Source organism: Saccopteryx bilineata, chromosome 4 (genome assembly GCF_036850765.1).
Source record: "Saccopteryx bilineata isolate mSacBil1 chromosome 4, mSacBil1_pri_phased_curated, whole genome shotgun sequence".
Classification (NCBI taxonomy): Eukaryota; Metazoa; Chordata; class Mammalia; order Chiroptera; family Emballonuridae; genus Saccopteryx; species Saccopteryx bilineata.
This window is the reverse complement of record NC_089493.1, coordinates 5,079,121-5,150,559: the sequence shown is the minus strand read 5'-3', so window position 1 is coordinate 5,150,559 and position 71,439 is coordinate 5,079,121. Positions and strand designations below refer to the sequence as shown.

The window sequence follows — 71,439 nt, the reverse complement described above, 5'->3', positions numbered from 1 at the left end:
TTATTTCATTACTAATTAAATAAATGAAAGAATTTAGAAAGTCATAAAGCAAAGGAGAGCTAGTTTTACTGGTGAGAATGTGCCGCCAGCATACTGGATTTTTGAATCTTTCTAATTTTGCACAAATAAATTTCATGAAAATGATTATTAGGATATTAACTAAGAGTAGAGAGTTACAAACCATATTCATTGATTTGAAGATTGAATTCAATGATGCTTCCTTACTGTGTTACTTAAAACTAAAAATTAGATAAGCTGAAAGTGAAGTAAGCCAGTCAGAGCAAGACAAATACCATATGATCTCACTTATATGTGGAATCTAATGAACTCAATAAAGTGACCAACAGAACGGAAACAGAGACGTGGCTACATGGACCAGACTGACAGCTGTCAGAGGGGAGGGCGGTTGGGGGACTGGATGCAGAACAATACATGCACGTGTATATATATGTAAAACGTGGACACAGACAACAGCGAGGGGTAGCCAGCAGGCGGGGGCTGAGGTGCAGTGGAGGTAGGCGAGGGGCGAGGGATGGTGGGCGCACAGTGCTGTGTGCAGTGATGTTTTATTGAGTTGCGCACCTGAACCTGTATCCCAATAAATTCAATGAAAGAAATAAGAAGTAAATACAACAAGCTGATAACTAAAAAGGAGTGTGGGTCCTTTCTGCACCACTAATGAGAATGTGGTGTGATCCAGGCTGATGATTGACCTGGCAGGACAAAAGTCAACATCCCTTCAGAAACGTCTAAGGCAAGCTGTTTACAACTGGCTTCGTCCTTTACAGCATGAGCACACTGCCGCCAAGTCAATCATTCTCTAATAGTCCCGGCCTTAGTTGTTGCTTCTGTGGGCAAATAGATTAGAGGCCAGTATAAGTATAACTGCTTACATTCGTGTTCTCAGTTTGGGAGTTTGTTCATGGATTTTAAAGGAATTATTTTAAATAACTGGAGATATATCTCAGACCTTGGTTCATAACATATTCTCATCCTTGGTCAATAATATTTTTATTAAAAAAATCTGAAGTCAAAAACACCAAGCATTGACCAAGGATGGGGAGATGTTATGAACCAAGGTTCACTGTTCATCTCTTCTAGGGCCACGAAGTAGTCATTCTAGTTTGGCCCCAGAGAGTATTTAGACATTCCTTCCTTGGTGAAGATGAAGGTAGTTTACTTGTTGGGGATGGAGAACCTGGGAAGATGTAAGAAAGTTACATTGTTTCGGTTGTGAGGGAAGGCCAGGGCTGGTACTTGTTCATGGACATATGAAAGAGACCAGCGAAGTCCCATGAACATGGTGTTGAGATGAAGCACAGCTGTTGACCAGTCAATATGTGCAACCCAGAAGGGCACCAAGGAAAAATGAGGAGTATCCGGAGGTATTTGAATTAGGGATTTTAACCAAACTCTCTAGCTTTGAGGTCCTTACAAGATGATCCGTGATTATTTCTTCTGTGTAAACGTGCTTGTGTTATAAGAAAGGGGAATTCAGGATCCTTTACTTGGGCTTTATGTTCTTTGAGTATGGGTTTTATTTTTATACTAAATGAAATAGTGAGTAAGGAAAGAAACGAAAGAGTGAGTGAATACCAGGAACGTCATGCATTGTTCAATTGTAAAACTATGTTTTGAAACATTTCGAAAGTACTGAATTCTGGGAAAAGGAGCAGGTCAAGGTTTCTCCCATTCAGAAGGGAGCGAACAGACGGGTATGCCTGAGATTGAATGTTTTTGTTATTATGGATTGATGGTGGGTTGCTGGTTGTTTATTTTATTAAGAAAGGGGCAAAATGTGTGCATAAATAAATAGTTAATTATCTAATTGAAAAACAGAACAATCATGGACCAGTGATGAGAATATGTCCTATGACAAGGATGGTTAGTTTAAGGTGGCTTACCGTGAGCGTAGGGTCACACACTAAGACTATCAAAGTTTTTGTCCAATTATGTATAATTATAATAATGACATAATTATATATTATAAGTGAATGAATCGATTCATATTTTATTTAAAAGATGAAAAGCACATAGCCACGAGGAGCCTTATTTTGAAATAAGGATAATGGTTAGCTTGTTTTACACAGCTGACATCCATATTTTTTAAAAACCCAGGGTTTTTCCATTATGCAAAATGTGTATGTAGACAGCTGCACATAATGGTACACATTGTAGTTCTGGGTTGTTGCCCTTTCACCATTTTGCCTCTTCTTTATGTAATGAACAATTGATAAAATTATTCGCTGGGTGGTTAAATGTGTGAGTGAATGAATGAATGACTACATTAAATAGCGTTAGGTATAGGCCATTGTTAAGCATATGCCATGAAAAAAGGATTTCCCTTTATCCAGTCAATACAAGATCCATTAAAAGAGACAATTGAGACATTACCTATGTTAATACATTTGCACATACTTACAATAGTCAGAGTCTGACTTGTGGATTAGGTGGTAGATTCAATGATGTTCAGTATATTGTTTAAAATTAAATAATTTAGTAAGTAAAAGTGGTGATATTCTTGCACTAATGAAATCAAGTAAGTTTTATGTCTAATTTATTACATTTCCTATCCTTTAAAAATTCTTAAAATTAGGTTTTTTAAAAAATTATTTTTAAAGCCTGCATTTTTCCTTAGAGTTAAATACACAGCAAAGTTGACTTAATCAAATCTAATGATGAAGATTTTGGCTGACAGCTTTGTGTTTAAGTAGCATAAATACCGAGAAGAGTAACATTTGAAGTTTACTTACTTGGTTAGGGGAACCGGGAACTTGTTGATGGGTGTTCACTGAAACATTTCAGTGGATAAATAGCTACATAAAAGTATAAAATTAAAGAATGCTGTACATCCTTAATAAATTAAAGAAAGCTATACAATAATGGGAATAGCTTATGAACCACAATGATGGTTAGACCAGTTAATGATGATTAAGTCAATTCTGCATAACTGATGACTCCTTATAAAAGGATGAAAGATACTTCATCTGTTTCCAGAGATGTTTGCTGTTCTCTTTCGTATTTATATACAGTTGATTTCAACATTTTTCTCTTTGGAAGGTCTCAGTGACAGGGAGCACTTACATTGCAAACAGGGATCTGAGGTATAAACTCCATGGGAAATGAGCATATGGATAGATCTTAGTAATATTCAAGAATCTTATTTTTGAGATGTTGTGATTCATATGCACTGAATATATTTTTACTGAATCAGTGGATGAATCAATAAAGAGATAAAGGACTGAAAAAAAAGAATGCAAAACTTGGGTCAGTGATGACTCTTGGAGTGGGGATTGGGTCTGAATCCCAAACTGTGATTAATCCCCCTATCTGGTAATGTGAGGCAGACTATTGCAGAGAGATAAGGTCAAGTCTTTGGGAAGTGAGCACATGAACGATTAAAGACATATGTATATGAATGAAAATAGGGAGGAACACCCATGGACTAATATGAAATTAGGTATTTTAATTAGTGCATGTTTGAAACACTGGGCTTCATAGACGAATATATCAAAGCTCTGAACCTTGTCCACAAGATGGACAGATATACTTAAGAGTCTGTGTTGTTGCTTTGATTATTTGGTGGATTGTTTTTATTACAAAAGGATAAAAATAAGTTCACATGAATAAACAATTGCTTAAATAATTGTCTTATTGAGAGAAGGCCAAATATGAACCAGTATTGAGAATGTGTTATATGACAAGTGTTACAATTAGTCTAATCCTATTCACTGAGTTTTCCTTAAAAATATTAACAGATCAGTTATGTATATGGCCATGAGCATGTAGACAGGGTATCCAATGCTCTTGTTCAATATCTTGGTTTTCATTGATATGTTATAGGGCCCTGGTCGGCAAACTGTGGCTCACGAGCCACATGCGGCTCTTTGGCCCCTTGAGTGTGGCTCTTCCACAAAATACCACATGCGGGCGCTACCTCAGTAAGGAATGTACCTACCTACATAGTTTAAGTTTAAAAAAATTAAGCTCTCGAAAGAAATTTCAGTCATTGTACTATTGATATTTGGCTCTGTTGACTAATGAGTTTGCCGACCACTGTTATAATGGAATGAAGGAGTGCATTTTTATATAGATTAGTTATTAAAAGAACCAATGAGGAACACATGTTATGAACCAAAGGTGGTGATTACTCAAATGTTTTTCAGGAAAATGGACCTTCTAGGTGTGCCCCTGCTTTGGTGAGAGTACACATTGGAACTTGCACAGAGAAATTCTTTAGAAAAATTAACTTACTTCATGCCTAATTATATACACGAGTAAATAATCACTAGACATATAACTCAGAAAAATTTGTGCATTGTTGGGGAGAATATGCCATCAAAGACTTACATTTATTCAATTTTGCACAAGTGAGGTTCACAAAAGCAATCACTGAGCTGTGACTTTTATGAATAGGGAGTATGTAGGCCAGGGACAGGCAGCCTTTTTATACCTACTGCCCACTTTGTATCTCTGTTGGTAGTAAAATTTTCTAACCGCCACCAGTTCCACAGTCATGGTGATTTATAAAGTAGGGAAGTAACTTTACTTTATAAAATTTATAAAGCAGAGTTACAGCAAGTTAAAGCATATAATAATAATTACTTACCAAGTACTTTATGTCAGATTTTCGCTGTGTGGCAGAATAAATCTTTATCAAACAACTTACTATAGTTAAATCTATCTTTTTATTTATACTTTGGTTGCTCCACTACCACCCACCATGAAAGCTGGAACGCCCACTAGTGGGCGGTAGGGACCAGGTTGACTACCACTGATGTAGACAGATACTTATGACCGATAATGATTCTTCTTCTCAAGTTGGTGCCCATTGTATTATTTAAAAATAAAAATTAAATAAGCCAATTAAATACGGCCTGTATGACAAGATTATGGAATGAACCAAGTTTATAACTGACCTGATACTGCAAGACTAGCTTTCATCAAAAAATATCTAATTACTGACTCTTTCTTTCTCTTGCACTTTTGCATTTTTTCCATGCGAACACACCACGAATGACCTCATCACTCTCTGGTGATAAAGTTCTTGGGTAAGGAGAGAAGAGATTTATGTAAGTAACCAGAATTTATGTTCTTGGGTTGTGAGGTTGGTTTCTGGGTGTTACTTCAATTTTTCAAAGCAATAAATGAACATATTAGTAAATAAAACCAAATAACACCAGCATAGGCCCGAATTGGGATTTGTGGTTAATCTGAATCAATACTACTAAAATCCTGTAAGAAAGATGAAAGATATCCCATTCATCTTTAGGCCTACCTCACGCTGTGCTTTATTTAAGTGCTTTTAAGTGCTTCTCTTCTGATTAAAAATTTAGGCTAATTCCCTGAGGGAATTAGAGGAAGATAGACAAAATTGTTGGGGTTCTAGTTTGAAGTAAGGTTATGATACAAAATTATTATTCATTGAGCCACCTATAAATGAAAGCATGGGCCAATGGAGTTGATACGAAGCAAAGATGTTGATTTATATGTGCAAAAAGGTATGCCACGCATGCGTACACACGTGCATGTGCACACCTACACATTGCAAAACGTGCCCTCATCTATTCAGAGATGGGATATGGGCATTTGGACAGCTATTCGTGGTATTTAAGCATATGGTTCTTGGGCTTTTTGGTTCATGAGATTTGATTGTATTATTAGTGAATTGATGAGTAAAGGAATAAATAATGCATAAATACAGGGGAAGAAAAGATGTCCAGTCTAGACCAATGATAAATATTCTGAGATGTATGAGCCAAAGGTTTTGATTAAACTCTAACACAGCTCCAGTCTAAGAAAAGGTTTAGTTATTTCCTGTGAGGGAGAGGGGCTGACCGCAAACGTTAGGAGTAGTAAAAATCTAGTAAATCTAGTTCTCAGCTGCAGTGCTCCGTGTTTGTGAGATGTCTCCCAAGCGAAGCAATGCAAGAGTGAAGACGTGTCGGTGCGTGATGGACAGTCACGCAGGTCTGCAGGGAAGCAAGGCTGATTATTAATTCTCTCGTTTCCTGAAGTACCGAGTTTCAGAACCTAAACCGACTGAGTCTCTTACTGTTTCCTCATAAAGGATATATCCTATTCCATGAGAGGCTGTGTTTTGGATTGGTGGTGGTTTGCTGGTTTTTGGTTTTATTTAAAAAAGAAACAAGTCATTTACATGAAAAATTATTGTTTAAATAATGCCTAATGGAAGAAAGACCAAGCATAGACTAATGTTAAGAATGTGATGGTAGGTATGAACCCAACAGTTCTGTTTACTGGCTATAACTGAAAAACAAAAATGGCTCTAGCAGGTTGTATCTGTGGACAGTGAGCGTATGGACAGATACTAGACTTAGTCAATGTGTGTCTTGGCTTGCATTTCTTTTCAATTTATTATTAAAAGTGAATGAATGGCCTGACCAGGCAGTGGCACAGTGGATAGAGCGTCGGACTGGGATGTGGAGGACCCAGGTTCGAGACCCTGAGGTCCCCAGCTTGAGCACGGGCTCATCTGGTTTGAGCAAAAGCTCACCAGCTTGGACCCAAGGTTGCTGGCTCGAGCAAGGGGTTACTCGGTCTGCTGAAGGCCCATGGTCAAGGCACATATGAGAAAGCAATCAATGAACAACTAAGGTGTCTCAACGAAAAACTAATGATTGATGCTTCCCATCTGTCCGTTTGTCTGTTCCTATCTCTCTCTCTCTCTCTGATTCTCTCTCTGTCTCTGTAAAAAAAAAAAGTGAATGAATGAATGAAGGAGTTTCTATTCTGGTCAGTTCTTTAAAAGAAGTATCTTTTAATAAATGTTTGGATGAATATGTGGTAGATATATACAATTGAAGACTCCTCAACTATAAGAAAAGATGAAGTATTGCCAATCGTGACACCATGTAGATCTTGAGAATAATGTGCTAAGCGATAGAAGTCAGACAGAAAAAGTAAAAACCCATGTTGATTTCACTCGTGTGGGATATAAAATTGTGAAAACAAAGAACAAACAAGAAAAAGAAACCTCATTATCAAAGGGAGAGGTTGGGGGTGGAGGGTCAAATATAAGGAGGTGAGCACAGGATGCCATGTACAGATGTGTCATCGAATTATACACTATATCATCTTATTAACTAGTGTCACCCCAATACATTTGATTTAAGAAATAAATGAAGGCAGAACACGGGTCAGTGAAGGATAGGTGTCCTGGAGCAAAGATAATGATTAAATCATTTTAGATGAAGGAAAAGAAATCTATAGACTTATCTCTGTTTGGACAAAGGGCTTGTCAGCAGTTGCATGAAATAGTATTTCGATTCTGGATTGCTGGCAGGGTTTACTCTTTTTCGTTAAAAAGAAATGAATAAATGATCAAATTATCCCTTGGATAATTAAATGAGAGAAACATGAGTGAGTCAGTAAATGTATTAATTAAGGTAAATCTTGGGCTAATCCTTCATGGCACACTCTAAGCAATTCGTGAACATGGTCCTTAAAAAAGATTAATGAGGCTGTGCGCAGTGTGGTTAGGGAGTAAGTACACAGATGGATAGTACTAGTTATGTTTATTTAACAGTGTTTATGACACTAATTAACAATTAAGCAGTAAATATGTCAGTGCATAAAAAGTAGTCATTCTCAAGCTAATAATGAGAACATGATAGGGAACAAAACTTAAGATTAATATATTACCTGATGGCTCCAGTCCATTAGAAAAAAGTCATGTGTCCTGCTTCATTATTTGTAAAGTGTGCATTTTACTTTACAGAATGGAAATTATAGCTGATGCAATACTAATAAAATTTTTAGGTTTTACTTCTGTGGCAAGGAGCCTAGAGAGTATAGTAGATAATACTGAAAACTCAAATTAAATCCTTGGTTTAGATGGTTTGTTCCTTGTGATATTATGTCAAAGGAATAAGTACTAAATACGTAAATAAAGTCAAGGATGCCACACAGGGACCAATAATGGCAATTAGTGAAATGTTTATGATCAATCCAATTCAGTGCAACCAAGGTCTCTTAGAAAGAATGAAGGAAGGGCTTTTTAACAATTGTCTGTTTCTAATAGAGTATTTTATTTCGTACCGTGGTTAATTTAAACATTTATATTTACTCCTCCAAAGGAGAGCAGAGAGGAAAGGGAAGATAATAATACATTGTGAGACATGATGGTAGTTGACTGATCATCATATTGTATTAGTTATCTATAGCTGTGTAACAAATTACCCTATGAGGTAGTGGTTTTAAACAACAGGAAACACTTGTTCTCTGTCACAGTTTCTTTGGGGTAAAAATCCAGGAGAAGTTACTGGGCATTTTGGGCTGAGGGTCTGTTGTGTGGTTGCAGACAAAATGGCAGGTTGAACGGCAGTCACCGGAAAGTTTGGGGCTGGAGGCTCTGCTTCCACTGCCTACTCATGTGGCTGGAAACATGGTGCAGATTTTGGTGGGAGGCCACAATGCCCTCATGGCCCTCCTCAGAACTGCTTGAGTATCCTCACAACATGTCAGCTGACTTCCCCTCAAGCGGTTACTCCAAGTGAGCGGAAGGTGGAAGCCTGGGCATCTTTATTCACATTCTGAACGCAGCAGTCACACACCATCACTGCCGTTGGGATTCTGTTGGTAACAGAGGCAGGCACAATTTAATGTAGGAAATGACACAAGGCTATGGATACCAGCAGTTGGGGATTGCTGGGAGCCATTTTGGAGGCTGGCTGCTCCATGTACCATCTTTAAAACACAGAAAATTAGATAAAAGAAGGGTAAATGTAGACAGAGAATAAATATGGGATTGATGTGAAGCAAAGTTGATAAACTATGTGTATGACACTAAGCTTCATTGTGAAGAAGAGGTAGTTTCTTAGGTTTATGAGAAAGAAGCCTATAGATATAGTTTAATAAAGTAATACTCTGGGATTTTGTTTTCAGGTTTTTTGATTCGTGTATATTAACATTGTTATTATTAGTGACTTAATGAGGTAATTAATAAACAAAGGTATACATGAATGAAAAAAAGGGTGCCGGGTTTGGACCAGTGATGAACATTCTGTGGTCCCTGAATCAAGGATTTTGATAAAACCCTGTAACTCTGAGATCAGAGACCTAGTTAAGCCTGTGTGATAAACAAGCTTACAGCAGAAGTTAGTGACATTTGGGACTTGCTCTTAGTCTACTAAGGTGTTTAGGTCAAGACTATTAAACTATAACTGAATTTATAAATGGTTAAATAAATAAATGAAGATGAGAGCCACCTGTGGCCTTACTATGAGAGTGTGTAGTGTATTCACTATTAATATATTTCCGATGCACTCAGTTCCAACATAAATTGATTAAGTTGGATACTTATTTGGCTAAGGAGCATATAGAAATAAGTAACTAGAAGTCAGTGTTGTTGTTCATTGTTTGCGAGGTGCTGGTTGCTTATTAAAAACAAGAAAATGTCATCTAGTTAGTTCTGAGAGCAATGAGCACATGAACAGCTATTCATACCATTCAGACATCTAATTCACCTTGTATGTCTGTGGATATTGATGAGATTATGAGTGCATGTATAGGCATTCATCTCTCAAACAATGATTTTGAACAGGATAGAGCAGGATTTCTCAGCCTCACACTATTGACACTTGGGGCTGGATAATTCTTTGGGATGGGGGCGGTCCTGTGCAGTATAGGGTGTTGAGGAATTGTAGTGGACTCTACTCACTGGATGCTGACATTGGCCACCCCTCTTCTGGGTTCAGCAATCAAAAATGTCTCCAAACATTAATTAATGTCCTCTGGGGCAACATTGTGCTCATGGAGAGCCATGGGGGATAAAGCATGGACCACTAAGGAGTATGTGTTAAAAAAACCACACTGAATTATTCATCCTGTTCTACCTTACTGATGATCAGATCAAGAAAATAAACTAGGCTCTTTCCCTCACTTAAAATATTTTATTTTAATTCAAGTATAGTTGGTATACAATATTCTATTAGTTTTAGATACACAACATAGTGATTTGACATTAATTCTAGTAATCACCTGTCAAGTTAGTTGTATTTGTAACTTTTTGAGGCAACTCCCTCATGTTTTCTGTAGTGGTCACACCAGTCTTCAGTCCCACCAACAACGCACAGTCATGCTGACTGGTTCCCTTCACCTTCATCACCTGTTTGTGACACCTCCCCTCGGGCAGCAGCCACCAGCCCTCTGGTCTCTGTTTCTATGAATCAGATTTTTTTTAATTGTTATGTATTTTTACAATAGATTCCACATAAAAGTAAAACCATACAGTACTTGTCTTTCCCTGTCTGACTTATTTCACTTAACATAATACCATCTAGGTCCATCTGTGTTACATTGTTCTATACTGCAATTAGGGTTTTTTTTCTTCTTTTTTACATTTTATTTTTTAATTACAGTTATTATTATTATTTTATATCATTATTATTTTATGAGTTTTAGGTATGTAGCATAGCATTTAGAAAATTATACAATTATATAAGGTCTACCGGAAAGTTCTGTTCGTTTTGGAATAAAACAAAATACAAATTTTTCTTGCTGTCAATAAACTTTATTAAATAATATAATTCCATTATTATTAATGATTTCTTGCCAGTGTGAGGGCAATTTGTATATCCCATTTTTGAAAAATGTTTTATCTTGATGCGAAAAATTGAACCAGTGCTTGTTTGATATCTTCTTCATTTTTGAATTTTTTGCCCTTCAAAAAATTTTGTAAGGACAAAAACAAGTGATAGTCGGAGGGTGCTAAGTCCGGGGAATATAGTGGATGCGACAAAATTTCCCAGCCTAGTTCTGCAATTTTTTGACGAGTCCCCAAAGCAGCATGTGGCCTGGCATTATTATGATGCAGTATGATGTTCTTCCTATTGAACATCGCTGGCCTCTTTTCTAAACTTTGTTTTAGTTAATTTGCTATGTCAGTATGTATACATTAAGTGATAAAAATGGAGAGGCACACATGTGCCAAATAAACGTGCTTACGTGTCGAAACTTGTTGTGATAGAAACGGACAGAACTTTCCGGTAGACCTTATGTAATATATGAAGTGATCCCCTGATAAAATTCTAGTTACCCACCTGACATAGTTATACAATAGTATTGACTCTATTCCCTGTGCTGCACTTGACATTCCTGTGGCTGTTTTGTAACGACCAATCTGTATGTACTTCCTAATCCTTTCATCTTTCCCATGCAGCCTCCCAACACTCTTCCTACCTGGAAACCATCCGTCTGTGTATGTATGAGTCTGCTTCTGTTTCGTTTATTTTATTTTATTGTTTGAGAGGGAGGAAGTGAGAGAGAGAGAGAGAGAGAGAGAGAGAGAGAGGCATCAGCTTGTTGCCCCACTTCATTGTGTACCCACTGATTGCTCCCTATACGTGCCCTGACCAGGGCTGGAACCGGCACACTCGGAACTGAGCCAGCCGGCCTGGTGCTCTGGGATGTTCATGTGCTTGATTTTGAGGGTTATCTATAGGTTTTAATATTTCAGAAAAATTAATGGGCACATATCTAAAGAAAACAGAAGGCACCTTTCATTAACTGATGATAAGAAAGTATTATAAAACCTATATCATTTTATTAACCAATGTCACCCCAATAAATTCAATAAAAATAAATAGTAAAAACTGAAATAAGAATGTATTCTGAAGAAAAACAGATTATTCCAATTCCACAGAAGCAAGCCTGTTTAGGATAAGAAGGTGGCAGGCATTTCCATCACTCAGAGTTGATTACTACTCCATTTTGTTTTTGCCGACAGCTCATTTAAATCTTCATACATGACCTAGGCTATGGACTCTTTAAGGGGAACATGAAAGAGAATTGTTGATAATGTCAGGGATCTTGTTCTGGGGTACGGTGGTAGGTTCTGGGTCATTGTTGCACCATATTTAAAACATAGACAAAGTAAGCAAAAAAGATCAAGCATGGATCAGCAGTGAGGACAGGATTTCTGAGAAGCAAGGAATTTAAACATGTATTGCGTGACAGAGATTCAGCTATTGATCTTAGCAATTTCAAGGTTCTTATTGGGATTTGGAGGATTTTTATGTGTCAATTTTGTTATTGTTAGTGAATCAATGAATAAGTCAATAAATCAATATGGAAATGAATGAAGAAAAAGTGCCAAGCCCGAACCAGTGATTAGTGTCCTGGGGTGTCTGAGTTAAGCATGTTGATTAAGCCTGATAGCTGTGAGACCCATTAGAACAGGAAAATTACACTATTATCTCTGTGGGAAGTGAGCGCAGAGCAGAAGTTAGGAAGTGTCAGACTTTGTTTCTGGTCTCTTAAAGTTCTTGAGCATGGATTCTACTTTTACAAGTAAATTAAGGCATGAATAAAAGTATAGAATATGTACATTAAGGAGGGTCTTGATTAGACCAATTATGAGAGGATGTAATGAATAAGAAATAAGATGAATACAATTGGGAAATGTGGAGTTTTCCAGTAATGTCAATAGAGCGAGTCCCTTAGAGTTTTGGGTAAGGAACGGAAAGAGACGATTGTGTTCAAGAGTCAGTGGTGCTGTTGATGAGAAGCAGATTTTTTGATGCTGCCTCCTTTTTAAAAATACTTTTTTAGAGCAGAATTAAGTTCACAGCCAAATTGAACAGGACATCCAGAGATTTCCCATAATCCCCCTGTCGCCACACATGGATAGCCTTCCCCACTGTCATTATCTCCCACGAGAGTGGTACATTCATTACAACAGATGAACTTACAATGACATGTCATTATCACTATAGTTTACATTCCTATTTGCTCTTGTTTGTAAATTCAGTGGCTTGCGACAAGTGTCCATCACTGCAGTGTCATACAGAATATTTCACTGCCCTAAAAATTCTCTGTGCTCTGCCTCTTCATCCCTCTCTCCCCTCTAACCTCTGGACACCTCTACTTTTTCCTTTGTCACCAGTATTGTTTTTTCCCGGTTGTCCTGTGATTGGAGTCACAGTTTGTAACCCTTTCACATTGTCTTCTTTCACTTATAGAAATAGGTGTTTCAGGTTCCTCCACACCTTTTCATGGCTTGAGAGCTCACTTCTTTTTAGTGCTGAATAATCTTCCATTGCCCGGATGTAACACAGTATATACGTTCACCTCATGAAGGATATCTGTGTTGCTTCAAAGTATTGGCAATTATGAATAAAGCTGCTGTAAAGGTTCATGTGCGGGTTTTTGTGTGGACACAAGTTTTTAATTCCTTTTGGGTAAATAACAAGGAGTGCAATTGTTACCACATTTGATAAGTATGTTTAGTTTTGTGAGAAACTGCCACACACCTAGTAGTATCTCATTGTGGTTTTAATTTGATGACATCTAATGTGAAGTCTTTTCATATGCTGATTTGCCACCTGTGGATCACCACTGATGATGTGTCTGTTGAGGTCTTTAGCTCATTTTTTAATTGAGTTGTTTGTTTTTTGTTGATTTTTAAGAGTTCTTTGTTGTGATTTTGAATATCAGTCATTTATCAGAGGTATCTTTTGCAAATATTTTTTCCCAGTCTGTGGCTTCTCTTTTGTTCTCTTGATAGTTTTTTTTTTTTTGTCAGAGAAGAAAGTCTTCATTTTAATTAAGTTCAGTTTATCAATTATTCTTCATGTATTGCATCTTTACTGTATTTACAAAGTCATCAACAAACCCAAAGTCATCTAGATTTCCTTCTATGTTATCTTATTGAACTTTTATTGTTTTACATTTAACGCTTTGGTCTATGATCTCTTTTATAAAATACTTTACAAGTTAATATTTTTAAATTGAATTTATTGGGGTGACGTTGGTTAATAAAATTATGTAGGGTTCACGTGTACAGTTCTATGATACATCATCTGTATATTGTACTGTGTGTTCACCAGTCTAAGTCAAGTCTCCTCTCATCACCGTCTGTCCCTGTGTACCCCCACCCCCCCTCCCTCCCCTCTTTTCCCTCTGGCAGTCACCATATTGTTGTCTTCTGTTCTACTGACTGATTCAATGAATTCAACTCTTTAGATTCCACATATAAGCGAAGTCATGCATTATTTTTCTTGCGGTGTCTGGCTTATTTCACTTAGCATAATGCCTTCCAGGTTTATACATGTTATTGCAATTGATAGAAACTCCTTTTTTAAGGTTGAATAATATTTCATTGTGTGTATAGCACATTTTTTTTTATCTATTCATTTGTCAACTGACACTTGGTTCTTCTTTTCTAATATATGTCTTCAATGCTATAACAATCCCTTAAGCATTGCTTGTGCTGCATCCGTTTTTCTAAAGGAAAAGAAACAGGAAATATTTATAGAAATGTCTATTTTATTGAGTATATATCTCTTTGAATGAGAAACAGTTATGGTCACATGTTGACAGTCTATCATATGGTAAATGTTGTGATTGGTTAGATTATGTTCCCTAAATTTCATTAACAACCCCAAAATTGAATCAGTTATTTCTGTGACTAACAAGTAGATAAATAGAGATTAGTATTGTTCAGGATTTATATTTAGTGCTTTTGCATTCACAGTTGCTGAGATATTGTTATAATTAATGAAGTTGCAGCATAATTATTTAAAATAAGAGAAAGCACAGATTGATGAGTACCATATTTTATGAAATGACGATAATTATTAAATGCATTTTCACTACTGATGTTTATAGAAAGAAAAGTTCCTGGCCTGCTTTTATTTTTGAGAGGGAACATGTAGATCATTGCATTTAATAGTATTTCTGTTCTGCATGACTGGTTGGTTTCCCAGCTTGACTTTTTTTATATAATGAGTAATTTACATGGGTAAATCATTCCATTAGCAATTAAATAAGCGATTAAGTGAATGAATAAATGAACCTATAAAGTAAAATCATGTGCAAGACATTTAGAATGTGAAATAAGGATTTAAATATACCCAATTCTGCAAAATTAACATCCATTAAAACAATGGTTTATTCTGTTAAAACTGTTAAATGATAAAGGCTTTTTGATAGATAGTGTTCATATTCTAATGTAAATTCAACAGTGGCTATTATATTTCTTAAAAGTTAAAGTAAAATACTGGACTCATTAAAAATGACCAAAGTTTATCATTATTTAGTTCCATATAATTAAACTACATTAAAATATAGGTTAATTGTACTTTGTCCTCCACAGAGTAACTACAGGACAGCAGACTTGTTCATTTTCTAAGAAACAAAATCTTGGCAGTTAACTCTGTGGATAAAGACCAGAGTAGGTAAGACTCGAAGTTCCCACCCTTGGTTGCAGTGTTTTATTCACAAGTGTTTAGTGGGTTTTTTTCAAAAGAATCAATGCCTATAAAAGAAATATTGCGCCCCCCCCCAGTATGGACCAGTATGGGAAGATGATCCGAATCAAAAATTATATGTAATCTAATTTGGGACAACTGAGGGAATTAAAAAATAAAGCTATTGATCCTTTCATTTATTTTCAGAACAATTTAATTATTACACTTAATTTCCTCCACAAACAACTTAAACTTTGGCATATTGATAGAGTCCTGGCTGATACCCATGTACATGGCCGCCTATAGCCAACAGAAGGCGTAGTGTTTGAGAAGAGATTAAAGATGGGTTTCATTTTTAAAACAGGGGCTAATTAAATAAAAGAAATGCACAGAAAGACCAAAGGTGAAACTGGGTCTGTTACGAAGCCGGGATGTTCATTGATCACAGGTGTTCTCTGAGGTCCGCTGTTAAAGCAGATTTAGTCCATTCACTTCATGAGGAAAGAACCACTAATGGGAAGATCTTGTTCCTGCATTTTATGATTGTATTGTTATCGTGGATCGATGAACAAGTAAATGAATGAAAGCATAATGGAGTAAAAACACGCCTGGACCAATGATGAGTACCATGGGGTATCTGAAACGGGAGTTTTGATTAAACCCATATGTAACTCTGAGGTCCACTACAAAAGATAGTTATGCCCTCTGTGGGAAATGAGCCCATGGTATCTTGTGCTTGGGCTTTGTGAATCTTTGGTGGGATGTATTGTAATTTTTATTATAAAATTGACCCTAAAATAACTAAAAAGTATTGATGTATACTGTGAGGACAGGTCACTCACCTATTATTAAGGGATTTAATGAAACATGGATTATTATTAAAAGTTGACTGAGCCTTGACCTCCAGAGAATTAGAAGTAAAGGCTCTTTCTGCTCTGGAAAGGAGTATATGGTCATTTGTACATTAACAGTCAGAGTTTTTGTTCTGTGTTGGTGGGTTGCTGAGTGACTGTTTTATTAAGGAAATGGAAACACATTTACTCATATAAATAGTTGGTTGAATAACCACATAATTGAAAGCCAAGCAGAAACTGATGATGAGAATATTTTATATGACAACACTTAATTAATCTTTTTACTGATTTTTACTAAAACAGAGGCAAGTCTGTTATTCGCGATGGCAGTGTTCTGTGCTTTTGCCTGGTAAATAAGATCACAGGTCACAGATACTGTTGTCTTTGTATAAGAGAAAGGAGGTATAATTTTATATCTTAATCTATTTTTAAACATCCTGCAAACCACAGACCAATGAGGAACGCATGTTTTGATATGAGGATACTGATTCACACTGATTCATCTTGTTTTCCAACACATATTTTAGGAAATATTTTAGGCACTTCTATTTTTTGAAAGATGTACCTGAACCTTTCCAGGCTATAGCAATTTTCATTCTGGGTTGGTGTTTAACCATTTGGGGTCTTTAGAAAAACGAGGACGTGATGTTACTTATTGTTCCCTGAATAATAAGATAAATCAGTGAATGAATCAATAAATACATATCATGGAGGACTGATAAGATTGTATCATGAAACAGATTAAATATGTCCAATTCTGTATGAATAAGTACAATAGAGTGATGATCTTGGCTCCCCCTCTGTAGGTAGCAAGTCCAGTCAGATGTCTTTAATTGTTATATATGGTTTTTATTTTGTATTGAGCAGTGAATTCAATGGTGTTCATGTTACTTAATAGTAAAATTTCAGTAAGTGAATACAAGATTGCCATTCTTGGGAAAATGATGAGAATATGATGTGAGATAGAGTTTATGATTAATCTAGTATTTCTGACAAATTTTAATTTAAAAAGCTAGCTCTCCATTTTAAAATAGTGGCGATTTTTTTCTTTTATAGAATGAACAACACAGATTTCATCATTTTCTGATTGTGAGGACCCTGGCTGTCTCTTCTGGGTCTAAGGAGCATCAAGACTGATGTAAGTAAACATCAGTTCTCAGCTGAGAGGAGGTTTCTTTTGGCTCCCACAAAATTATTTCGATAAAATCAATAGTTAAATAATATGTGGAATTAAGGAATATCAGTCGTGAGCTCATGATTCGAATGTGTCACGAACTAAAATTTATGATTAATTCGATTCAGCCCAACTAAGGACCATCACGAAAGTGATGGAGGGTATTTCACATATTTTCAAAGCAGTTTAAGTTCCCATTCATGTTCTTGTCACCTTTGCCTAATGTAGTCATTCGTTGAAAAAGACCTCAGTTGTTAACTCTTTGTGGCTAGAGTACCTTCAGAGGTGGCAGATGCCAGTTTTGTCATTTGTGGGCTAAGCTGACAGGTCTACAGTTATTGATTACACCAACTTTAATATGGACAAGTCCAGTGAGAGGAGCAGATGGACACTGATCATAAGTAAGGACTGATACGAAGGATGTTGCCAATTAAACCCCAGTATAAATAAAGCAGAGGTTTCTTGTGAGTAGGGCTTGAGTCTGTTTGCTCCATGTGAATAAGGACAAGAAACAGATCTTGGCCGCATTTAAGGGTTTCATTCCCAGTTTTGTGTCATTAGAATGTATTGATTATATAATTATTATTCATGAATCCATGAATGAATGAATCAGGTCAAAAAGGCATACATGAGTGAAGCTACAGAGAGAACAATGCCTGGATCAATGGTGGGTATCGGTGGAGGTATCTGCATCAACACACACCTTTGATTAAGCCCTCTGCCGTGACTTGGAGTGCCATTATGGAAAGAGAACCAGTCAATATTTCCAGTAGAAATTAGCTAAGAGTAGGAGTTAATAAAATTCAATAAACTTGTTTCTGGGCTTTTGTGATTCATGGATATAGATTATATTTTTTCAGGTGAATCAATGCGTAAGTAAGGCAATATATATATATGAAAGACTAAGAGGCTTACTCAGAACAATTAGGAGAGCGCAACAAAATACCTAGTAATATTAATGCAATTTTGAGGTAAAATGAACAGGTTTAGTCTCTAATCCTCTTTCACATGAAACAAATTAGTACCTTCAGTTAAGAAGCAGTGTTTTGAGTTTTTGTAGTTTGTTGGATATTATTTTTGTTATATGTAAAAAAAGGGAATGCTTTTGCCTCAGTACTTCCTTAAATAACCATCTAATTAATAGATGTTCATATAGTTGGAGATTTGTAATCATTGTAGATCTTAATCCTGGGATAGGTGGTAGACTTGAAAGCATTTATTATATTACTTAAAGCTAAGAATTCAATAGTGGATTAATAACATTTGCATTTTTGAGCCGAAGATTACTGTTCTCCAGTTCTGCATGACTAACAGCCATTAAAAATTCTAAATCTAGTCTAAATCTGCTTGTTCCTCTCCAGTGTACGGCTGAATTGTCATCATGAGCAAGGAGCATAAGAGCTAATATAAGGAAGTCCCTTAGTTTACATTCTCTGTTTGGAATGTTTGTTCACGGGTGTTATCTTAAGAATTCTAAAGTAATCATTCTGTAATACATACATGAAATAAATAAAACACTCCAAGTGTGGGCCAATGATGGGAATGTGGTATAAACCAAAAATTATGTTTACTCTAAATCAGTACAACTGAGGCAATTTAAAAGAAAAGGTAGAAGTTATATAATTCATTCTCAGAGCAGCTTAATATAATCATGGTCGACGCAAACATTCTCATATGCGTCGAGCTGGCGGGTAACTCTTTGGGGACAGTGACTGCAGAGGATGGTTTTATTATTTTTCACTGAAACATCTTTGACATAAGGACACATTAAATGAAAGAGGGCCACACAAGAAGAGTGCTGAGTACACAATGCAAGGATGTTGTCCCACTCACACGTGCAGCCTGAATGCCGTTATATGAGAGATGTAGTTTATTAGTTCTATGGGACAAGAGCGTTAAATTCAAGGATCTTGTTTTGGAATTTTATAAATGCATTATTATTTGTGAATTGGGAAATTAATCAATAAATTAAAAAAAAATCCCCAATATGGACCAGTGATGAATGGCCTGGGCTTTCTGAAGCAAGAACTTTGATTAAATTCATTTGAAACTCTGAGGTCCCTTACAGGGAGTCGCCTCATTATCTCATTATCCTCTAACAAACCTACAGAACCTTTTTCTTGGGCTTTGTGGTTTGGAATATGAATTGCACTATTATATTAAAGTTAGCCCACAAATACAGAAATAGACCAATGAATGAAAAGTAAGAGAGACGTGTGTACACTAATTTTAACACATTTAATGAAACACGGAATATTATTAAGACAGTTTTGAGAATCTCAGTCCCAATTAATTAATAGTCAAGGTTCTTATCACCTTAGTAGAGAGCATATGGTCATCTGTTAAGAGTTGATGTTTTGGTTCTGTGTTGAGGCAGATTGCCAATTGGTCATTTTATTAAGGAAAGGGAAATACATTTACATAAATAGTTGATTGAATAAACTATGTAATTGAGTGGGAGAGTGTAGAGCAGTGATGAGACTGTTTAATACAAACACAGTAATGATTAATGCAGTCTTTTAATGCAATTTTGTGTAAGCAAACATACGTTAAAGGAACCAGTTTGCTATTCTCTTGGCTAATGACCTAAGGGTGTATGTAAATATTATTTAAGGTACTTATCCAGTGTGGGTGGGCTCACATACATTGAAGTATAATTATAGGGAACAAATGTATATATTTATATTTAGAACAGCCAACCATACAGCAGGGGAAAGCATGCAGTTGGGTGTAAACATCATGACTCATCATATTTTATACAACTGGTATCCATAGGAAGACAGAGAATGCTCAGCCTTTCCAGTGGCGCAGAGAGAGTTGGCAAATAATAGTGTTTCAGTTCTGTTTTGATGGTTATTTATACTTTTTGGAATTCTTTTAGAAAAACGAAAGGATGATTTTTTTTACCTAGAGTAATTAAAACAAGTGAATGAATACATATAGTAAGTAAGGTTAAGCTTGGGCCATTGGTGAGATTATGCCATGAATTGAATAACCCATGTATCCAATTCTGCATAAAGTTTAACAAAAGAGGTGATCTTGGCTCTTACCTACATGAGCAGAAAGTACAGACAAATATTCCTAATAATTACAGTTATTTTTCTGTGTACCACTAGATGCACTGATGCTCATTATGTTACTGAATAGACAGAGTGGCACATGGTAATGAATACAAGGTAGTGCTCTCGTTCCAAATGTTGGTGATGACATGTAATGCTTACGGTTACTTGATTACTGGTCACTTAAAATAGCTAAATGTAGACTGATGCTTTTTAAAATTTGCTTTTTACTCCACAGAATGAGCATACTTTGTCAGATTTGATAATTATCTTGTGACGATCTTTCTTTTTACCTCTTTGGGTAAAGAGAGATCAGTGTGAGTAATAATCAGAGTTCATGTTCCTACATTCACTGAGATGTTCTGAGGGAAGAAATGGCTACATACACAAACTGTTCAGAGGTGGTCATGCGTTGACCAGTGGTTAAAATGTGTTATGAATTCAGAATTATGATTAATCCATTTTAGCACAACTGAATTCATGAAGACCAAAAGATGAAAAGCATTTTTGTCCTTTTTAGAACTTCTTACTATTCCACTTCATTTTGTACCCCAGTGGATTACAACACTTCTCCACTGACACTGTCATAGACTGTGAATCAATTGGGGGGGGGGGAACATAAGAAAATGGAAATTTTTTCTTAGTTTTGTATACAATGCAAGTTCATTATACCATCTTAAAAATATAATTATTAAATGGAAGAGGCCCAAGCATGGAACAGTGACCAATAAGGAACAGATACGATACAGGGATGTGGAGCAGTGCCTATTGGCAGTGCTGGGGAGCATTGCCCAAAAAGGGCTAGTCATTCAGCTCAGTGGGAAGTTGTTTCACAGACATACTCATTCTTCAATGGTCTTGGTTTGATTTTCCTAATTCATGGACCATTGATTGTATTATTATTAATGAACCAATGAATAAGTCAAGAACAACATATTAAATGAAGGCACAGAATACCAAGTCTGGATCAATGATGAATGGGCCTGGCGCATCTGAATAAAACATTTTGATTAAACCTGGTCTATAACTCTGAGGTCCACTGCATCAATGGGAAATGTGCTTACAGAGGAAGTTAGGAAACTCAGAAATGTGTTCTTGATCTTTTCTTGTTCATGAATATGGATGATATTATCATCAGTAAATCAATGCCCAAATAAAGGATAAATAAAGAGGAGCACTAGACCTTATCTAATTAGGAAATGCTCTAATGAAACAAGGGTTATTGTTAATACAGTTCTGAAATTTTCAGTGAAATGAAGTAGACCTGAGGCTGCCCCTCCTTTGGGAGCACGCAGATAGCTAGATGAGAACATCAGTGCTTTGCTGGGCTGGTAGTGATTTTCTGGTAACATGTCTTATTTTTAAAAAGGGACAGAAACTTACATAACTGCATAATAATCAATAATACTTATATAATAAACTTAGTAACAATATCAAGTCACTATAAACATTAGTAAAAATTATTTCAATGTATAATCACTTTAATGTAATCAATGCTAAAAATAAAATACAAATGATAAGATAGTTATTGACACACAGAAAAAATCTAATCATGAACATTGAAAATGTGAATATAGTGATATCTAATGCCCTTGTGTTCATTGATTTTTTTTTTACTTAAAAAGAAAAATGTAAATGCATTTTGTTGATTTCTGTGAGTAATAAGCCAACGGATAGATTTAGCTTCACTCAGTGTTCTTGTCAGTTGTCCTTAGGGTTCATCAATATTGGTACTATTAATATAAGTGAGTTAAAGATAAATTTATATATCAATCCATTATTTATAAAAGCATAAACTGTGGGGCTGTAAAAGCATATGTGATGTATGCAAGGGTATAATTAATCCTGTTTTTAACTCTTGATGTCACTTTAATCAAAAAGATCCAAGCCCCCCACTTTCTAAATACATCTTGTTATTAACATTTAAATTAAAATTAATTAAAAATAGAAATTCAATTTCTCATTAACACTAGCTACACTTTAGCCATATGTGGCCAGTTGGCTACCATATTAAGCAGTGCTAATAAAGAACTTCTTTATCACAGCAGAAAGTCCCATCAGTGCAGGTGGTGCTGAGATAGAAAGTTGCATGTAACAGTATTTAGTTTTCGGTATCATATTGTGTTAACATTTTGGGTTTTCTTTAGGATAAAAAGGAATAGTTTGTTAAATTACCTTAGAGTTATTAAATAAATCAATGAATAAGATAAGTTAATGAATAAATGAAAGAAAGCACAGGGTGGCCCATTGGTCAGATTGTCTTGTAAAACAATTTTATTTTGTAAAATTTTTCCCCATGAAAGAGGTAGTGTCCCTTTTGCTACTTGGTAGGGGTATGTTATACAGGTATTAGTAATAGTTACAGTTTTTCTGTTGGGTTATAGATTGAAAGGTCTTCATTACATTATTTCACACTAAAAATCAGTAAGTCAAAAGATGAAAAGGCTACCGCGGTTGGATTGATGAAAAAAATGTGATACCAGCCCATGTTTATGATTAGTGTAGTAATGGACAGTTAACTTCTATTTAAAAATCTAAACTTAACGTTTTCATTCTCTTAAAAATCTGCCTTTCTTACTGAATGAACGCTCCACCTTGGATTCAGTTCCTGTCCAGTGATGACGCTCTTGGCTGTTACCTCTGTGGGAAGGAGGCAGTGTAAGTAACAGTTTCTGTTCTTGGCTGGTTGGTTTGGCCCTGTATGGTCACTAAATAAACAAATAAAGTCCAAGAATATCAAGAATGGATCCAAAATTGGAATGTGTTATGGGCCTAAAAGCAGAATTGTCCTATTTTAGCACGACTGAGATGCATTTTTTCAGACGATGGAAGTCATTTCATGAGTTCTCACAACTGCTTGCTCTTCCTTCTTATTTCTGCACTACCGTTGATTTGAGCATTTCCATATTGGTAGAAATCCAGGCTGTTAATTGTTTAGAAGAAGCTCTTAGAAGGTGGAACATATTGTCTGTGTCCTAGATGTGGGATACCATTGTGGTTTTGGGTTGTCTATATGACATCATGCTTTCCATTGGCCAAACTAAATGGACATGGCCCAAATCAGGGGCTATTTTAGTGGTGCCACAATATGAAGCCAGGTTTACGCTGGGCTCTAGTCTGAAAGCTCTGTGAGAGATCAGTCTAGAGTTGGATTAGAGTTACATCATGGATCTTGTTCTTTGGAGGTTGTGATTCATGGGAAAAAGAATTAAAAAAAAGAGGTCCATGCTTGGACCAATGATGAGATTGGAGGGTATCTGAACTAAAAATATCAGTTAAAGCCATCTGTAACTCCCAGCTCTGTTATTACAAATGGCACCCTTTTCTCCTTCATGGAAATAATCTGATAGCAGAAGTTGAGAGTATTCAAGTATCTTGGTCATGGGCATAGACACTTGATGGATAGAGATTGAATTTTTCAGTGATAAAAATTAGACTTGAATCAACTTCATGACTAAAGTAGTACCACAAACTAATGTTCTTTAAATCAATGTAAATCTGGACTGTTGGTTATTTTGAACATTGGCATTTATATGACTTTACAGATTGTAGACTATGGGTGATGGAATCAGTCTCTGTGGATGAAGATCTTGGCTGTTAGGGTAAGAAACTAAAGACTACAAGTAAATAACAGTCAAAAGATCTTGTCATTTGGGGTGCATTTTTTGTTTGTGTTCAGTGAACTATTTAAATTAAGCCATACATAGGCCAGTAATATGAATGTGTTATGAAATAAGGTTAATCCAATTCAATACAATTGTGGTTTAAAATAATATAGAGGGCAGTTACTTATTTTCAAAGCCAATTAATAGCTCATCTTATTTTTTCACTACAGTTGATATAAACATTTATTCAGTGATAAAGTCTAGGGCTGCACTGTCCAATGTGGTTGCTGCTAGCTACTTGTAACCTATTTAAAATAATTAAAATCAAATGATTGTTAAATTCAGTTTCTCAGTTGCAGGAGCCACATTTCAAGTCCTTAGCTAGATGTGGCTAATGGTGACCATGTTGTAGAACCCAATTATAGTACATAGCACATTCATATTATCACGCAATGTTCTGTGGGACTGCTCCCCAGTAAAGGAGATATGCATATGGAGATAGATTGTAGTTGGAATAGTCTGTGTATGAAGCAAGGATGTTAATTGATCCATACATATCTCACTGATGGCCACTGTAAAAAAAGATGTAGTCGATTGATAAAAGATTGAGTTTACGGGGAAAGTGCCTATAAACAGATCATGGTTATATCCATGGATCTTGTTCTTTGCTTTTATAAAAAATTATGAACATTGATTTTATTACTGTTAGTGGAGCAATGAATGGATCAATAAACAAAGGCATAAATGAAGAAAATTGTTTAGCCTGGATCAATGATGAGTACCCTGGGGTGTCTGAAATCAAGGATTTTGATTAAACCCTTTAACTCTGAGGTCCGTTATCAAAAGATTCATCCTCGTGATCTGTATGGCACATGAGCTTATGCTGGGAATTAGGAATAGGCAGGAGTTTCTTCTTGGGTTGCCGAGTATTGTGTTTTCACTAAATCAATGAAGGAATAAATTAAGAAACATATAAATGAATAAAGACAATATGTGTTATTCCTGGTTCAAATTAAAAAGTATGTAATATATATAGCACAAAAATCATTGTTAATACATTTCTGAAGCACTGAGTTCCAGTAAAATAAATAAATTGATTACAGCTGACCCTTACGGGTAAAGAGCATTGAGAAATGGACATGAGAGCCCATGTTGTATTTGTGGATTGGTTTGTTGGTTTTTGTTTTATGTAGAAAAGGGCAAAACATCAACTCTAATTGATTATTGATTAAATCAGTGCATAATTGAGAGGGCTTGCACATGGCCCTATGTTGAATGTGTCACATGACCAGTTAATGATTAATTTGATGATCTTTACTACTGTTTAATTTTTTTAAAAAAAGAAAAGGTTCTCTGATCTTTTTTTGTGCCTAATGAACATTAATATTGCCTTGCTTCTGTGGAATCACATACATTAAAATTATTATCAATATATAAAGTAATATTTTACTCAATAATTTGAAAGAAGGCAAAGCATGGACTAATGAGATGCATTTGTTATGAAACAAGGAAGGTGATTGATACAGTTCTACACACTTGCTTTCCAGTCAAAGAAAACAGACCTAGGGTCTTATATTTTCGCAATAGTGAATATATTATTTAGATAGAGTTTCTCTTTCTGACTTGTTGGGGTGATTTCTTTAAAAGATAGAAGATAAATGACTTCATGTGTGATCATATACATACATACATATATTAAAGTGGGAAAAGTATAGACCATCTAAATCTTTCTAAGCAAAATTCATTTAGAAAGAAAATAATAGCTCTTACCTGGCTGAGTAGGGGGCATATAAATAAATATGTGTAATACTCATAATTCTTATTCTTTTGTCTGGTGTTGGTTTCAAAGATGTTCATTATATCAGTGAAATTTAATACTCGAATCAATCAATAATCCATTTAGAATTTTAATATAGAACAAACACTAAAGTTTATTCCTAATTAATTATTGTTGACTTGGATCAGTTTTAAAATCTGAATCTAGGCTGATCTATCTATCTATCTAATTCAGTCTATTTTTATATTTGTTTGGTACTCTACAGAATGGATGTACAGTGATTCAATTAAAGGACTATAAAAACTTAAGTAAGTAACAAAGGAATTGCTTCTGGTTTGGTGGTTTGTCATGGGTGTTAACTCTTATTGAAAGGTTATAAATAGCTACATATACAAATAAAATGAATGAAGGTCATGTGTGGGTGAGGTCCACACATCTGTGGTCAATTAAGGAGAAAAAAGCTAGACCATTTACTCATGTTCACAGTTAACTATTCAATTAATTAATGTAAAATGTATTATTCAATTTTAATTCTGACTCAGTTGATTTAGGCCTACTTTTACAGAGACACAGTTTAGTCACATTCAGATAGTAAAATGGGCTTAATGTAAAGTATTACATTAATTTATATAACAAACATATGGATCTATTAGTTATATATATATGTGCTACAGAATTACTTTCCATTGACAATATAGATAGATATAAATTGATACAGATATTTCTATATTGTCAGTGGGAAATAATTCTATAGAGAAATATTAGAGATACTCAAGGTAAAGAAGGTGAAGCATTGTGCAGTTATAAAATATATTCCTAGTCCAGAAATATTTATATCCATTAAAAACACTGAAGTCCATTAAGAAACAAATATTTTAAAGGTATTACTTCTTTAAGTAGTGATATGTACACTACAAGTACCAGTCCATGGTCTTGTTTGATTAGTGCCTTTTTCGTTGTTGTTTGTGTTCTCAAGAAAAAAAAATCATTTAATATAGGCTAATAAAATGATAGGAAGAAGTCAAGATAAATTGAGAGGATATTTCAACCCTTTTCTCATTCATTCTGCTTGTGTTCTCAGAATGACCTCTCCCAGCTGACTTAGTGTCTTCTGTGGCCGCCAGCTCTCTGGCTGTCTCTATGCATTAGAAGCATGGAGTCCAATGTGAGTCTAGTCGAAGTCTTTGTCTTGGTTTGGGTAGTTTTTAAATGATACTCACTGTATCTTAGGAAGAATCCAAGAAGGCCAACCAGGCCCTGGCCGGTTGGCTCAGTGGTAGAGCGTCGGCCTAGCGTGCGGAGGACCCGGGTTCGATTCCCGGCCAGGGCACATAGGAGAAGCGCCCATTTGCTTCTCCACCCCTCCGCCGCGCTTTCCTCTCTGTCTCTCTCTTCCCCTCCCGCAGCCAAGGCTCCATTGGAGCAAAGATGGCCCGGGCGCTGGGCATGGCTCTGTGGCCTCTGCCTCAGGCGCTAGAGTGGCTCTGGTCGCAATATGGCGACGCCCAGGATGGGCAGAGCATCGCCCCCTGGGGGGCAGAGCACCGCCCCTGGTGGGCGTGCCGGGTGGATCCCGGTCAGGTGCATGCGGGAGTCTGTCTGACTGTCTCTCCCTGTTTCCAGCTTCAGAAAAAAGAAAAAAAAAAAAAAAAAAAAAAAAAAGAAGGCCAACCGTAGCCCAGTGATAAACACGACATTGTCATATTAACATGACTTGTGAACACTGAGTTGATTAGTCAGTATTTGCAAAATTAAGAATGGTTAACAAAAGGTAAAATCACAGTGAGAAATGATCACATAGATAAGCTATAAAGATAGAAGAAGGATACTTTTAAAGATATTGTTTCTAAGCTTTTGTGGTCCAGTTATTTATTTAATTATTAGTGAAAGAATGAATTAATCAATAATCAAACTTAGAAATTAGTGGAGAAGAAGAGGGCCCAGTGTGGACCAGTGATGATGACTGGCGGCATATGAGTCCTGGATAATGAATACTGTGCTGTGTCGGGAACTCTGAGGTCCAATAATGTAAGACATCTGGTCTATTTCCTCTGTTGGAAGTGACCGTGGTGACTGGTGTTGGGGACACACAGAGATTATGGTCTTGGTTTTCGTGTTCATGGATAATGATTCTATTAGCATAGATTAGTGAAAGCATTAATAAACACATAGAGCAATAAGTAAAGTAAGTGTGAAGCATGGTCAGTCATGGCTGAGGAAATGAAATACAGAGAGCAAAGTTAGTGCAGATAAGGTCTCAGTGTTTCATCTCCATCTGTGTTTTGTTCTCAGGTGGATGCACTGGAACTGAGTTAAGGATTTTTCCGTGGTCACCAGATGTCTGGTTGTCTGTGTGTTTGGTGCATAGAAACAAAAGTGAGTTTTATGTATATATAGTCTGTATTTGGAAAGTGTGAAACCACCAGAGAAAGCCAACTGTGGTCCATTGATAAGTGTAGAATTTATGTGTAACATTATATTGATTAATCTTTGCATGAAACTTTGAGGGTGATTAGTGATAGAGATAAATTGATGTAGCAAATGATTCTATAGACAGATGTAGGACTACTCAAGAATCATGTTCTAGGTTTTGTTGCGATTCATAGTTACTTATTTTATTATGATCAGATGAGCTGATTAATTAATTAATAAATAAATGTAAATGAGAGTGGATAAAAAAAATGCCAAGCCTGGACCAATGATGATGACTGGTGGCGTATGAGTCATATACAATGATTGCTATGTGTCTGGAAGTCTGAGGTCCAAAACAAAACAAAATCTAGTTTCCTCTCCTGCAAATGAGCCTATTGTTCTTTTAATTTTGGATTCATGGGGATATATATACTGTTATTAACATAAATGAATCCATGATAGAAACAATAAACAAGTATATAACTAAATAAACAACATTGAAACCTTATCAACTGTGAATACACATGGTGAGGCAAGAAATACTATTAATAGAAACTGCAGAAACTGATATTAAGAAGTAAATGGACTAAGCGCATTCTCTTTTTTCTAAGGAGTCATATCATTATATTTATGCTTATGTGTGTATAAACTATGAAATGTAATAAATTCCTTATGACTAAGTAAATGAAATAAGGGAGGGGGAGGACCAATTTAGAGAAGGTCTCAAGTTTTTCATCCTCTGCTCTGTTCTGTACTCCTCAGAACGGACCACTCAAGCGGACTGAAGTATCGTCTGTGGTCACGTGCTGTATGGCTGTCTCTTTCTAGTGCTCATAGAGACCAGTGTGAGTAATACATTGAAAAAAGTTCATGTTTTTGAGAGTTTCTTTTCTCAAATATTCACTGTATAGTTAAGAGTATGTGAAATATAATCCAAGACCCCAACAATCATGATTGGTAAATATGGAATTGGTGTAAAGCATTGTCTCTATCAATCCATGTATGAAACATTGATGATAATTAGTAAGAGTTATATCAATGTGGCAAATGATATTATATGCAGATATAAAATATTTCTCTTATTCTTGTTTTTTTATGAATCATACAGTTTTAAAAATTAATATTAGTGAATCAATGAATTAATGAGCTTATGCAGATGAGTATGATGAAAAAGATGAATTAAAAAGATTAATTAAAAATACTGAAGTTCACTAAATGATTGTCTTATATTGGGTCATTTGTTTAAAGGTATTAATTGGATTACTTAAAAAGTATTAAACATGAAAAAGTTAACTAAGGCTCAATCATAAATATGGTATAAAAACATTATGTTGATTAACCAATAATGTGTAACATTTAAGTGTGAGAGCTATATTCGAGGATCTTGTCCTTGGATTTTGTGAATCGTGTTCATTTAATTATTATTAATAAATTAATGATTTGTTTGATACAAATGTAGAAAGAAATAAAGAAAAAGAGACCCAAACCTGAACCAGTGGCAATAATGGTGGCGTATGAGTCATGATTGATGAATAATATATGTCTAGAATTCTAAGGTTCAACACAAAACATAATTAGATTCTTCTTTTGGAAATGGTCCTGTAGACTGATATTAGAAATATGCTAAGATCATTTTCTTACCTTAGATTTATTGATTTATATTTGTTATTAATTGATGAATGGTAGAACTCTTAAGGAAATACAGTAGTAGACCCCCTCCCCCACTCATGATTTAACTTTTTGTGGTATTGGTACCCATGGGTAACCGTGGTCCACAAATGACAAATTTCCCCAGTCATCAACATTGTTGGCTCCAGACATGTAGCCATTGACATCGTCATTGCTGAATGATTCTGAATCCCCTGAAGTAGGTGATCCTCCTTCTGAATTATTGTCCGAAGGTCAGAAGTAGCCTAACACGATGTCACAGTGCCTGCGTCATTCACCTAACTTTGTCTCATCACGGATGCGCTGTATTATCATCTGACATCATCACAAAAAGTATGAGAATAGCACAAAACGATATTTTGAGAGACCACATTCACGTAACTTTTATTACAGTGTATTGTTAAAATTGTTCTTTCATAATTAGTTACTGTTAACTTCTTACTGTGCCTAATTTATAAATTAAACTTTATCATAGATAACATTTGTATAGGAAAACACATAGCATATATAGGGTATGGTTTCAGGCCTCCTCTGTGGGTCTTGAGCAATATTCCTTGCAGATAAGGGAGGAATAAATAGTATAAATAGATTTTAAAAAAAGTGAAACATGGTCTAGCTGTCAATATATGTGGTGAGGCAAGAATTATTACTATAAATTGAAACTACCGAATTCAATTACTAAAAATTAAAAACACTAATGCACCTTAAATTTAATTAAAAAATAAAAGAAAAAAGATGAATCAAGAGTGTCACCTTTCCCCTAAGGATCATAGAGACTGATAAGTAAGACTCGATTTCATTCTCCAGGTCAGTTTCAAATTTGAGCTTGTTCCTCCATTTTGATAAGAAGAAAATAATCTACATGATGAAAATTAATAAACACCTAAGTGACTTAACAAATGACGTGTGGAAAAGCAGGGGCCGTTCAGACAAGGTCTCAGTTTTGTTTTTTCCACAATCAGCTCTGCTCTGTACTCTTTGGGATTGAAGAGTTCTTAAGCAGTCACCACCTCTGTGGTTGCCTCTACGTCTTAGGTGCATAAAGACTGGTGTGAATCTTAAAGTGCTTGTCTTCATTTAATAGGTGTCTTTTTTTTTTAATGGATATTTGCTGTATTATAAAAATGTGACTATAATTCAAAAGACCAACCGTGGCTAACGATAAATGTAGCATTATTGTCAAGCGTCGTACTTATTGATCTGTTTATGATAGATTAAGGATAATTAATATTTCAATGTGATAAAGGATTCTATGGATAAATATAGATTACTCAAATTTCTTTTTTTTTTATTTTTTATTTTTTTTCATTTTTCTGAAGTTGGAAACAGGGAGAGAGAGTCAGACAGACTCCCGCATGCGCCCGACCGGGATCCACCCGGCACGCCCACCAGGGGTGACGCTCTGCCCACCAGGGGGCGATGCTCTGCCCATCCTGGGCGTCGCCATGTTGCGACCAGAGCCACTCTAGCGCCTGAGGCAGAGGCCACAGAGCCATGCCCAGCGCCCGGGCCATCTTTGCTCCAATGGAGCCTTGGCTGCGGGAGGGGAAGAGAGAGACAGAGAGGGAAAGTGCGGCGGAGGGGTGGAGAAGCAAATGGGCGCTTCTCCTATGTGCCCTGGCCGGGAATCGAACCCGGGTCCTCTGCACGCTAGGCCGACGCTCTACCGCTGAGCCAACCGGCCAGGGCTTACTCAAATTTCTTATCTTTTATTTATTTAATCTTTTGTGGAATGTGGGGTTTTAAAAATTAATACTAGTCTCTAAACCTATGTACCCTGATTGATCAATGTCACCCCATTAAAATTAATAAAAAAATTTTAAAAAAGAAAAAAATTAATACTAGTGAATTAAAGAATTAACTAATGAAATAATGTGCAAGAGGATGGAGAAAAGGAGGTCAAAATCTGCACTGGTGATGAAGGCTTCTGTCATAGGAGCCGTGATGATGAGTATTACGTGTCTGGAACTCTGAGGTCCAACACAAAAAGAAATATCGTTTGTTGCCTCTGCTTTTGGTGACCAATAGATGGACTTTAGGAGATAAAGGAACGGTCTTCTTAGTTTTCATGGAACCGGAATCTTTGACTCTCAGTGGATCAGTCTTAGAACCAATGTACAAATATAAAACAGCAGAGATGAAGAGCCTATGTGAGGCAGGAAAAACTACTCAAATGTATTGAAAAGACTGAATTTCTCTACGAAAAAATAAATGGTCCCAGTGCCTTACCTCTTAGAGACGTTGTCCTTCTGGGTCACTAGCAAGTCTGATATTCGGAGTATCCCACATTACTATATTCTCAGTGATCGACTAAATGCAAGGTGGAGATGATATCTCAGTCTTGTTTTGTCATCTCTGCTTTGTACTTCCCAGAACAAAAACATCTGGAGGGGTTTAAGCATCTCTTGTGTCCAGGAGGTCTGTGTGGGAGCACAAAAGCCAGTGTGAGTAGATAAAGTTCTTGTCATGGTTAGGGGGGTGTGTTTAGGGTATTGCTGTAGTCATTTAAAAAGTACTCAGTAGAGCCCTGGCCGGTTGGCTCAGCGGTAGAGCGTCGGCCTAGCGTGCGGAGGACCCGGGTTCGATTCCCGGCCAGGGCACACAGGAGAAGCGCCCATTTGCTTCTCCACCCCTCCGCTGCGCTTTCCTCTCTGTCTCTCTATTCCCCTCCCGCAGCCGAGGCTCCATTGGAGCAGAGATGGCCCGGGCGCTGGGGATGGCTCTGTGGCCTAGGCCTCAGGCGCTAGAGTGGCTCTGGTCGCAACATGGCAACGCCCAGGATGGGCAGAGCATCGCCCCCTGGTGGGCAGAGCCTCGCCCCATGGTGGGCGTGCCGGGTGGATCCCGGTTGGGCGCATGCGGGAGTCTGTCTGACTGTCTCTCCCTGTTTCCAGCTTCAGAAAAAATGCAAAAAACAAAAAAAAAACAAAAACAACAACAACAACAAAAAAAAGTACTCAGTAGAAGAAGAGACCCTACCAGGGCCCAGTGACTAAGTTGTAAATGTATGAAGCATTCTGTTGACTGATCTATCTTTGGAATAATGAAGGTGATTAATGGAAGGGGTAAAATCGGTGAGGCCTTGGTCCTAAAGAAGGGTGATAGCATTCCCAAAGGCTCTTGTCCTCTCATTTTTGTAACTCACAGATGTGTTTAATTACTAACTAGTAGAGTGATGAGTTAATGTATAAATAAATGTAGGTGAGAATGAGGAACAAGACACCCAAACCTGGACCAATGATGATGACTGGTGGCGTATGAGTAATACATGATGATTGCTGTGTGTCTGGAAGTCTGAGGTCCAGAACAAAACAAAATTTCATCTGTTTCTTGTCCTGCAAATGATCCTATGGATTGATGTTAGGAATAGGCAAGGAGACTGTTCTTGTAGTTTTGGATTCATGGATTTCTAATATATTACTATTAATATAAATGAATCAATGATAGAACAAGGATGAAGCCTTACAATCTGTGTGTGTGTGTGTGTGTGTATGAGATGAGGCAAGAAATTCTATTAATATAACTGAAGAAACTGATATTAAAGAAATAAATGGACCGAGGGCCTTACCTCTTTTTCTAAGGATGATACAGACATCGGCACTGATAAGTCATACTGAGTTTTGTAAACCTGTGTTAGTCTTGAGTTGAGGCTGTTAATTTTTTAATATATGTATTTATATCTTGTATGTATAATAAATACCTAAATAACTGGAAAAATAAAATGAGGAGGAAAATGACTAATGGAGAAAAGGTTTCGATTTTTAATTATCTGCTCTGTCTTGTACTCCTCAGAATCAACACAGTCAAGCTGAGTTAAGTCTCTCCCATGGTAACAAGATCTATAGTTTCCTCTGTGTAAAGCTTAGAGATGAATGTGAGTAAAGGTTAAAGTTCTTGTATTTGTTTAAGAAGTTCTTTTAATAGGGTATTGCTAAAAGTGTGAAACATAATCTGAACACCAACAGTGGAAAATCATAAACGGGATATTATGAAGCATTACATTTACTAAAGCTCATATAAAATATAATTAATGAAAGAGAGAAAACAATATGGCAAATCATCCCATAGGCAGATGGGGGCTATTTATTGCTTTCATTCTTTAGTTTTTTTGTTAATTATAGGGTTTTAAAAATTAATAAGTTGAGGAGTTAATTAATGAATTAGCGTACATGAGAATAAAGAAAAAGAGGCCACACCATGGACCAATGATGACTGGTGGTGGGGTATTAGTTTTAAACGATGAATATGAAGTGTCTGAACTGAGGTCCATTAAAGAGAGAAACACTGTCTAGTGCCTCTGTTGGAAGTGACCCAATAGATGTTAGGAAAAGCGAAAGGGCCATTTTTTGTTGTTGTTCATTTTCATGAATTTTGATTCTACTGTAATAAACAGCTCCAAAAAATCAATGTATAAGTGTGAATAAGTTAAGGTGAAGAGGGTGAGACCCTAAAGAAATATGTACATTTATTGACAATACTGCCCTTCCTTAAGAAAAATAGAAACGGCTCAAGTGTCTTCCCTTTTTGGGTAAGAACGATATGGGGCTTCCACAAAGGTTCAAGTGCTTGTGTTTGGTCTGTGTCAAGTGTGGTTGTTTGGTCTGGGCAGAGAAAATTAATGCATATACACTGTGTCCCCGAGTGAGTGACTGAATGAAAGGTGAGAGGCGTGCATCAGTAGATTGTCTCTCAATCTTGTTGTCGGCACCTCTGCTCGTATCCCTCAGGACGGATACGCACGAGCCGAGGAAGCCCTTGGCCGGGATTGGGAGCTCTGCTGGTCGTCCCTTTGCACAGGTGCATGTGAGTACCAGTCAAAGTCTTCTCTGTCGTGTTGAAAACAGTACTAACCATATTTTAAAACTAGTCATATTCCCAGCATCAATAATGAAGTTGACATGAAACTTGATGTCAGTTGATAGATATTTGCCTCAATGAAGTTGACTAAAAAAAGAGGCGTATTTATTGATGCAAATGGTTCTCTAGATAGATATTAGAGATATGAAGGATCTTGTCACTGAGTATGATTCACAGATATTTATTATTACTATTATTATTAATAGTGACTTGATGAAGTGATCAGTAAACAGATACAGATGAGAATGAAGCAGATGCGTCCCAACCTATATCCTCATATACGGTGAATACTTATGTGTTTGGAACTCTGAGGTCTGACACAAAGAACTCTAGTCCCTTCTCTATGTTGGACATGATTGTATAGACCGATGTCAGAGATATTCGAGGCTCTCATTCTTAGTTTTGTGTTCATAAATTTTATAAAATATTATTATAAAAAATAAATGCAAAAATAAATAGAATGAAGGTGAAATACTGTTCATTGTTAAAATGTATAAGTAAGGAAAATAATACTAATATGTATATTGCAATCAATGTTAAGTGGATCAAGTGTATTACATCTTTGGCTAAGAATGATATATTTAAGGATAAGTAATAGTTACTGCTCTGAGTCACTTACAACTCAGATGTTTAATTTGTTAAGAGATAAACAAGTAAATATTACCGTTAATCAACAAATACTGGAAGGACTAGGAGAATGAAGTGGGTGAGTCAGGGTTGAGTGGAGAGTAAGTCTTGACTTTCCGTGTCCTGCACTCTGCTCTGTGCTCCTCAGAATGGAAGCCTGCAAGCTGACAAAGCACCTTCACAGTCACGAGCCCTCTGGCTGCCTTGATGTTTTTGGAGCATGGAGGAGTCCCACGTGAGTAGTAGTCAAAATTCTTGTCGTAGTTCCAGCGGTTTTTGTTTTAAGGGTATATTCACTGTATCATCTAAAAAATGTAAAATATAATCAAATAAGGCCAACTCCATTCTGTTGATTAATGTGTATGAAAAAATAAGATAATTAATAAGAGATTTATGGGAGAGTGTTTCTATATATACATTTAGGGATATTAAGGCTTTTCTTGAGTTTTTCAGAATAATAGAATCTAATAACTCTATTAAATAATGAGTGAATGACTCAGGAGACAATTCAGAAAAGATTGAAGAAGGACAAGATGGATCAATGGTGACTCCTGGTGGCGTATGAATCACGCACGACGAACATGTGTTTAGAACTCTTGAGGTCCAACACAAAAGAAGTTCGATCCACTGCTCTGTTTGAAAGGGTCCTCTAGATAGATGTCAGGAAAATTCAGGGTTCTTGAGTTTCGTGTTCATGCATTGTGTATTCTATTTATAATTGGATCAGTGAAATAATAAAAAAAAATAACATAAATAAGCAATGATGCAGGTCATGAAGCATTGTCTAAATAGAAAAAGATATAGTGAGACAAAAACACTCTTTATATATCCTGAAAACACTTCTACCCATTAGGAAATAAATGGTGCAGAGGTGTTACCTCTTTGGCGAAGGGATGTCTAGGTAGTGTTGAGTAATAGGAAATATTCATATTTTGTGTTTATGGCCAAGTTGCCATTATGTGTTTACTTTGGAGAATTTAAACATTTTCCCCAAATGGCTAGTTTCCTAAATGACATTCAGCAAATACAAGTATTAGTAAATGACTAAAGGTAAATGCCAGTATCAATAGGTATTAAACCTCAACCTTTTTCAGTCGTCTGCCGTGCTCTGTGCTCCTCAGAACAGATGCACTCGAGCTGATTTCGAGATTCTTCCATGATCACTTCATGATCCATCATTTCATGTATGTGTGAGAGCATGGAGGCCATGTGAGTAATATTAGTGTTCTTGTCTCAGTTTGGGTGGGTTAAGCCTGTTCACTCTTCTATTACTTAAAAGTGTGAAATATAATCAGTCACTGTCAACCGTGGCTGTAAAATTATAGTTAATACAAAGCATTACATTTGTTAATTCATATATGAAACACCGAGGTCATTTAATGAAAGGGATCAGTTGCCGAGGGAAATAATTCTATAGACAGATGGTAGAGATTAGTCCCTGCCAATCATGGATTAATGATAAAGAGGTTAAAATGAAGCCGGTGTGTCCTTTCATTCACATATTCAACACTGAGGTTGATTAACAAAGCAGATCTAGGCTCTTTGCTCTGCAGAAAACGATTTTATGTCAAATATTGAGGGATATTAGAGCTACTTTTACACAATTCATGGATGCATATGTATTATTAGAGAATGAATGATTTATTTCCTAGTGAAATTACAATAAATAGAGAACAAGAGGGTGAAACCTGAGGACTGGTGGCAGATGTGTCGTGGATGAAGAAGGCTTACCTGGAACTCTGAGGCTCAGTGCAAAACAGATTTGATGGCTTATGAAATGTTAATGCAATAATAACTGTGCACATGTATAAGCAAATGAAGGAAAAATAGGGCCCAATGTGGAGGCACTGTGGCATATGTCATGAAACAACCATCACCAATGCATTTCCAAAGAACTAAAAGTTCATTAAAGATATAGAAAGGCTTTTATACCTTAGCATAAGGGACAGAGGGAGAGATGTGTATAATTGCCTATGTTGTTCATGTTCTGTGTGTCACAGGTGTTTTTTTTTCTTTTATTAATAAATAAGAAATAGATAATATACTTTAATCAACTAACTACATTTAATAGAACAGAGCATGGACTAGTTTCAAAATGTGCCATATGACTGTTACCACCCGTCCAGTTGGCTTCATTGTGCCCCACGGGTAATCAGTCCACAGTGAAAGTCAAATCATCATGTTGTGCACCTTAAAGATAGACAACTATATTTGTCAATTACTCCTCAGTAAAGTTGGTTAAAAAGTATATAGTTCTCTGATCCTCATGGTAGGGAACAACAGAACAGTTACTGGTCCACCAGTATTACTGTCTTGATTTTCAGCGTCACAATTAATACCTAGGTTAATCATTGAGTGACCAGTGAGTGGGTATGTGTTGAAATATCACTCGTCAGCTCTGCTCATATTATGTCCCTACTGAGAAAAAAAAATATTTTCTGTTCCCAGTTTGAGGAAGGAAAATTAGAGAGACATGATGGCATTTCTCTTCTGGGTTTCTAGGAAGTTAAATAATTTTCATTTTGTTTAAAAAATGAATAGTTTGTCCAGTTTTTTATGAATTATAGAGTGGATGAAAGGGACTTAAATACTAATAAATCACCAGGTACATAAATAAAATCAAAGAAGACTAAATACAGATCTGTGATTGAGATAGGCTATGTCAGCATGGTTTATGCAGTCATCAGTTTCAGTACAATTTTTTAAAAGTTTGTGGATGTTACATTCACTTTTAAAGCTACTTATTATTCTTATTAGGTGTGTATCACAGTTTATAAACATTTCTCTGAGGGAAAAAATGAATCTAAGCTGTTAATTCAATGAAGTAATCCATTGGAAGATACTAGATAGAGACAGTGTTTAGATGCGGAGTGTGGGCAGTGGGGACAAGGCTGTTCTTTCTTATATCTTTAAAGAACATCTAAGTTCAATGTAAAAGCGCCGCGTAAGGATCCGTGATGTGAATGGAATGCATTCTGAACATGTCTTGTGATGAGTTCCTTTTTGTATTACTGAAGTTCCTGTTAAGAAAAGATTTGGTATCTTACACTTGCAGGAATAAGCCTTGAGCTAGATTTTAATAATTTCGAAGAATCTTAATTGGGTGTTTAAGGGATCCTAGGGATTTATTACATTATTCTAAGGGAATAAATGAAACAAATCATTAGACAGATTAAAGAGATAGATAGCTGATGAGTAGATAGAAAAAGTAAAGCTGGCTAAATTAAGAAAAACCATTGTGAGACAAGTTACTTTTTGTATGATTCTGAACCAGTGCCATGTAGTAAGAAGCCAACGTTCAATGATGTGACCTTTTTGGGTCAGGGTATACATAGGGCAGTGGTCCTCAAACTTGAGTATCAGAATCCCTGGAGAGTTGCTTAAAATATGGATTCCCTCCACTCCCCTCACTCCTCCCACCACCAACCTCAGCATGAGTTATTTGGTAGGATTGGCATGGGGTCCAAGCATCTACATTTAAACAGCATTTTGATATAGTCAGATATAAGTGATAGTAGTTAATGCCCTTCCTCTAGATCAGAGGTGGCTTCTAGGTTGTTTATTGTATTAAAGAAAACAAAGTAACGCCTATATTAATTAATATCTGAAAGGGGCAAAGCATAGTTCAGCAGAGAAAATATCTCATTATCTTAACGTCATCTTTATACTCCACAAAATGAGTGCACCAGAACTTAAGTATTCTGAAGTGGCCAAGATGTCTAGGCAACCTCTAGTTTAGACATACGGATTTAAAACGAGTAAATGGCTGTATACATGAATACAGTCAAACAAGAACAGGCTTGTACTAATAATGAGGAAGCCAAGTTTAGGATTAATTTGATTTAATATTGTTTAGGAGGTTTTTAAAAACATATCACTCAATGTTTTATAGCTCTTTAAATTTCTATTTTAGGTTTTCCATAGATTTCCTTTATTGATAAAGGCATACTCTGTTCTCACTATGAGGAAGGGAGGCTGCAGGAGATGTGAGTACTGCCTCATTTTATATATAGGAAGGACATACAGATTATATGCAGAAGGCTGTCTGTGGACCAATGATGTGAATGGAATGCATTCTGAATTATATTCTATGATCAAAATATCTATGACCTTTTGAGGTCCATTATGAAAAGGGATTTAAGTTTTTATATCTGTAGGAATGAGACTATGAGTAGATTTCAGTAATATTTAAGGGTTATGTCTCAGCCCTTGGTGATTCTTGGATATTAATTTTCTTATCGTAAGTGAATAAATGAGAGGATAAACAAATAGTGCAGAAGGATGAAAGCAGGAAGCAAGTCAAACTATGAAACTATGTGGGGAGGCACAAATTGTTATTAATGTAACATGGAACCACTGGAGTTCAGTCAACAAGAAATGGACCAAGGGATGACATTTCTGGGTAGGAATGGCAAAGATGGCGATGTGGAGTAGTCTCTATTCTTTGAGACAGTGGTGATTTTGAGTGGCTCATTTATTTTAGAGAATAAGAAATAATCAGACTACAAAGCATGTACCTAGATGGCTATGAAAATGAAATGAGAACCGCATGGATTTATAGCAAGAATGTCTCAATGTTGTCTTATCTGTATTGCTTCTACTCAGAATGAATGCCCCAAGTTGATGCAGTGCTTCTGCTGGGGCCAAGAACTCTGTGTGAGGAGTGCGGCCTCCAATGTGAGTCCTAGTCAATGCTCCAGTCTTGGTATGGTGACTTGTTTAAGAACATTCACTGTCTAGTTAAAAAAAATGTGTTAAGTATAATCAAAGAAGTTAACCATGGCCCACTAGGGGGTTCGTGTAGGACATATGTTTCTCAGTGGATTCGTGCAACACTAACATTGATTAATGAAAATCGGGGTTACAAGGGAAATTATCCTGTAGACATTTATCTGTATACATGTAGTGAAAAACGAATAAATAGATGGATTATAGAAACTCAAAATTTTTATTTTGTTTTTTTGTGATTTATGTGTATTTCTTTATTAATGAGTTAAACAATGAACAAAGGTAGATGATAATAGACACTGAAGTCCAGTCCTGGACCAACAGTGATCACGGGTGCTGTGGGGGGCATAGAAGCTGCACAGCTGTCTGGAACTCTGAGGTGCCACACCAGTGGGGTCTAATGCCTTCACCTGTATGGTGGGCACCTATGGGCAGATGGTGGGATATAAAAGGATTTAATCTTGGTCTTTGAGGTTGTGAACTTTGCAAATACTTTTATTAAAGATTTAGGCAGAATAAATAGACATATGTACAAATGAATAAAAATGACGAGAGCAAAGCTTTGTTCATTAATAAAATATGTAATAATAAAAATGAATATCGTTGTAAGTGGGAGAGGTTAGAAAAGGGCCAAGTGTAGTATGTGTTTGCTGAAGGCTAGCACACACTGACAGGTCATCACTGTTGCCCTCAGTCAGGCGTTTGAAGAGGAAGATAAATAAATATTACTGTAAATTAGTAAGTGCTCAGATGACTCTATAAATGAAGAGTGGATAATCTGGTACAATGGAGAAAATTTCTCAATCTTGTTTTGTTAAATATCATTTAGTTGAATTTTAAAAAATACATTCTGATTATTCTTTATGACATATCCGGATAACCTGTTGTCTCACCTTTTTGTGCTGACCAATCTCTGTGTGTGTATTTATGCACTTCTACCTGAACTCTTTTCCTTCCTCTCTGTTGTTTTTTCTTTTTGTTCCCCTCCCTGGATTTACTTTGGATTAGCTATGTTTGTTAGTGTCCTAATTTAACTATTTTCTCCACTAATTAAAAATATATTCATTCTAATTCTATTCTGGCACAAGATCTCTTTAAATTTCAATGAGTGTATTTACATTAAATTGTAAAGTTAAATCAGTGCCTTTCATTGCGCTTTCTGCTTATACTTTTCACAGTGAACGCACAACACTGATTTCAGCATCTGCTACGGTAGACATTACGTTACCCCTGTGTTAGAAAAGAGACCAAGGTGAATCACACTTACTTATTTTACCTTGGTTTGGATGTTTTTTGTTTTGTTTTGTTTTTAAAAAGCATTCATGGTTCTATTATAAAATAATAAATATAATTTAATGATGGATCAGTGACCTATGCTATGAAATATGTTGATTAGTTGGTAATGTGCACCACTGAGATCAATTAATGAAAAGGATACAAGCTCTGTGACACAGAAACATTTGTTCAAGGGTTTTTCCTGTGATTTTATGAATCATGTATTTCTTTTTATTATCAGTGAATTAATGATTTAATAATTACAAACGTGAAGGAAAAGAGTCCCCCCGAATGGACCAGTGATGATGCCTCATGGCATAGGAGTCATCATCTACACTGAACACTAGATGTCTATAACTCCCAAGACCACAAAAAGCAGAATCTAGTGCCTCTTCTGTTGTCAATGACCCCATTGCCAATGTTAGGAACATAAAAAGATCACATTCTTATTTTGAGTTAGTAGGCTGAGATATACTGTTATTAATGAATCAGTAATCAAACTATTAAGAATGTAATAAACAGCTAAAAAGAAGAGAGTACAACAGTGTCTAGCTAGGAACATATGCAGTGAGACAGGACATATTTTAAATAAAATTAAAATCACACTTATTAAACAATAAACAGAGGAAGCATTTGCATTTTTGCCTAAGAACCATTTAGACACTGATGGATAAGACTCAATATCATTGCTCTGGGTCTGTCTTAAGTTTAAGATTTTCTTTTTGTTAAGGGAACACAGGCTATGTTATGAAACATATGACTGTCTAAAGCATAAATAAAATGCAGAAAACAAGGATTAGTGGAGATAAAGTCTGAATTTTTTTGTCTTCTGCTCTGCCCTGTACTGTAGAATGGACGCTCCCAAACTGATTTAAGGATTCTTGCATGGTCACGAGCTCTCTAGTGGCATTCGTGTGTTAGGAGCATGGAGACCATGTGAGTAACAATCATAGTTCTGGTCTTAGTTTCAGTACTTTAAGGATTTCACAGTGTTATTGAAAACTGTGGAATACAATCAATGAAATCCAAATAATAGTCCACCGAAAACCATGGGATTATTGTGAAACATTATAATGATTAATGTACATAGTAAAAATGGAAAATAATGAGAGATATTCTAAATTTATATTAAAGATGTCTAGATTCTCCATGGGTTTCTGTGGATAATTAAAACTATAATTACTGAATTATTAATTGATCAATAATCAGATATGAGTGAGGAAAAGAGATGCAGTCGGATCAATGATGACATTTGGTGTCGTATGAGTCATATACGATGACTATATGTTGAACTCTGAGGTCTACTGCAAATCAAATTTAGTTCCTGTTTGGAGTGATATCGTAGGCAAAGGTCAGGAATTATACAAAGACATGGGTATTGGTCATTCTGTGTATATTCTTTTTTTCCTCCTATATTTATAATTGTATCAATGAAATAACCAGTATAAAAATGTGTACATAATTCAAAATGAGGAATAGGAAATCTTGTCCAATTATGAAAATGTAATTAGGCAACAATTGCTGTAATATAGTAATATATTACTATACATTGGAATGACTGAGATCCATTAGGAAAGAAATGGTGTAAGAGTGTCATCTTTTAGCTCAGGATGTTCAGACAGTGTTAAATGAAAAGTGGAATAAGAGGACCAGTGAACATGGCATCTCAATCTTTTGTGCCATCTTCTTTGTCTTGTACTTCTTAGAATGGTTGCATTTGAGCTGATTTCATCATCTTCCATGGTCACAAGCTCTGTGGTGGCCTCTCTCTCTACATTAAGAGGACAGAGATTAATGTGAGTAGCAGTAAGTTATTTTCTTGGTTTAAGTGTTTTCTAAGATAATTCAGTGAATTATTAAAAAGTATAAAATATAATTAAATGAGGCAATGTATCTCAGTGATAGATATAGGCTATATGAACCATTATGCTGACTAATCTATGTATGGAAGCCTGAGATAATTAATGAAAGAGATCACTTGATGTGGTCTCTATGTACACATTAGGGACATACAAGCTCTTTCTGAGTTTTTGTGAATGATAACACTTGAAATTATTTGTGAATCAATGAATTAGTAAATATACAACTGCAGATGAGTGAAAGGAACTATAATGGATTGATATGCAGTAAGGGAAAAGTATAATATACTTCAGAATGGATATAAAAAGACAAAATTTATATCCCATCTATGACCAAGATTGTTATAGACAATGGAATGTAGTGTAGTCAGTGTTCACCTGACTCAGATGTAAGGTTTTTTATTTTTAAGATAAAAACATAAATATTTCCATAAGTTATTGCATGCCTAAGTGACTGTGTAAATGATGATGGATTTATGTATGCACCAGTGAAGAAGAGAGTCTCAACCTCTGTGTCATCTTCTCTTTTTAAGGATCTGCAGAACACATGCTCGAGTTATTTCATCTTGTGTTGTGATCACGATGGTCATGCTCTCTTTCTCTAGGTGAGTGATGGTCACAGTTTTGTTTTGGTTTGGGTCATTTGTTTACGTGTATTTATGGTATTATTAAAAATTGATAAGTAATTGCAAAGTCAGCTATAGCCTATGGGGTAAATATAACATAAAACGTTAATTAATTTAATATGTAACATTTGAGATAGATTAATGAAAGACATCTAACTTAGGTTGGCAAAGATTCTATAGCAGAAATTCGGGATATTCAAAGCACACCTTATTCTTTAGTGTCTTGAAATTATATATTTATTATTTTTAATGGATTAGTGATTTAGTTGATACAGATGAAGAAAAATTGGGCCCTTAATGGACCAGTGATAACAACTGATGGAGGATAAGTCAGCGACAGTGAATAGTTTGTGTCTGGATATCTGAGGTCCAACAGTAATAGTCTATTCCACCTGTTGTATTTGATCCAGTAAGCAGATGTTAGAATGATTCAAAGATTATGTCCTTATTTTGAGTTTATGGGTTAAGTTTTGTTATAAATAGATCAATGGTGGAATCAGTAAAGATATATAAATACTAGGTAAAGAAAAAAGGGTGAAGTATTATTTAACTATGAACATATGGTGAGGCAAGAAATAATGAAATTAAAAATGCTTATGTCCATTAAGAAATAAACAGAACAAGAGTGTTATTAGCTCCTTGGCTCATGTAGACATAGATAAGAAAGAGTCATTTATTTTTCCAGGGGCAGTGTCAGTGTCGAGGTTGTTAACTTTGCTTAAGAGAAAAATACATTTACGTCATGGAAAATTTATAAATACCTAAATGAGTAAGTGAAATGTCGAAAACAAGGATTAATGGAGATCAGGTCTTAACTTTTTTTTATCATGAACTGTGCTCTGTCCTTCTCAGAATGGTCACCCTCAAGCTGAGTGAGCTTTTCCCATGGTGGTAAGCCCTGTGATTGCATCTCTGTTGGAAACAGAGAATAATGTGAGTAATGGTCAAAAGTCTTGTCTTGGGTTCAACCATACTTTTAAAGGATATTTACTGTATTTTATAAAAGTGCCATACAGAGTCAAAATTTGTGAACTACAGCCCAGTTACAGCTATTGAATTAATGAGATGTTATATTGATTACTATATACGTGAAATTTAAGATAATTAAGAAAGAAAAACATATTTATGTGAGAGTCATTCTATGTACAGATTAAGGATGTCATGGTTCTTCTTGGGTTTTGTGAATAATAGAATTTTAAATTATTATTAGTAAATTAAATCAGTTAATAAACAATGTTGAATGAAGAAAAAGACAACATTGGATCAGTGATGACTGTTGGTGTTGTAGGAGTCATGTACTGTGACTGTGTCTGGAGCTCAAAGTCCAACACAAAAGAAATTAGTATATTTTTATAATTGGGCCAATGAGATAAAAAACAAACATAAACTAAAGATAAAGGTGTTAAAATATTTAATTATAAAAATATGTGGTTAGGCAAGGAGTAGTATTAATGTATATTTACCACACTGATATTGATAAGAGATTGTATAATACAAGGTCATTATTGTTTGACCAAGGGTGATATAGATATTGATAAGTAGTAGTAGTCAGTGTTCCTGTTAATTACATAAATCATTGTTCATTTAGAAAGGTAGAATGCAGTGACCAATGACATAATGTCTTAACCTTTTTTTATTATCTCTTCTGTCTTATACTTCTCCATCACTTGGTCACATTTGGGTGGTTTCAGCATTGTCCTTGGTCAGGAGTTCTATGTTTGCATCTATGTTAAAAGCATGGAGACCAACGTTAGTAATAGCCAAAATTGTTTACTTCAATTTTTGGTTGTTTTAAAAGGGTTTCATTGCATTATTAAAAGTAAGATATAAAAACAAAGATCATAATGGTGACCCGGTAATAAATTAAGGCTTAATATGAAGCATTATATCAATTAATTTATATAGGAAAATAATTAATTTAATTTAATTAATAAAACATTTACAGTGAGTAGGAAGTAGTTCTATAGGGAAGTGTCACGAATATACAATAGTCATATTCTTGTATGACTTTCATAGATGTAGACTTGTTATTAATGATGGAACCATTAAGCAAATTTAAATAAGTATTTAAAAAATAAGAAGGTGAGGCATTATCCAACTTTTAAAGTGTATGGTGATGCCTCTTAAGAGATAAATGGATATAGGTCTCACCTCTTTGACTGAAGTCATTAATACTCTGATAAGAAAGAGTCAGTTTTGTTATTCTTGGTATTGAAAATTGAGTTTTCCTTTTGTAAGATAAATATATATATTTAAAGAAAAATGAATCAATACTGAATATATGAAATGTGGGAAGCAGCTCTCAGTAGTGATTAGGTCTAATTAAAAAAAAAATCAATTTCTGTTCTGTATTCCTGAGAATAGAATCAGCTTGAGCTAATTGAAGCATCTTCCATGGTCATGATCTATGTGGTTTCCTCCATATAAGAAGAAGTCACAGGTTAATGTGAGTAATAGTGAAAATTCTTTTCTTGGTTTCCATGAGATTAAAAAGATAATTCACTGTATTATTAGAAAATCTAAAATATAATTAAAGAATTCAACTGCATCTCAGTGAGAAATATAAATATGAAATATTTGAATCATTATATTGATTAATCCAGTGGAAAACTGAGGATAATTACTGAAAGGGTTACATTCATGTGAGAAAAATCTCTGTACAGAGTAAGGATATAAAGGATATAAACCCTTCTAGGGTTTACTATTATCAGTGTTTAGGGATGATTAGTAGTAGGTTCATGATTTAATCAATACACTTGTAGAAATGACTGAAGAAAAAGAGAAACGATATCGAATCGATGATGATTGTGTTGGATATCAGTTCTAACTCTGATTCTAACTCTGATGTCCAACACAAAAGAAATTTAGTCCAATAAAGGGATCCTTTAGACACATGTCAGGAATATATAAGGGTCTTGTTTTTGGTCTTAGACTTCATATATTTTCGTTCTATCATAATTAGGGAAGTGTGAGACTTTATACATTTATTAGTAAATAAAGATCAATGAGGTCCAACAGAAAAAATGGGGTCTTTCTCTTTATGCATTTTCATTCCTTATTATAATTAGAACAATGATTTACCATTGAAGAAATAGATAAAAATAAAGCTGAATGGTAGTTATGTTGTCCAATTTAAAACATATGTGGGGAAGCAATAAATTTTGTTAATATAATTTGAAAATAGTGAAGTCCAAAGAGAAATAAATGACACAGGAATGTAACCTATCTTAAGCGAAGGATGATTTATACAATGTTTATGTTCTGGGTCAGTGGAAAGGTCAAAGTAGTTTGTTTTTGTAAAAGACAATGACGTAAATATAATCCTATAATAAATGCCCAAATGCCTCCATGAAAGATGTAAGATTAGGATCAATGGAAGGAAGTCTCTGTTTTCATAATCTGCTCTGCTGTCTACTCCTCAGAATGGATGCACTCAAGCTGATTGTAACATTCTTCCATGGTCCCGAGCTCTCTGGTTGTACCTATGACTGAGCATGGAGACCATGTGAGTAACAGTTAAACTTACTGTCTTAGTTTGAATGGTTTATTTGAAGGTATTCACTGTATTATTCAGAAATATTAAATGCAGTCAAAGAAGGTGAAAACAGGTCAATGTTAAATATCTGATTGAAAGAAGCATTTTATTGACTAACCCATAAATGTCACAGTGAGGTCAGCTAATAAAAGAGATTTAGTCTCTGTGGAAATGATTCTACAGATTGATGGTAGGGGGATGTCAAAGGATCCCCCTCGGTTTTTAAGTTAACGTTTATTTCTTTATTAATGACTCAATAAACAAATGTTTATGAGAATAGAAAGGACAATCATGGTCCACCCTGATGACTGGTGGGCAGTGAATCCTGTGTCTGTGTGGAGGTCTGAGAGCCACACGGAAATTAGCTAGTTCATTCTCCTCGTGGCCAAGGATCCCATTACAGATGCTGTTCTTTGGGTTCATGGTTTTAAAAATATTTACAAAGTATCATTGGCAGAAAAAGTAATAAATGTATAAATGTATATCCTTTGATAAATATATAGCAAGGTAGTAAGATATTAATATCCATTAGAATGAATAATAAATGCACCAAGTATGTTATGTCTCTACCTAAGGTTGAGAAAAACAATGAAATGCAATAGTCTATTATGGGCTGAGTCAGTTACAGGTTTGAAGTTTATTAAATTGGAAATAAATACTGTAAATATTATCATGAATGTTGAAAACCATGAATCACTGAAGATTTTTATCAACTTCTCCACTTGGTCTCTTTAGAACAGGAATCAAGCTAATTTTCGTCCACTGCTGTGACCAAGACTGTTATGTCGCCTTTGTATTAGGAAAGAGACTAACGTGAGTAAAAGTCAAGGTCTTGTGTAGGTTTGGGTCATTGTTTAAGAATATTTAGGGTATTACTAAAATTAATAAATATTATCAGAAAGGTATGTATTGCCCAATAAAAAATATAATACAAAACATGATCTTGATTAATTGATGTAACATTGGGATTGACTAATGGAAGACATACAACTTATGTTGGCAGTCTACAGATAGAAGTTAAGAATATAATAGTTACACACATACATACACACAGAAAGATAAAAGCAGAAATATCTAAATCTCGAGTCTGAAATGTGGTCAGCAAGGATTAACGTCGATTAGGTCTTATGTTTCTGGATCCCTTGCTCTGCTCTGCAGCCCTCAGCTTAGACATGCTCCCGCCCCTTCCGCGGCCCCAGCTCACGCGCTCTCCGGTTGTCTCTGTGTAACAGGAGGGGGGAGATTAATGGGAGGGGATGATAGTCGAAATTTTATTTTCTTTGTTAAGTGTTATTTTTTTTAAGGCAATTCACTGCATTATTAAAAATTATAAAATATAATTAAAGAAGGAATGTATCTCAGTGATAAATATGAGGTATATGAATCATTATATTGATTAATCCCTGTATGAAAAACAGAACAATTAATCAAAGAGATACATTGATGTGAAAATAATATGTGTGCAGATTAGGGCCGTAATAACTCTTCTTGGTTTTGGTGAATCACAGATATTATCAGTTAATTAGAGATTTAATCAATAGACAATTAGGAAGGAAGAAAGTGCAGGATATTAGCGCGACAACTGTGATGGCACGTGTGTTTATAGGAGGACAGCATGGCTGTAACTCGGACGTCCACACGGAAGGACTCTCGTCCACACCAGTGATTTGACGGGATCCTCATGTCAAGAATATTTGAAGGTTTTCTTTTTGGTCTTAGTGTTCATACATTTCCTTTCTATTATTATAATTGGATAAATGAGAGAATCTATAGACAAATACATAAATAAAATTAATGTAGGGAAGTACGGTTTAATTATAAAGGTATGTAATTATGCCATAAATAGTATTTTCTATATTGTGATAACTCAGATATTCAGTTAAAAGTAAATGGCACATGACTGTAACTCGACAGTTAAGGATGACATAAAAGGTGTAAGCCACTGGGTCAGTGGCAAGTTCAACCTTGTTTGTTTTCCTGAGATTAAAAAAAAGTACACACCAAGTTGGTGACTGCCTAAATGTTTGCTAAATCAAAGATGAAAAGCAATGATGAGAGGAGAGAATGCCTCACTTCCTTTTCTGTCATCTTCTCTGCTCTTAATTCTTCAGAACGGACACATTCAGCCTGCTTTACGGGATCTTCCTTGACGGGGAGCAGGCAGCCACAGGACTGCGTCCGTGCTGTAGACGCCTGGAGACCATGTGAGTAATAATGGAGATCTTTTTTCTGGGATTTTGTCTAAGGATAGTCACAGTATTAATAAAAAGTATGAAATATAACCAAAGAAGGTGAACTGTATTCTAGTAACAATTACAGCCATTAATACGAAGTATTGTTTTGATCAATACCTATACAAGACACTGAGCATAATTAATAATGGGGATTTTGTTGTGAGAATGATCCTAGTTGCGTAATAAAAACATTAAGGTCTTGTTGGTTTATTTTGGTTTTTTTTTAATAGTAGGTTTTTAAATAATTAGTGAACTTGAGTGAATTAATCAGTAGACAGTGTAGAGATGAGCGAAGACAAAGTGGTTTTCTGGATCAATGATGATTCCTGCCGGCGTTTGAGTCACAGATGATGACTACTATGTGCCTGAAACTCTGAGGTCCGACCCAGAAAAGGCGGTGTCTTCCTCTTCGTGCAAAGCGTTTCTCATGTTAGTTTCACATGCTCTGCTCTGTACTTCTCAGAATGGAGAAATTCCGGCTGACGTAAGAACCTTCCATGGGCACGAGCTCTCGGGTTGCACCGGTGTGTGGGAGCATGGAGACCCACGTGAGTCAGTGTCAATATCGTAGCTTGAGCGGCTTGTTTAAGGGTATTCACTGTATTATTCAAAATGTTAAATACAACTAAAGAAGGAAAAATTCCGTAATATTAAGTATTATGGATCTGAAACATTCTGTTGATTAATGTGTCTATGTAACCTTGAGGTCAGTTTTTGAAACAGCTAGTCAAAGGCCTTGTCTGGGTTCCACTGATTCTTTGTCGGGTGGTATTCAACACATTACTGAAAAGTTCCTTATACTGTAGTACATTAATAACTACTGAATTGATATGAAACATAAAAATGTGGGATGTTTAAAGAAAGATATATTGATGAGAAAATAATTCTATATACAGAATAGGGATTTCAGGGCCATTCTTGGCTTTTCGTGAATAAGTGGGTTTTAAAATTATTATTGGTGAATTAATGATTTTTTAAATAAAAACTGTAGACATGAATAAAGAAAAGTATAGATTGGATCAGTGCTGACTATGGGTGTTACATGAGGGAACTGGTGTTCTAGCTGCCAAGTTGAGAGAGTGGTTCATGGTCGTTTCACGGCCACATCTAAAACTTGTTTAAGTTAAATTCCGAAGGGCCACTCACGGACCAATGATGTAAGTGGAATGCATCTGAATAGAAATTATGATCAATCATTTGAATCACTGAGGTCCACTGCAAAAAGAGAATTAGAATATGACTTTTTGGGGCATGATCTCAGGAAGTTTCGAATTTAATTGAGATAGTTACTTTATCTTATTAGTGAATAGATGAATGGATCAGTAAAAATGTATTTATAAGTAAAGAAAAGTGGTTAAAACATGGGTCAAATTTGAGGATATTGGATATATTATTAATTCAGTTCCAAAAAACATTGGTCCATTATGAAAAAAATGAAAGTTGCTACTCCTTTGTGGAAGAAGTAGCTAGTAGAGGTATTTAATAGTCAAGGCTCAGCTCTTAGTTTGCTGTGGGTTCCTAGATGTTTGGTTTGTGAAGGAAAACAAAAGTTAAAATTAAACAAATAGTGAGTGAAATTAATCAGTGCAAAGTACAAACCGAAGATGAGAATATTTCCTTTATTTTTATATTTGTTTTGTATCCCAGAGTGGCTGCACCGTGGCCATTTCTCCCTCACTGTTTAGTGATGAAGATCTTGACTTTTACGTATGTTGCCAAGGAGAGCATAGATCGGGGTAAGAAATAAGTTTTTATTCTTGGTTTGGTCATTTTGTTTATGGATTCTGACTATAGTTATCAAAAAGAACAAATAGCCTGTACAGTCACAAAGTCAAATCAAGGAAGACCACTTGGCATGGACCAATGATAAGAATTTATATTTATGAGGCTTATTGTTGACTCATTTTGTAAAACCAAGGTCCATTAGAAAAACAGGTGTAGGCTACCACCTTTTAGATTAAGAAGTTACAGACACATTCTAGTCTTTTTTTTTTTTAATTATTTTTTTAATGGGGCGACATCAATAAATCAGGATACATATATTCAAAGATAACAAGTCCAGGTTATTTTGTCGTTCAATTATGTTGCATACCCATCACCCGACACATTCTAGTCTTGATCAAAGATCTTATTTTTGGATAGATATGTGTTTCTTTCCTTTATAAAACAAATAAGTAAATATACTAGTAAAATTACTGTACCCACTGATGGTCGATACAGTATTTATGAAACAAGAATTTATTTAACTTGGGGTGAAGTATTATACCATTCTTTGTAAGAAGTACATAGAGAAATTTAAATAATAGTTAAATTGTTTCCAGTTGTTTGGACATAGATTCTCTGCTGTTAACTTTTAGAAACAAGCAACTAACCGATATAATAAACAAGGAATACTTCACATATAAAGAAAATTAAAATGACCAAGAGTTTTCCAATGATAAAATTTTACAAAATGAGAATTATGATCAACTCAATTTTGCTTCTATGAGATCCACTTAACCAAAAAAATATTCAATTTGCTACCTCTGTGTATAATGAGGACAGAGATAGATGTTAAAACATTGTTTTTGTTCTGGTATTTTGGTGAGTTTATGGATGTTGTTGTTACAATTACTATTGTAGTTATTATTTAGTAAGTCAATTTATGAAGAACTAAATTATACAAGGCAAAATCATGGACCAGTGATGAAAATCAGTTTCAAAACAAGGATTATAGTTATTGTAGGTCTCCACGATTGACACTTATGATACAAAACATTTGTTCTTTTTTATATGTTTTTCTAATAGTGCATAGTCTATAGCACCACTCTGTATGTTGTACTGAAATGATTTGGATATTTTTATGCTCTTCCTACCTGGGTTAATATTCCCCCCTAACTCAGGCAGAAAAACTAGTGACCTGATTTATTTGGGATGAAGGCAGGAGGCCTTTATATTCCCTATTTAAATTTTTTATGGCACTTTGTTATCTGAGAGGCTGCTAGAATAACTGATACTAAGGTATTAATTTCGGTTCAACAGGCGTGACTGAATCCATGTAAGGCTATATGTTAGCAATGGCATTCATAGCTGAATCCCACCAGTTCCAGCCATTGAGGAGCTCTTTGGGATTAGTGGGAGACCTACTTATAAACGTAACAACTCAATCTAATAGGGTAAGTAGGTGGGCATTCCAGAAGCACTGAAGATGGGCCCTCAGCTTCATCGTAGTTACCCAGACTCTTTATGGGACAGATGATGCCTTAGCCAGTGACAAGCTCACGAGGTTACAAGCTTCACGAAGTCAGGAGCCATACTTGTCTTCCCCTGGTGCCTTGCATGTGGAACATGTGCCATAAACATCCATTGAATGAGTGGTTGAATGAAATCAAGAATGAATGAAGCAGTGAGCTGGTGAAGGAATGAGTCTCTGAGTACAAACAAGGGCGTGAGAAAAATGAATGAAAGTGTGAAGGAGCACACCAAGGGGTGAGTGGATCCGCAGGGAGCCAAGTAACAAATTCACTGAGTTGCATGCGTACACGAGGCATCAGTGAATGGATGCGTTTGATCTGCAAGTAAAAATTTCAGAAAGGGAGTCAGTCTGAATGAAGGGAAGTAGGTCAACTTGTCAGTGAGTGAAAGACGAGTACACAAACGGATGAGTGAATAAAAGAAGTGAGTCTCTGAGTGAGTTTATGAACTAATGTGTAAGTGAAAAGGTATTCGTAATGAGGGAATAAATGAACTGGTGAGTCAGTGAGGGAACGAATCAAGGAGTGACTGAGCAAAGGAGCCGGTGAGAGCCAGATGGCTTAATTGACTAATAATTTGTCAAAAAGCAAGTGCATGAATAAATCAGTAAGAAAAAGTGGAATAATTTAACTAATGAGTAAGTCAACGGATGAAACGAATTAATGAGGGATGGGTCAACACGTGAGTGGAGGAATGACTATATTAGAGGGAAAGAATCAGAGAATGAATTAGTGAGTGAGTCAATGAGTATGTAATCCTAAATTAAATGAAATAAATGCTCTGTGATTGAAGGAGTGAACCTGCGATTTATTGAGTGAGTGAGTCAGTCAGGGAGGGTGGATGAGCTAGTGATCCGCGTGTGAGGCAGCAAATGAATGAGTGACCTCACCACGGGACTCCTCCCCCATCCCCCCAGCCCCACAGCACATTGTCACTACCTCACCTGGGTCACCAGCCCTGCTCTGTCAGGGGTGTTTGTGTACCTGTCCTCACTAAACTGATGTGCCCTGAGAGCCAGGAACTGAGTCAGATTTTTCTCTGTGTCCTCAGCGTCTGCCCGGCCCTGAGCCTAGGGGGCACCCGTGAGTTACTGCTCAGCAGAAGGCCCTTCTCAGAAAGGCCGGGGAGCTGAGCCATGGGGAAGCATGCCCCGTGTCAGATGGTTCGCGGTGTCTCCTGCGTGAGCCCAGATGCTCCCTAGGGTCCAGCTTTCTGTGCCCAGTGCCAGACAGCGAGACAGGATACTGGCCGTTCTGACTGCCCTGGACACGGGCCCATCCTTGGGCAACACTGGCTTGGCCCGGTGGAGCGGGAGCCCTGGGTTTTCCCGAAAGCTACCCCTGCCTCTGCCAAGGCAGGCGATAGAAAATAACCCAGTCTTGTTTCTATGCCTGTGATGAGCAGGCCGCTCCTTGCCTCCTGGCTTGGTTCTACAATCGCTGTAGGACTTTGGGTTAGATACGAAGTACCCCCAGACCTAGCCTCGGCTTCGTCCACTTGGGGGGGGATCATGACGCCCGTCAGCTGGATTGTTGTGAGGATTAAACTTGTCTAACAAGAGCTCATTGTCAGGCCTTTATGTGATACATGTCCTGGTCATAATATATCACCTGGGAGGGAAGAGGCGCCTCAGAAATGACCTTAAGTAGCTAAAATGGGTGATTTCAGTTGCATTTATTTAAAGGTCTCCAAATGGATGTGATACCTAAAGTCCCCTGTCCCGAAAGAATGGCACATTCAACTAAGTTCTACAAGAATGCCACTTTGAATGGAACAGGCCACCAAGACCACGCTCCTTGAAGACAGCATTCCATGCCCTTCTGTCAGGGGTGGGCAGTAAGAAAGGTGGGTCCAAAACAACTTTGTTCTATGTGGAGCCTGTGCCCAAGACCCTCTCCGACCTCTTTCCCTCTTCCTCTCTCCTGCCTGCCCCCTGCGCCCCTCCTTTCAGCAGTTTTATCTTCAGCATCCGCTCGGGGCCTGACACTGACCACACCTCGCTCTCTCTTGTCCTGGCTGGCTCCCGACCCTGGGTCTCACCTCCCACTCCAGTCTTGCATCCTTATTTTGGACTTGGAGCTCATATTTGGTCATCTGCCTTGGAATACAGCCCTCCCCTTCATGAGGATTTGATTTCAGTGCAAACCTAAAGGCCCTTCTGCTTCAGACTGAATCAGGTAGACACCCCCCCCCCCCCCCATATTTTAACTGAAGGCCTCTGGGACTGTAATTTTGAGTCTTCTAGGTTGGCTGTCTCCCATCTGGGCATGCTCAGCCCCTCTTTCCAGGAGTTCAGACCATGGTAACAGGTGGGCCCTCTGCATGCTGGGGGTGGGGCAGCCAGTCTGGATCAGGGTGTTTGGGCTGGAATCTAAGACATGACTGCCAAGTGTCCAGGTCCAGGAGACAGGAGTTCGGTTCTCACATTCCCGAGAATTCCCGCGTCAATGCAGCAGGCCACACCTTCTGTTTAATTCCAGCCTGGTGTATCCCACCTGCTGCTCAGTGTTGTGCCTGAGCCGACACAGGTGTCACCTGCCTTGCACAGTCCTTTACCCTGTCCTGGGACTGCCCGCATCCCTGCGTTCAAATTTGCATTTCTTCCTCATTCCTCCCTCATCCACACCCTGATAGAGAGCACTGTTAATTACCACGTGCTAATTGCCACCTGTTAATGTCAGCTGTTCCCAAAGGACTGTGGAATGCTGGAGTACAGGTCTTTTTGTGTCATTGTAGCCACCAGAAAGTGTCGGCATCGGGACGCGCTCACTGAATAGACCATTCATTCTTTCATTTATTCAGAAAACGTTGGGCTCTTTCTGTGTGGCCAGAGGCTGGGTGGTAGATAGCGAGAAATGAGACCTATTCCATTTCGGCCCGAACGGAGCCCCATGCCTTGGATGGGAGATGGATTTAGACGAACACTTACGGCAGAATGACGTGCAGACCAGGAGCCAGGGGCTTCATCGCCCCAGGACTGGGCCAGTTAGGATTCCGGCGAGGAGCTCCAGCTGGTCTTCTGTGCTTTGGAGGACACTGAAACAAGACCAGGCTATCACGGTGGGGTCAGGTCCATGGGGACATCCTTGGACGAAAGGGAAATGAGCAGATTTGGGAGTTTCTGCAGCTGCTGGCTGTTGGGTGGCCAGGCGTTGCGGTTCCCGGGAAAGAAAACTGGACTTCTGTTCAGAAACTCTCTTATTGTGTGGCCATGAGCTATGTAGGTATCTACCTCCCCAGTCAGACTTTCTGCCCCCCAACAATGGGTGCTCAGTCTTTGGCGGGGGGGTCAGGTCCAGCACCTGTGCTGTGTCTGATTGAGCCATGAGAATGCAGGCTGAAGGACAGAATGAATGAGCGCCCCAAGGATTGAAAGGCCATGCTGAGGGACAAAGCATGTCCCTGGCCCAGAGCGGGGCCCCTGGCCCTGAGGAGCAGCACCCCCTCTCTCCCGAGGCCCGCCCTCCAGGTTGAGCCAGCTCCACTTGGCCTCCGCCTGTGGCTCATTAAGAGATATGTAACCGTAATCCCCGAAATTGCCCAGGATGGAACAGGTTTTCAGTCCGTGGCACCAACGTGGGGATTTTATTCCTTCCTTAAATAAATTTCACTCCCCCAGGAAGTTTAGACAGGATGTGGGCAGTTGGACCAAGGGCTTGAAACTGAACATTTTGCAAAAGGCCTGTTTTCAAAATTTGAAACCCATGGCCACTGGCCAGAGCCGAGTCTGGGTTGGAGGTGGGGGGTGGTCACGGGGGCTCCTTTCGGAAAAGGGAAAGACTGAAAACAAACATCCGGCAGCTGTCACTGAGCAGGCGGAGGGTTTGCGAGTGGAATCCCACGGCTTGGTTTGCGGCCCCAATGAAACTGGAGTGAGCCGGATCATTCCCGTTAGCTCTTCCTCTGAGCTGTCGATGGAGGCCTCGGGCTCTCCTGGAGCCAGAGGGGTATGAGCTGGTCCTGACATCGATGGGACAAGTGTCTGAGTACTGTCGATGGGGCTGGTGCTTGGTCCCGGACATTGAGGAGGGAGAATGATAACATTACATATTAGCACATAATAATAATACATTATGCTTTTTGCCACCCAGCTTTTAATTTTATCTGGAGATGGGTGACATCAGTTCCTCATCTTGGAGACAAGGACCCTGAGGCGTTGGGGAAGCAGCGCTGTGTCTCTGGTCCCGAGCAAGCCCTCGCTGCCCGCCCAGCGTCCTTCCCAGCCCTGAGGTGTTGGGGAAGCCGTGCTGTGCCTCTGGTCCCGAGCAAGCCCTCGCTGCCTGCCCAGTGTCCTTCCCAGCCCTGAGGCATTGGGGAAGCAGCGCTGTGTCTCTGGTCCCAAGCAAGCCTGCGCTGCCCGCCCAGGGTCCTCCCCAGGCTTCTCCTGCTCGAGCAGTGGCTGAGCCCAGAGCTCCAGGGCCACAGCTGTCCACCGAGGGATGGGGCGCCACATTAGAGAGCTTTGGAGACCAGTTCTCAGCGTTTGAGCTCTTGGGACTGGCTGCCCACTGTCCCTGCTCTCCTTGGTGAGCAGACACTGGCTCTGAACTGGCTCCTAGGTCAGGGAGGTACCAATGATGCTTGCCCTTTTGTGACTTCTTTTTCTTTTCTCTACCGAGGAAGGTAGCAGTCTGTGCCTCTGGAAGTCAGCAGCACCCTCTGAGTTCCAGGCCCTCGTGTATAAAAGGGAAGTAAATTTCCTGCATTTGTTCTGCAGTGAGGGTGGCTCTGTGTACAGGTCTGTCCTGTGGAGTGGGTGGGTCCTCCTGGGGAGTTCTGTGGGGGAACCTGGCCACAGTTAAGACTTGTGGAAGGGCCCTTTGTCTGACTCCCGCTCCCTGGGGTCCACCTGCTGCATCCTTGCTCTTGTTCCCTCTCCTTTGTGTCCATCCTTTCTATCAGTGCCCTTTGAACTACTCCTCTGCCTCCCCCCCAAAGCCCACCGCTCTGAGGGTCACATATCCAAAAACGGGGTGCTCTGGGGGGCGTGGGCGCACAGGCCGTGGTTCACCCGCCAACGCAGCTGCTTGGTGCTCCCTGGGCTTGGAGAAGACACACTTCCAGCATGAGGGAGGTCTCCAAAGGTAGCAGAGTTCGCGTTCATGTCTCTGAGCTTCTCCTTGGAGGGCTCTGTCTCCTGGCTGTCCCTCCTTGGATGAGGCAGAAGGGGATGTGACCTGGGGCTGGGTCAGCTGGGCGACGCGGCCTCACTACAGGGAGCCGTTCCCTGCGGTGCAGTGGGATGTAAAGCAGAAGGGCTCTGAGCCAGAGAGCACCGGGCAGATAGATGTTGGAGAAAAGAGGGAGGAGAGGCCCTTCTTGGACCCTTGCCTGGCTCTGCTTGGCCCACAGGAAGCTGCCTCTCCTCTATCCCTTCCCCCTTCCCCCCAAGACGTGGCTGAGTCGGTGGGTGCTGCTATATTTGCCACCTCACTGAAGTCTCTGTAGGGGCTACGTCATCATCAGTCCTTGTACAGAGAAGGAAGTTGAGGCTCAGATGAGCACAGCGAGCCTGCTCTGCCCCAAGTCCTGAGCGTGTCCCACGCCCCGCCCTGGCCCTCTCAGCGCATGCGCAGTGCGGCCCGCGCCGCCCCAGGGCGGCTGTGTGCACGGCCCCCAGATGCCGGTAGTTTCCTCCTGTGACGATCACAGCATCCTTGGGCACGGAAGGAGGGGTTCCGGTCCTCGGGGCCTAGAAGCACATGTTCATGGTTGGCTCATTAGGACAAAGGGACGGACTAAACTCCTGGCTGCATCCACCCATTCGGTGACCTTTGACGGAAACCCTGTAGGAAAGGATCTGGAAAACTCCCTTTTTGCTTCTGCCAGTCCCCTAAACGGCCTGTGTCAAAGTAACACGAACACACAGACTGCGGAGCCCAGGGCCTTGCTTCGGGCTGGGCCTCCAGGGCCGTGGCGCAGGGCCACCTTTGGCCGGCCGTGGACTTGCCCCGAGCCACCTCCCCCAGACTCCCACTTCCCTGACCTCGGGGAGTTCCACAGGGGGTGCCCAGCTTCTGTCTGACCTTCAGTCCGGCCCATTTCTTTAATCAGACCGAGCCTCTCTCCAGGCCAGGGCTGGACCCGCACTCAGGAGAACCGGGAGTAAATACCGAAGCCCGGCTCCCAATCCGGAGTCAGGGGTGTGGTCAGGGCAGCCTCAGCCTCTGTCTTCAGTGCTGGCAGGGAGCTGCAGGACCACCCAGTGCAGGGAGCGCGTGTTATACAGTTAGCGCATTAGCTCCGGATTCGAGTTATGGTGGGTTTATGGATGGACATTCAATCCTTGAAGGCTGAATTAAGAGAAACAAAATAAAAGAGCCTTCATGGACCATGATGGCTGGTGTCATGGACTGAAGACTGTGACCCACTGAGTTCTGAGTATATGTGGGCTTGCAGATACCAGTAGTGATAGTAACAATAGCAAAACTGGACAAGTTGAAGTCTGAGGATGCTGGTCTGCTCAACCGACCCAATGGGGAATCTTCACCCGTGTTTTAATTACGTAAATCCTCAGCTAGACCCGAAACCTCCTTGCTCCAGCCCAAGTGTCTCATGATTCCCCAATTGACACCTCCTGTCCGCTCTGCCACTGTGGGAAGGTCTCCCCCACTTCGCAGCCACTCAAGGCCTACACCACACAGAAGTCCCGTGTTAATTCCATAGCTGCCATTGCTCCTGGAATTACCAGTGTCCTGTCCCTGTGCTGGGCCTTGCTCTTTCCAAAGTACCCCTTCCAGGAGTGGGTACGTGTCCCCTGTCCCCTGGGGGTCAGATGTGTGTTCAGACAGCGGGTTTGGTTGTGATGTGGCCCTCTTGTCTTGGAAGGTTGTGCGCACAGAGCCCTGGAGGTGTGGTTTCCTGAGCACAAGCCCCCTGCCCCGCCCGGAGAGGACGGCTCTGATGATGGAGCGGCCACTTCCAGGGTGAGTTCTGCGTCTCCTGGTTACCCTCTACAACGCACAGGGGCCTCTGCACAAGGGCCCACCTGGAGGAGGGCTGGCGGAGGCTGGGCCAGTTCTGGCAGCTGCTTCTCTGAGTGGACGACAGGGCCAGTCAGAGGAGCTGCTTAAAAGTTGCCCAAGATCCCTCTAGGGAGAGGACCGGGTCAGGAGGAGCTCGACCCTCGTGGCTGTCCCTCCTTATCCCTGGCCCCACCCACGTGGGGGGTCCTCCATGTTAACTGAGCAGCTGGCCACACGCAGAGTCTTTTCTTGGCCACTTGATTTGGGGACTAAGGGTTCCCTTCACTCTCCAGCTCCAAGTGAGTCTCTTCAAAATTATCCCGGCCACTGTATTTCATGTACTTGTGGCCGCAATGGAGAAGGCAGGAAATGGCAGCCATTTGAGGTTGTCCCCATAAAGGACCCTAAGTGAACAACTGAAATTTGTTGACCGTAATTCTAAAAAATAATTTTTTTTCTGATTAAAAAAAGAAATGCCATAAATGAAATAACATCTCCAGTGTAAAAGCTTGTATAATGCTAAAAAAAAAAGGGTGACCTGATCCCGCTGCTCAAAGATGACTGCTGCCAGCCCTGGGAGGGCCAGCCTCCCGCCCAGTGTTCGCCCATCAGTCGCATAAGTCTGTGTGTGTGCGCGCGCGCGTGCGCACGTGCGTATGTGTGCGAGCATACACGTATGTATGTATGCATAGTTTTAATTGGGGCCATCATTGTCATCTTAGCTTTTCATCCAACTTGTTCTTCTTAATGTTTTCCTATGCCATTAAGTAATTTCCTGTTTTGTGATTTTTTTTGTGTGTGATTTTTTTTTTTTAATTCTTACATAGTATCCTAGCAAATGACTAGTTCATAACTGGTTTCATTGATCCACTCCTATCGGATATTTCAATAATGGTAAAAATTGGCTTGTATATGTTGGGGTCAGCCTCCTAGTTCATGCATCTGCCCACACGCCTCTGACTTGTTTCCTGCACTGTCATTTACAAGGGACATGAGCATGTCAAGAGGAGTGACCGTTTGATGCCCAGGGTGACCTCCTTAAACTTTGTAACAACTTAAACATTCTCAGAATTACTGTAAGAAGTGCCTGTTTTCTCTGGGAATGAGGAAGGTTTTCAACATCTGGTAGTTTGTCAAAACATGGTTTTTTCTCTTCATTTTCAGTTCTTTAGTTACCTTTGATAAGAACATTTCCCCCACATCTTCATGGATTCTTTTTGTTGGAATTGCCAGTTTAGATTCTTTGCATTTTTCATTTTCTATTTAGTTTTTTTTTTTTTGAAGTCATGCACATGCATCACATTGAGAGTCAAATAAATAGTTCTACAAGGCTGGTTTTAGAAGCACCAGCCCACCAGCCCTCCCAATTCCTTTCAATATTTTGCTCCACAGAAGCAACAGCTTTGAACTTTTTAAACTGATTCTCTTGACATTTACATCAAAAATTTTAAGTAATAGTCTTATTTTTCTTCTTGATTTTTTTTGAGGGGGCTTAGGCATTGACTTGAAGATGCGAGTTTAAATCTCACAAACCCCTTGCCTTCACCACACAGAAGCACGACTCTCTACCCCTTCTTTTCAAGATGTTTAGTTCAGTTATGGTGTGATCAATGTCAGTATTGACATTATCATAACAATGTCAAGACTCTTGACAATGGGAAAATGTAATGTATGATGATACTCTTTTTCTCCATGACTTTCTGTTTTCTCTGGAGTTGATGATTCTCTTGATTTTTGTTTGTTTCTTTTCCTTACTCTTTGATTGGTTTTTAATGAACTCATTACAAATTTATCTTAAGTTCTGAATACATTCAAACACACTAGTGTTTGTGTTTTTCCTTCATGCCTTGTCATTTGAAGGTTTCTCTTCCTGGAGCCTTCTTGCTTGTTCTGTTCTTGATTGGTCGATCTTTGGGCTTTCTTCCTTCATCTTGGGCGCTCCCCTCATTCTCTTTCCAGGGATTCCTTTGATCCTTTCTCCTTAGTTGGATCCCTGATGTCATAAACCCCATGTTACCCTCCTTTTTGGTTTACTCCCCTGTTTTGCTACAGTGCATCCTCTAGCCAAGTGAGAAAGGGTTCATGGAGGTAAATGTTTTCACATCTGAATAGGAAAATGTCTAGTTCCCCACTGACATGGATAGTTTGGCTGGGTATTGGATTCTAGTTGGTCATCTTTTCTCCCCTCAGATTTTAGAAAGCATAAATAATTGTCTTCTGACTTTTAGTGCTGTTGAGAAGCCTTAGTGATTCCTTATCCCTTGTATATGAACATACCTCCTTCTTTTCTGATACTTGTAGGATTTTTTCATTATCTTCTAGTGTTTTAAATTTCATGTGTATATGTTCTGAGGTGAACCTCTGTATATCCCATTTTGCCAAGCCCTTTTGATCTGAAAATTTGTGTCCTTCAGTTACAGAATTTTTACCTTGGATAATGACCTCCCATCTATTTACTTTTTTAGAACTTGTATTGTCTGAATGAATGTTGGATCTTTCTGACTGGTTTCTAATATTCCCGTATATTTCATCTAATTGTCAACTCAATTTCTTTGTTCCCATCCTGAGAGATTTTTCTTTCTTCATCTTTTGACTTATTTTCATTTCTTTAGTTTCTAATTTTCAAGATTCTTTGTTATATTCTATCATTTTATAGTATTTTGTTTCATGGATGCAATTTGCTTCTTTGATATTATTGATAATATTAATAGGTTTTCTGGCATTTTCTTCATTCTACAGATTCTTTAAGGTTTTCTTTTTTCTTCATATTTCATATGTTTCTTAACTCTTTGATAATATAGATAAGTAGATTAAAGTACAGATGATAGAAGTATGTCTCTGTTTTAGTCACCACTAAATGTAACACATTTTTACTTTCTTCATGTAACACATTTTTAGTCTCCTTTCAAGGTTAAGGAAGACATTTCACTGTAGGTAAGGGTTGGGGGGACCTCTTCTTTTTTAAACAGACCTTCAGCCAATTCATCTCAATTAGGCCCAGATTTTCCCACCACATGAGGTACCTGGTGCTGTCAATTCCTGAGACTTCTGTGCGTTCCTGGAATATGCTGGACTTTATTTCCATTTTCCTCACTGCCAATTTAGGATCCCCAGCTCTGAATAAGTACGGTGCTTATCTTCGTAACTTTGTCCCTGTGTACTTACACTCAAAATGAAAATCTCTCCATGCCCACTTAGCAGTTCCATGGGGTGCAGAGGCAGGTTGACATCTGTATTCATCTCACCATATTTACCTATTGTGAGGTTATTTACCTATTTTTCTCTATTGATGTGTTTATCTCTTATTTTTATTTTGTAAGACCTTTTAATAGTAGAATAGTAACTTTTTTCTATCATATACTACCAATGTTTTCCCCCTATTTCACTTGTCATTCTATTTTATTCACAAAGTTTTAAAAATTGTGATAAAAATAATCTATCACAAGTAGTTTTTATAGCTTCTTCTTGCTTAGAAAGACCTTTCTCACCCTGAGTTCATATAGTCACTTTTCTTTATAGTTTTTTCATGATTTCATCTTTAATATTTGAATCTTCAGTCCATTAATTTAATTGTTGTGAGAATGACTATATTTCCATTTCCACATTTACTACATGCAAGATATTTTTATAGTTTTATTTCTTGTGGCGTTCTATTATTCCATTAATCTGTCTATTCTTACAGCACTATTGCTTTGTTTTAATATATGGTATTGTTATAATGTGTGTTGTTATTTGGTAGAGATAGTCTTCCTTCATTCTTATTTTTCAAGATTATTTTGATTCATCTCGCTGATACTTCCAGATGAATTTTAGTGATATTATGAAGTTAAAAACTTTGTTACAGATTTTCTGTGGTATTTTATGAAATTGTAAATTAAAGAGAATTTATATTTTTGATAGTTGGGCTTTGCATATTTTACAGTTTAATGTTTGACAAATTATTTGTCATTATCTAAATTCAAGGAATTAAGTATTGCTTTTATTGTGAATTTATCCCTTTTCTTCTGTTTTCTAACTGGTAATTACTGGTATGCAGGGAAGAGATTATATACTTATTGGTTGTCACATTGAATTCTCTCATTTGTTCTACAAGTTTTTAGTCAAACGTTTTGGAATTTCTAGGTAAAGAACCATGCACATCTATATAATACAAATTTTGCCTTTTTTCAAAATTTTATCTCTTTTATTTTTCTTTCTTGTCTTATAGCATTGGCTAGATTTTCCAAAACATTACATTGCTCATAATAGACATCTTTGTCTCATTTCTGATTCACTGTCAAATGTGATAACAAATAAATTTAGGCTATACATTTTTACAATGCTTATTAAGTATTTATTTCTAGTTAATATATGACTAAAGTCAGAAATTAATGTAGAATTTTATGAAATACTTTTTGATATCAATGAAGATACTTATGTTGTTTTACTCTGTGGACTTGATGCAGTGAATTATAATAATGTTTCATAACTTTGAAACATTTTTGGATTAAATCCTACCTGCTGATTTGCTTTGCTGGTGTTTCATGTAGGAATTTTCTAATCTGTTTTTTTCTTGATTTTGGTATCAAAAGTTATGCTGGCTTTGTAAAATAATTAGGACATATTCCATCTTTTTCTATATTCTGTACCATATATATGTCATTGAAATGATCTTCATGAAAGCTTGAAAGAACTTGCCCATATAACTTTTTTGAGATAATTCTTTCTGAATTCTTCTGTATTTGTTGGGTTCTTTATATTTTCTACATCTTTAGACTTATTTATTCCTCTGCTAATATAGTTCAGTGTTTAAATGTGCAGGCATTGGAATCAGACAATTTGGATTTAAATTCTTTCTCTGTCATTTTCCATGTGACCTCAGGAAAACTATGCCTTCTCCTTAATTCTTAGTTTCTTTATTTGTGAAATGGTAAATGAAATGAGAGTCTGTAGCTACTAGGACCACTGTGAGGGTTAAAGAGATAAAGTACCTTGCACTGTGTTGGGTACAGTAAGTGCTCAATGAGTTCCTATAACTATTAATTCTGGAAAATAATTTATTTTTCTGCAATTTAAAAATTCTTAGCATAAAGTTATAAATATTAATTTAATAATAAATTTTAATCTTATTTCTATGGTTATATAATATTTTTTATTCTTTTTAATATCTGTACTTTATCTCTTTTACTAGATGACCTAGAAGAGTGTCTATTTTAGAAGTTTTTCAAAGAATCAGTTCTTGAAATTATCAATTCAACTGTTTCTCTGTGTGTGTGTTCAAATTCAGCAATATCTGCCTTTATCTTTATTGATTACCTCTTTCTGTTGTTCTTAAGCTTGTTTTATGGATCTGTCCATATATCTCTTTTGTTATTCTCCTTTAATAATGAAAACATTTTATGCTATGAATTTGCCTCTGATTGCAATTTTGACTGCATGTCTTAAATTTTATTATGTAGTCTTTTCAATATTTAAAAATATTTGTAAGTATGCTTTTCATTTCTTCTTTCTCATAAGAGAAATGATTACCTGAATTAAATGTGTATAAGTAGAGCTTATTTTTAAATTAAGTTCTGATTCATTTGGGTGTGTGTGTTGTTGCTTATACTCTCCTGTTGAATTGTGGTTATATTTCATTGTGGATTGAGAATGTGGACATAAATATTCTATTGGGGGGATTTATGTCTTATATAATCAATCTTGTAAATGTTTGACGAGCCTTTAAAATAAGGTTTACATCTGTTTATTAGGGTACTGATGTTGATATGTATCCATGAGGTTTACATCTGTTTATTAGGTACTGATGTTGATATGTATCCATGTGGTTTTTACTAGGTTTTCCGTTGGTTCTTTCTGGATTTTCTTTGTAAAGAATTAATCATTCTATAATTAATCATAATTTTAATCTCTTCTTGTAGTTTGTAATATCTTTTTGTTTCATTATATTGGTTAGAGTGTTGTGGACAGTATAACCTAATATTTATGACATAAGCATCTTTTCTTTATTTCTCATATTCTGTTAACTATGATATGGTTTGCCTCTAGATTTGAGGTATGTTTGTCATTTACTCTTTTGTCTGTTTGATGTTTTTAAGATTGAGAGGGCTTTGGAAACTGTTTTGATATGTTTCCCTCGTTTTGGATCCTGTTTTAATCTTAATGCAAATGTCTGTGACTGTTACATGATTGTGGTTGTACTTTCCTCCTCTGAGAGTTGGTTTTCATTAACCTGCTTAATGATTTTGCTCTTGATTACTTGAAATTGTGGACCTACCTCTGCTTTATTCCTGTGTCCCTGACTTAGTTAACTTGACTTTCATATGTAATTGTTTCTGGAAAGCCTGTTTTAAGGCAAAGTGTGATTTGAAAGTTGAGACAGACAGTGCACGTTCCAGAGAATTCTGCTCCTCGAGAGCTCGATCTCCTGCACGTTTCCAGACTGTTTCTAGCATTCCACAGATGTTCTCTAGTTTTCTTCTTTCCAAACAAATAGTTGATTGCCTTAAATTCAATTATTGAGGCTGAAGATTGGCTACATTGGGTCCACCTAATGATTTCCATCTTTGCCTTAATTTCTTAAGTACATATGAGATCTATGCTCTTACCACAGATATCAGCAATTTTGTTTTTCCATTTCCACTTATTTTTATAAAACAAGATGAGCAAAATATAATTAAATACTGGGATTTTGACCCAGCCAAGCCCTTTATTCAGGCCAAATATTACCCAGCAGCCCACTAAATAGATCAAATCAAAGCTGTCCCATTTAGAGCTGGGCAGTAACCTCATGCTGAGGCCACCCTTCTACCAGAGACATGGGGGGGGGCAAGTGCCCCTTGGAATACCCTATGAAAGTCTCTGCAGGGATATGGAAGCAATTGCACCCAGCAAACTGAACCAGTTGCTTTATATGCGACATTTGTGGTGCCACTGAGAGAGAGTTCATTGCTGGCAGCCAGCTGCTGTGAATTCTGTGGCTCTAAGATGTCAGTGCATGATCGTGTGCTTGCCTGAGAGTCAAATGCATGACAAAGGAGACCTTCCTTTTCGTCTGTGCCCCATCCCTTAGGACTGAAGTGTTTGTTATTTTTGAAGTGTGTCTCCAAATAGACAACATATAGTGTGAGTTTGGGGGTTTTGACTTGAATGGGAAATTTCCCTTCTAAGGATGGATAGCCTATTTGCATTTTCCCCTTGATTCTCTCATTTGGACTTAAAAATTATACTTAACGCTTGAGTGTTTATTCTTCCTTTCCTGCTATCATTTATTATATAGACTACAGTTTTCTTTTTAAACATTTTACTTGGGTGATTCAGAAGGTGTACAACCAGCTTCTAATTCCTTTAGTACTTACATTTTAGTGGTTTGCGTTTTTAAAACCAGAGTTACATCTCTATCTCTTTATGGTAAAAGAAAGTGAAGTAGTATTCTCCTGACTTCGCCTTATGTGTAATTACCGAGTATGTGTGTGTTTCTGCCCATTTCCCCTGCTTGCACCCTTCCAAATAATAAGGGGTGAGTCGGTTTTATCACTGTCTCCTCTACTTACCTCCCCACCCTGCCCTCCATCTTGGAGAGATGAGAATCGCCGCCCTTTGCTTTATTTGGTCCAGACTCTTCTGCAAGAGCTGGAACTTCTATTTCTGGACTATAGATCGTGAGCCTGAGAGCCCACCAGTTCGTACACTTCTGTGATCTCCTATCAGCGTGTGGGTTGAGTGTCTTGATTCCCATCTCCCTCGACTGTGAGCACCTGGAAGGCAGGGGCTCTGTGCAGGGTGTCTTTGGCCCCTGAGCAGGGTAGAGGCCAGCAGATGTGGTCCCGGCTGTGTGGGTGAGGGTGTGCGGGGGCGTCAGCGCAGGGCTGTGAGGCCGAGTGCACGAAGGCATGACCATGGGATGGTGAAGGGTGCGTGGTCAAGGGGGTGAGTTGGTGAGCCGTTGAAAGAACGGTGGAGCTGATGGACAGGTAAGGCAGTGGGCAGGGCCCGGGCCTGAGAAAGTGAAAAGGTCCACGAAGCCACTGGGCTGCTGAGGTTTGGAGGTGTTCAGCCCAAGGGGCGTGTCTTGAGTGTTGGGAGGTTGAGTGGAGAAGGTGGGTTTGCCCAACTCTCTAGACATCCTGGAAATGACTGGGGACACGTGCCGCTTTATCCAGGGTGACAAGGACAATTTTTTGGGCCAACCTCTTCTATTCTGAGTTGTCCTTACTCTCATTCCTTATTATCCTGTAGAATACCTGGTTCTTGGGACTGAGGATACCAAGGTGAGGCCAGTGGGACCCCTTCCTACCCAGAGGCATTCTGGTCCCAAGGGGAGACAGTTGTGACTTCCTCTTCAGTCACGGATACAGAGAAAGTAACAGCCATCAACACGCGCTCCCCCAGCCTGTCACCGTTAGTGAGCACTGTCCCGGTGTGTCTGCCTCCTTGATGACCGGGGAGGAAGCCGCATACTGCCACCTGAGCTCAGGCTTGTCTCAGAAGTCTTCACTGACATGTCGACTGCGTGTCAGAGAACTTCTCTGTGGCCCTTAGCATGCTGTAGTCCCTTTAATCTGAAAACCTCAGGAATCCACCGCCTCCCTCTAGCTACCACTCTCTGGTGGCTTCTTTCTCCATTTCTCCTTTATTTAGCTTTTGACCTTACCGCTGTGCCCGAAGAGCGTTCATGAAGGTCCCCGGGGACCTTAGCGTCTCCTCCACAGGGATTCTCACCAGCACTTTGAAGTTGCTGCACTCAGAGCTGAGTTCCTGCACCCCACCCACCAGCACTTGTCCCTCATTCTCTTGGTGTGGCTCAGCTCAGAAGGCGGTGGTCCCACTGTCTTCTGGCTTCCATGTCAGACACCTGCAAGTGTCCTGGACATTTTCTTACTGCTCACAGCTCCTCACCCACATCTGGGGCATGGCCAAGTCTCTCACGTTCTTCTTCTCACTATCCCCAGACCTGCCCACCTGCCCCATCGCCCTGTCCTGAGTACCGTTCCCAGACCTGCCCACCTGCCCCATCGCCCTGTCCTGAGTACCGTTCCCAGACCTGCCCACCTGCCCCATCGCCCTGTCCTGAGGACCGTTCCCAGACCTGCCCACCTGCCCCATCGCCCTGTCCTGAGTACCGTTCCCAGACCTGCCCACCTGCCCCATCGCCCTGTCCTGAGTACCGTTCCCAGACCTGCCCACCTGCCCCATCGCCCTGTCCTGAGTACCGTTCCCAGACCTGCCCACCTGCCCCATCGCCCTGTCCTGAGTACCGTTCCCAGACCTGCCCACCTGCCCCATCGCCCTGTCCTGAGTACCGTTCCCCCTTTCTTGTACTCCTAGACTCTTGTTCTCTGCAGAACTCTCCTTTTCACATCAATAAGAGAAATCATAAAAACATGGAGCTCATGTTCTTTATCAGATAATAAGGAGTCTCCTTTGGATTGAAAGAAGAGTCATTAATCTTTCTGTAGCCTTTGTTATAACGGTCTGAATGGTCTACCCTCCACCTAGCTCCTCAGCCTCATTGTTGACATGGGTTTAGCTCTCCACTCACAGGGATGTCCTTTTGGTTACCATGCTCCGTTCAGACCACATTCTGCTTCTTTGGTCCCTGAGCCATCTATCTGGTCCGTGAGCCATTTTTCTGGTCCGTGAGCCATCTGTCTGGTCCGTGAGCCATTCTTCTGGTCCCTGAGCCATCTGTCTGGTCCGTGAGCCATTCTTCTGGTCCCTGAGCCATCTATCTGGTCCGTGAGCCATTCTTCTGGTCCGTGAGCCATCTGTCTGGTCCGTGAGCCATCTGTCTGGTCCGTGAGCCATTCTTCTGGTCCCTGAGCCATCTGTCTGGTCCGTGAGCCATTCTTCTGGTCCCTGAGCCATCTATCTGGTCCGTGAGCCATTCTTCTGGTCTGTGAGCCATCTCTCTGGTCCGTGAGCCATTCTTCTGGTCCCTGAGCCATCTGTCTGGTCCGTGAGCCATCTGTCTAGTCCGTGAGCCATTCTTCTGGTCCGTGAGCCATCTGTCTGGTCCGTGAGCCATTCTTCTGGTCCATGAGTCATCTGTCTGGTTCACACTCCATCTAGTCCACTCTTCATTCTTTCCCATGCTCTTCTGGTCCATATTTCATTTGTTTCACGCTCCATCCAATCCTGTGCTACCATTCTGTATTGTCTACTCTTGTCCCTTGCCTTCTTTTCTTAACCTGGCATCCTCATTCCTTTTTTTCCCCCCTACAAACCCCCTCCTCCCCAGATTGGTCAGATCTTCTTATTTAATGTTCTCTTCTCCTTCACAAAACTTTGGCCTCTTTTCATCGTGAAATCAGGGCTCTGTCGTAACTCTTAACATGTGGATTCTCCTGACACCCTACAAGCTGCAGGGGGCAGAGACTGCTTCATCCTTTTCTCTAGCTGCAGCACCTCCTGGGTGTTGAATGAGCATGAGCTGATTTCCGTGACTGACTGCATGGACCGTGGGACCGGGCTGGAGACGAGGCTTGGGCAGGGAGCTGTGGAGGGTCGGGGTGCAAAGGCCGGAACTGGCCGAGGTGGTGTCCGGGCTAAGGGAGCAGGGAAGAGGATGGGGGGCGAGGGCTGACACCTTGAGTGTCATCCTAAGGAATTTGGCCTTTTGCAACTGTATTGTGACCAGGAAGATGACATGCTGTGCCCTGGGCTCCAAGACTTGAGAGGATAATCGTGCCCTCCCACCAGGCTGCCCGGGAGCCTCCTTTACCCTTCCCTCGGAGACCAGCTCATCCCTTGGCCGTGCATCCCATCCATTTAGGAGACGGTGGTATGGACGAGTGGGCTATGAGAGGGAGTGGGGAGACCCAAGAAGACCTCCTGGAGGAGGCGCAGATGCTGAGATAGAACTGGAGGAGCGACTGCCCACTCAGCTCTAGGGTTGGAGACTGCAACGGTGGCGCGTCATACGGCGAGGACTGTCATTGTCATAGCTTGGGTGAGCTCGGGCAGGTTGTTTCCCAGAACTTGAGGGGCCTTCTTTCACTTCTGAACTCTGTCCTTAGAGCTTCCCCTTCCGCCACACAGAGCAATCCACTGTCCTGCATTTGGATTAAAGGATAGTTGGCCATGTAATGGCCAAAGCATGGACCATGGCGCACGGCTTGCCTCTTCTCCATCTTTCCGAGCTGGCACGGCCTTCCCTGGGGAGAGGCTGCGTCAGGGGGAGGTGCCCCTCCCCGTCGGCACTGCTCCCTACACTTGAGGAGTCAGTGGTCACATGGGGCTGCTCTCCAAGGCCCAGTCAGGCCTCAGAAAGCTCTCTGGAAGTGGCACCAACTTCAGGGACAAACCTTGGTTCTGGGGTCAGCACCACTCCATGGTTCCTGAAGAGATGGTAGACTATGGAACGTAGGCTTTGTGATTTTTGACCTATGTAACATGGTCCACTAACTCTCAGTATCCAATCCGTCCTCGGAGGGCACCCCGGAGGTGTTTGCCAACGTGAGGGAAGAGAACACTGGGTTAGCTCCAACACTGCTCCGGGGGAATTCCTGTTGCCTCTGTTTGATGTCTGAATAATGCAACAAGCCCCGTGAAAGGCATCCTCTAGGGGGTTCTGGAGGTGTGTGACAACCTGTGGGCAAAGACGCCGGTTCCAGCCTCAGCCATGGCGCTTGAAGACATGGTGTGCCAAGTGGCACATGCACACGGAGAGATTTCTGGGACATGGTTCACCACTGCCCCGTAGCCTGGCCACTCTGGAACCGATGCCACCTTCAGGGGACCTGCCAGTCCAGCCTCCATCA

The 71,439-nt window shown here is 38.5% G+C and overlaps 15 non-coding genes and 2 pseudogenes across 15 annotated transcripts; all 17 read left to right on the top strand.

Moving 5' to 3' along the window:
* Positions 1–9,006: 9,006 nt before the first annotated feature.
* On the top strand, positions 9,007–9,078 carry LOC136337078 (small nucleolar RNA SNORD113/SNORD114 family). Its single transcript, XR_010731791.1, has one exon. It is a non-coding gene; the product is annotated as a small nucleolar RNA SNORD113/SNORD114 family (small nucleolar RNA).
* Positions 9,079–15,821: 6,743 nt separating this feature from the next.
* Positions 15,822–15,896, top strand: LOC136337074 (small nucleolar RNA SNORD113/SNORD114 family). The gene has a single exon (XR_010731787.1). It is a non-coding gene; the product is annotated as a small nucleolar RNA SNORD113/SNORD114 family (small nucleolar RNA).
* Positions 15,897–19,228: 3,332 nt separating this feature from the next.
* LOC136337077 (small nucleolar RNA SNORD113/SNORD114 family) lies at positions 19,229–19,303 on the top strand. Its single transcript, XR_010731790.1, has one exon. It is a non-coding gene; the product is annotated as a small nucleolar RNA SNORD113/SNORD114 family (small nucleolar RNA).
* Positions 19,304–21,262: 1,959 nt separating this feature from the next.
* Positions 21,263–21,339, top strand: LOC136337073 (small nucleolar RNA SNORD113/SNORD114 family). Its single transcript, XR_010731786.1, has one exon. It is a non-coding gene; the product is annotated as a small nucleolar RNA SNORD113/SNORD114 family (small nucleolar RNA).
* A 3,329-nt stretch (positions 21,340–24,668) lies between these two features.
* Positions 24,669–24,741, top strand: LOC136337075 (small nucleolar RNA SNORD113/SNORD114 family). Its single transcript, XR_010731788.1, has one exon. It is a non-coding gene; the product is annotated as a small nucleolar RNA SNORD113/SNORD114 family (small nucleolar RNA).
* A 2,886-nt stretch (positions 24,742–27,627) lies between these two features.
* LOC136337067 (small nucleolar RNA SNORD113/SNORD114 family) lies at positions 27,628–27,705 on the top strand. Its single transcript, XR_010731781.1, has one exon. It is a non-coding gene; the product is annotated as a small nucleolar RNA SNORD113/SNORD114 family (small nucleolar RNA).
* Positions 27,706–28,372: 667 nt separating this feature from the next.
* Positions 28,373–28,447, top strand: LOC136337063 (small nucleolar RNA SNORD113/SNORD114 family). Its single transcript, XR_010731778.1, has one exon. It is a non-coding gene; the product is annotated as a small nucleolar RNA SNORD113/SNORD114 family (small nucleolar RNA).
* Positions 28,448–29,581: 1,134 nt separating this feature from the next.
* On the top strand, positions 29,582–29,655 carry LOC136337072 (small nucleolar RNA SNORD113/SNORD114 family). Its single transcript, XR_010731785.1, has one exon. It is a non-coding gene; the product is annotated as a small nucleolar RNA SNORD113/SNORD114 family (small nucleolar RNA).
* A 2,013-nt stretch (positions 29,656–31,668) lies between these two features.
* On the top strand, positions 31,669–31,742 carry LOC136337076 (small nucleolar RNA SNORD113/SNORD114 family). The gene has a single exon (XR_010731789.1). It is a non-coding gene; the product is annotated as a small nucleolar RNA SNORD113/SNORD114 family (small nucleolar RNA).
* Positions 31,743–32,991: 1,249 nt separating this feature from the next.
* LOC136337065 (small nucleolar RNA SNORD113/SNORD114 family) lies at positions 32,992–33,066 on the top strand. Its single transcript, XR_010731779.1, has one exon. It is a non-coding gene; the product is annotated as a small nucleolar RNA SNORD113/SNORD114 family (small nucleolar RNA).
* Positions 33,067–33,959: 893 nt separating this feature from the next.
* Positions 33,960–34,031, top strand: LOC136337069 (small nucleolar RNA SNORD113/SNORD114 family). The gene has a single exon (XR_010731782.1). It is a non-coding gene; the product is annotated as a small nucleolar RNA SNORD113/SNORD114 family (small nucleolar RNA).
* A 1,748-nt stretch (positions 34,032–35,779) lies between these two features.
* Positions 35,780–35,852, top strand: LOC136337070 (small nucleolar RNA SNORD113/SNORD114 family). The gene has a single exon (XR_010731783.1). It is a non-coding gene; the product is annotated as a small nucleolar RNA SNORD113/SNORD114 family (small nucleolar RNA).
* Positions 35,853–39,293: 3,441 nt separating this feature from the next.
* LOC136337081 (small nucleolar RNA SNORD113/SNORD114 family) lies at positions 39,294–39,369 on the top strand. Its single transcript, XR_010731792.1, has one exon. It is a non-coding gene; the product is annotated as a small nucleolar RNA SNORD113/SNORD114 family (small nucleolar RNA).
* Positions 39,370–42,483: 3,114 nt separating this feature from the next.
* On the top strand, positions 42,484–42,553 carry LOC136337068 (small nucleolar RNA SNORD113/SNORD114 family; annotated as a pseudogene).
* Positions 42,554–44,031: 1,478 nt separating this feature from the next.
* On the top strand, positions 44,032–44,106 carry LOC136337071 (small nucleolar RNA SNORD113/SNORD114 family). The gene has a single exon (XR_010731784.1). It is a non-coding gene; the product is annotated as a small nucleolar RNA SNORD113/SNORD114 family (small nucleolar RNA).
* Positions 44,107–44,992: 886 nt separating this feature from the next.
* LOC136337079 (small nucleolar RNA SNORD113/SNORD114 family) lies at positions 44,993–45,061 on the top strand (annotated as a pseudogene).
* A 4,750-nt stretch (positions 45,062–49,811) lies between these two features.
* On the top strand, positions 49,812–49,886 carry LOC136337066 (small nucleolar RNA SNORD113/SNORD114 family). Its single transcript, XR_010731780.1, has one exon. It is a non-coding gene; the product is annotated as a small nucleolar RNA SNORD113/SNORD114 family (small nucleolar RNA).
* The last annotated feature ends 21,553 nt before the right edge of the window (positions 49,887–71,439 follow it).